The sequence below is a fragment of the Protomyctophum parallelum genome (genome assembly GCF_964188405.1).
Source record: "Protomyctophum parallelum genome assembly, chromosome: 9".
Taxonomy (NCBI): Eukaryota; Metazoa; Chordata; class Actinopteri; order Myctophiformes; family Myctophidae; genus Protomyctophum; species Protomyctophum parallelum.
In genome coordinates, this window is record NC_139706.1 from 16,776,814 (window position 1) to 16,848,902 (window position 72,089).

At 43.5% G+C, this 72,089-nt stretch overlaps 3 protein-coding genes and 1 long non-coding RNA gene across 5 annotated transcripts in view; 1 reads left to right on the forward strand and 3 right to left on the reverse strand.

The window, feature by feature from the left end:
* The window catches only part of zbtb44 (zinc finger and BTB domain containing 44), a 16,181-nt gene extending 4,127 nt beyond the window's left edge, over positions 1-12,054 (reverse strand). For both annotated transcript variants that reach the window (XM_083773683.1, XM_083773682.1), the window contains exons 1-6: positions 11,956-12,054; positions 7,187-8,284; positions 6,986-7,070; positions 3,878-4,029; positions 2,603-2,903; positions 1-311 (exon numbers count right to left, since the gene is read on the reverse strand). The exon at positions 1-311 is cut by the window's left edge. In XM_083773683.1, the coding sequence (XP_083629809.1) occupies positions 1-311; positions 2,603-2,903; positions 3,878-4,029; positions 6,986-7,070; positions 7,187-8,240 (1,903 nt within the window). In that variant the 5' untranslated portion in view covers positions 8,241-8,284; positions 11,956-12,054. The remainder of the gene's footprint in view (positions 312-2,602; positions 2,904-3,877; positions 4,030-6,985; positions 7,071-7,186; positions 8,285-11,955) is intronic.
* Positions 12,055-13,659: 1,605 nt separating this feature from the next.
* LOC310864964 (A disintegrin and metalloproteinase with thrombospondin motifs 8-like) lies at positions 13,660-35,147 on the reverse strand. The gene is made up of 9 exons (XM_083773853.1): positions 34,030-35,147; positions 32,720-32,959; positions 27,714-27,846; positions 26,616-26,783; positions 24,137-24,429; positions 19,096-19,282; positions 18,608-18,780; positions 17,583-17,758; positions 13,660-15,813 (listed from the first exon to the last, which is right to left on the reverse strand). The coding sequence occupies exons 1-9, from the start codon at positions 34,792-34,794 to the stop codon at positions 15,069-15,071; spliced, it is 2,880 nt and encodes a 959-aa protein (XP_083629979.1). The 5' UTR covers positions 34,795-35,147; the 3' UTR covers positions 13,660-15,068.
* A 1,188-nt stretch (positions 35,148-36,335) lies between these two features.
* On the forward strand, positions 36,336-52,976 carry LOC310864926 (A disintegrin and metalloproteinase with thrombospondin motifs 15-like). The gene is made up of 8 exons (XM_083773776.1): positions 36,336-37,634; positions 41,404-41,536; positions 43,246-43,413; positions 44,185-44,468; positions 44,856-45,033; positions 46,006-46,181; positions 49,619-49,794; positions 50,238-52,976. The coding sequence occupies exons 1-8, from the start codon at positions 36,564-36,566 to the stop codon at positions 51,016-51,018; spliced, it is 2,967 nt and encodes a 988-aa protein (XP_083629902.1). The 5' UTR covers positions 36,336-36,563; the 3' UTR covers positions 51,019-52,976.
* A 140-nt stretch (positions 52,977-53,116) lies between these two features.
* LOC310864927 lies at positions 53,117-54,790 on the reverse strand. The gene is made up of 2 exons (XR_014569773.1): positions 54,373-54,790; positions 53,117-54,330 (listed from the first exon to the last, which is right to left on the reverse strand). It is a non-coding gene; the product is annotated as an uncharacterized lncRNA (long non-coding RNA).
* Between the last annotated feature and the right edge of the window lie 17,299 nt (positions 54,791-72,089).

Below are 72,089 nucleotides of genomic sequence, written 5' to 3' on the forward strand. Positions count from 1 at the left end.
CCTCCGTTAGCACGGCGGTGACCTCCGCCTCCAGCTTGAGGCAGGTCTGGGCCTCCAGAGGGTCCAGGGGGTCCGGAGACAGGAAGCCGGGGGAGCTCTCGCAGTTCTGTGTGGAGGAGGAGACGACCTGGGAAATGACGGGCAACTGGACCGAGGAAGAGGACGCAGCGTTGTTGGCGATGGACGTGGAGGCGGCGCCGCCGCCGGGGAAGGCCGGGTGGTGGTGGGGAGGCTCCTCCAAGTCGTACTGGACTCCCAGAGCCTCCTCTTCCTCCTGCACCTGGCTCAGGTAGTCGGGCACGAGGAAATCACTGCAGGGTGCGAAGAGAGTGGACATAAGATAGGCGGGAACCCAGAGGACGTTTTAAAAACATGAAGGCTTCGGTTATTACTTAAAACACATTGTCCCTTGCGTCTCTGTTTTGGGAATTCTTTTGTATTAATGTAAAAAAAAAACATTTGCAGGTAAAATGCCTATTTTCTCTATCCGTTGTGCATGCAAATATACAGGGCTTAAGTGGCTAACGTTTGTTCTCAAATAGTGAGAACATTTTGTTTTCAACCGATTGCAGCCGGGTCTTCGGGTATTTATCAAAAATAATTTTGAAAAGTAATGCCTCATTTAAATTTCGTTAAGCGTCATGCCATGCACAGAACATAGGCTGATCTATAATATAAATATTGTGAGCTTGTACGTGGATTTTCATATTTTCAGTGCACGACACTGGTGTGCAACCAAGACAACCAACCAAGACATAAGAGGTTGTCAACTACTGCAAACATACCTAATGGAGGATTAAAGTGATTCTTAAGTGCCAATCAAAAACATTGTTTATGAGGCATTAAATTGGAGAACCACCATGAGACTGGACATTTTTCCAAAACAAAAACAAAACCATTTTGAACAAATTCCGACCACATCTTCATTATGCGGTCAACCATTATGTACGTCGTTATGTGACCCATCCCTGTAGCTTTAGAATCCTTGTTACTGTGACTGACTATGCTCACGGCTCGAGACCTCAGTATCCAGGACAAAATGTTAAGGTTAAAGCCTATGTGTTATTGTGTGTGGCAAAGACTAACGCTTAATGGCATATGGTAATCTATCTGCAATATGACAAGCTGGTCTGGAAATAAGCACTTTAAAAAATACAATGCAGTTAACATATCTTTTTACAAGAAGCGTGTGGACGGGAGTTAAGAGTCTTAACTCATTTTGGGCGGGAACCCCTTTTGGTGTTTTAAACATTATGTTATAATTTAGCTATTGAAAAATAGCAGATCTACATAGCGTGGCGCGCTACGAGCTTGTAGGTCTGCTATTTTTGAAAAATCGTGAATATATACATATTTGAATATATATTCTTTCAGAGTTTCAGTTTTAAACTCAAATCTTGAAACAACATATTTTCAGATGGGGGTCGGTGGCATATTACATATCATTTTTGGGGTCCTTGACATGAAATATTGAGAACCACTGATATAGAAACATGAGGTTTTTCAGGAAAGAAAGGACATTTAAAAAAATACTTTTTTTAAATTTCGACGCCAGGCCTAAATGGGTTAACCGGCTTGCCAGAGAATTTTCCACAGAGTTATGATGTCAGGCGTAGACATTCTACTATAAAACTCTTGAGGAGTCGATGGCCCGTTTGAGCCCAAGCCGACCTGTGAGGGCTTGAGTTGATTAAGAAGTGGAAAAGTCTGGGATATAAAAGCACACAGCCACTTTATAAAAGACTTAAGACTGGGCTGTGTCCTCCTACTATGGCTTCTGTGGACTGGCTTGTTCATACAAAAACAACCCCGTTCGGCAGCAGCGAATGAAACTGCATTAGGAGTTCGATATCAATACGGAAGCCAATATGAGGATGACTCAATCGTGTCACTCTTGGTTTCAAGTTGCAAGTTAATTCACGTGTGGTTGATAAACCATTTTCTAGACACACCCACAGAGTAATATTAACCCATTTAGGCCTGACCTCAAAATTAAAAAAGATTAGTCTAAAAAATTCTCCAGTTCTGAAATATATTTTCACGATTTTTCAAAAATAGCAGACCTACAAGCTCATATTTTTCAATAGCTAAAGCATCCACCCAAAATGGGTTAAGATTACAGTTGTTTGTGCTGCAGAACAATAACAAAGCTTTATTGGACTACAGACTTGGAAGATATTAATTGTACTGAAAAGTACAAATGTCTGCCGTCTCATCAAATCAACTAATTTAGGATAATTAACTTAATTTCTTTGGGATACACATCACTTCCAGTATATAATACAAATTATACTTTTAATCTTATGGAATTGAGTCCTTGACAGTGGGCGAAGCCATCAGCTTTGACGATGGACCTTAAACCTGTAGTTACACCTGGATTGAAACACCTCTACACATACCCCCAAAACACTTCAAGGGCACTTGATATAGTGATTAAAAGAAACAAACAAACAAACAATCATCAGTGACAAACAAATCAATCAAATGCACCCTCAGGGGATTGGATTTTAGAAATTAAGCTGATAAGAGATATCTTCAGATCCAGGCATGACTTGTCTGTAGTAAATGATGTTGGGGGTACTGTGCCACCCGGACTCCTCACCTGCTCTGGAAGTAGTTTGCTAGCTCGGATGCTTCATGGTTCAGACTCCTCAGGTGAACAATTAAATTGCCAGAGTTGGTGAACATGGCGCCACACGTTTTGCACTCGTAAATCCGCGGCTTGCGGATTATATGTCGGGAGACCCTCATGTGGTGCTTATATTCACCGAAGGACGTGAACGTGGCACTACAAATCTGGCACCGGAAACAGCGTTTACCTTCGTGCTTTAGCCGGTGCATCTTTAGCGAGTAGGCCCGCGTGAACTTTTTCCCACAGCGGTCACACTGGAAGGGCTTAATACCTAAGGGGGGAAAAGAGGGGAGTCAGTCACACCTCTTTTATCATATATAAATACGTTGTTGAAATTGTTTCAGTGATTATAATCATCACATACACAAATTATAAATTTAACATACTCAAATTGACGTGTAATGAAGGATTTCCAGCACTTGTACAACCCCTATTAACCCATTTTAGGCGGGAACCCCTTTTGGTGTTAGCATTACGTTATGCTTTAGCTATTTAAAAATAGCAGATCTACAAGCTCATAGCGTGCGCTACGAGCTTGTAGGTGTGCTATTTTTGAAAAATCGAAGAACGACTGACATAGAAACATAGCGTTTTCAGAAAATTGTCATTTTCAAACAGACATTTTTAGAATCTGATCTCAGGTCAGAATGGGTTAAATAAAGACAAACTACTGCAACAGCCGTTGTTTGTGACTCGGTGACCAGTCTTTGTGAAGAATTCACCGTCCTTTACCATCACACACAGCTCAGTTCTAGCGTGTGTATGTGTGTGTGTGTGTATGTGCGTGCGTCTATTGGCACGATGAGTGTGTATTTTCCCAGAGACAGAGCATTGTGTGTTTTCCAAATTAGTGTTCTGTGGAATGCCCGACTCTGGATATTAAAGCCTCATCTATTCCACTCATCACAACGTCAAGCAGAGCAGAGTTCATGTAAATACCACACAGTGTTAAACTATTCTCCAGGTAGATACAGGCACGGCTAGTCGGCTACTATTGTAAACCACCGGTGTGTTGATACAGATATAATAAATGTCAACGGCATTTACTAAACCTCTGCACTTTTAAAATAAACACTTCACGAGTGCACAGTTTAAGGCCAACTATATTGTAACACAATATAGCCACTGGAGCCATTTAAACATAAGCGGAGAATAAATGTCCTAAAACCTCACAAAGCGGCATGTTTTCAGAAGCTGGCCTTGGAGACTTAAACAAATTTTAATGCAAAGTGTTTCTTTTCTTACCAGAGTGTATGAGCATGTGCTGCTTCAGGTTCTGAATGCGTGTGAATCGCACTCCACAGGTGGGACACTGAAAGGGCCTGTCAGGACCGTTAGTACCTGGGCGGGCCGAGGGGCTGATGTACAGATGGTAGGGGTATTGGATCCCTTCCAGCCTGAAATAAGCAAAACACATTACATGATAATGTGAGGAGGAGGTTTCTGGGTGAAACATGTACAGCCACAGGGGCTTCAGTCCAGTGTTGTATTTGGCGGCACATTTTGATTTCAGTTTTAGTCATAGACTTTTGAATAGTTTTCATTTAGTTTTAGTCACATAGTCACCTGGAATGTCTTAGTGTTTAGTCTAGTTTTAGTCAACTAAATTTCATAGGATTTTAGTCGACTAAATCTACAGTTGATTTAGTCGACTAAAATGTATTTTGGCGGGCCATGATGCCGTCGTAATCGCTGATTTTACACTTGCTGAAAATAGCTGATCTACAAGCTCACAACTGCGACGCGTTTTGAGCTTAGTTTCTTCTTAGGTGCTATTTACATGAGGATGGTGTTCATAAAAAACGGCAAAATAAAGTATCGTTTGCTGCTGTCATTTAGACGAGAACCGTGTTCACAGGAGGTGAAAACGCAACGAAGTGAAACCACCTCCCAGAGTGGAAATCTTTTAGAACGCCGTTTCCTATGGTCTCCATATAAACAGGCAAAACGGTGGATCCGCAAAACTTGTGACATCATGGCTTACGTCAGCTCTGGTCGGCTCGCCCCGTGGCATACGTTTTTACATGGTGTCATAGGCATGCGTCAGTTGCTAGGGGAAACGAACAACAACAACCATGTCGGATAGTCCGGTTTGCTGGAGGTGTGATCATGTGATGAGGACGCGACGTTTGTTTACTTTCTGTGTAGAAGAAGAACGGAAGTAGTTCTACGCATGCGTGACTTATGTCTATGGTTTATATAAGCGCTTCGTCTTAGTTTTAGTCGACGAAAACAACACTGCTTCAGTCTAACCTTTTACATTGATTCACACTGGTGCGCCCAACTGTTTTATTGAGGTGCACCAGCACATCATTTGGGTGCCCAACATTTTGTGCCTTTGGTTTATTATGTAAATGATATAGTCAACAGGAATAATGAATAAAGGACGCTTGCAGAGTTCTTTTTTTTCTCTCATCTTTTGTTTGTAAGTTTGTAACTCATTTTTCACCTGGTGCCAATTGCCTAAACTGTAGTAATCCTGGGCACTACTCTCCCTCTGCCAACCTGGGGAGAGCCCCGAACTGAGCTTATGCTTCCTTCAACGCATGAGGAGTGAGCAGGCCGCTTCTTATCACCTGATTAGGTTAGGGACGTAGCGCGTGGAAGGAACACGTTATTCCAACCAGTTCCTTACTTCCTTTCCCCTCCATCAGGCACCCCGGCTGACCAGGGGGAGGCAGTATAGAGACCAGGATTACTGCATGTGTTTGTGAGGGTACCTACCCTAGGGGTCACGGGGAGAACATGCAAGCTCCACACAGAACGCTTGCAGAGTTTAAACCTTTACTTATTTCTATGACATTTACCAGTAGATGGCTATATTATAATCAGTTTTGACTGTGAAATGGCTGTATGGTGTTATTCCATTAGCGTGGAGGTTCAAGAGATGGTGATTCCCGTAAGCCACTACAATAGTTTGAATTTAAATAGGAAAACATTGCGCGCGCACACACACACACACACACACACACACACACACACACACACACACACACACACACACACACACACACACACACACACACACACACACACACACACACACACACACACACACACACACACACACACACACTTCCGTATCCTCTGTCTAGACTAGATGTGCAAAGTAGCACAATAGGAAATTAATGGCTACAAATGGCTGACAACAACATATTCTAATTCCATTCTATTTCATATTAAGCAATGCCCATAGTGTTGCTTGCATTGTGGGGTTACTTGTTTATTTGACTCAAATTTTCTAATAGCACTTATGTGCATATCGTTGTGAAGCAGAGGCACTTGTCCTCATCAATACACCATCAATTGGAGTAAATGGAATGACAAGCCACCATGAGAACACTGAACTCTTGAGTGACAGAGAGTGAGACTTTATCTGTCCTGAGTAGACACTCAGACAGACAGTGGCAGTGGCAGTAATTACCAATTAATTAAATGGTCACACTAGTGCGACCATTTACTGCTGGACCAGTGTAGCAGAGTGGCTCACAGTCTCAGCCTGATGGCCTCAAAAGTCCAATATCTCCCCCGAGCCATAGGCAATTGCATGTGGCTTAATGGTTAAGATGTTGGTTTTCCACGCGGGAGACCCGGGTTCGATTCCACCTGCAAGTGTTCTGGAAAATTCTTGCCTTGATTTTACCCAATCAGCCAACACAACAGGCTGTGTACCTCCACCACCAAATTGCAAGGTTATGTTTAGGTTTATATTAGAGATGATTAAGGTTATTGGCACACTTGGGGCAAGGGTCTGCCAATCCTAACAAGAGAAAGGATTTGTACCAGCCTTTGAAACAGTGCTGTCTGAGTTGACTCAGTGCATTTCTCTTTCGCTAGTTCAATGTCAGCACACTAACGCTTGAAAGTTTCGCTGTTGCTCTCCCGGTGGATCTGTGTTAAGAACTTAAGACACAGAGGAGAGAGGTTCCTCTGTGAAAGCACAGAGGAAGTGCTGCTTGCCACCAACAAGGGTCGCTAGACTCGCTATTGTGCCAAACATGTATAGTATGATACTATAATGATAGTAGCACTTTCAATATGATGTCATTAGGAGAAAGGTCTGGCTAGATGTTAGATTTTGATAGTCTACTGACGCATTCACTTCCAGTTAAGTGCATATTTAGCGTCCATATCAAGTTCATTGTGTATTCATCGATCTCATGACCTGAGGCCTTTGTGCCGTTTCCCGGCAACGTACTATCGTTTGTCATGCTTTTGCTATTGAAACATAACATCATGTCATGATGACCTAAGCAGGTGTGGTACAGACGCCGTACTGCCTGGTGAAGTAAAGGATGAGCTATACATTTCCCATTTAATTGTTCAACTGCGAGTTTCAACAAATCATGTTACCTTTCATCGTCTTCTGCGTGTCCTCCGGCATTAGACGTGCTTTGCATGGATGGCAATCCCTCAGATACTCCCTCATCCATCGACCCTGTGGAGAGAACAGACGGAGACACTTGTTCACAGCTGTTTCACAGCCATTCTGTGATGAGTAATTCACTCCTGGTAAGCACTGTGTAATATGTTAGCGTCATTTAGAAAGCTCACCTATAGAGGAGGACTGCGGGCTGATGAGGAGCTCTTCCTGCACCTGTTCACTCCCTGGTACCGTCTGCTGGTCGCTCAAAGAGCTCTGGGAGGCGCTCACCGGCTGGGAGGAGTTCTCCTGCGCCTCCTCGTCACTGAGTCGCTCCACCTTCACCCTCACGTCCTCTTCCTCTGCCGGCACGGGTGACGAGACGGCCTTCGAGCTCTCGCATGTCAGGAAGTCACTGAGCCGCCGGGCCACTGCCACCTCCGACGTCCCCGCCGCGGCCTGCTCCAGGCAGCGGGGGCTCTCCGGGAGTTTGGGTTTGTCCGAGTGGAACCTCCGGTCGATACCAAAGGGGAAAGTCCACGGAAAGGCCAGGGATGAGTCCATGGGCTGGGCTGCGCCGTCCGAGAAAGAAGGCGAGGGGTTTGCTATCTGAGGGGAGGTGGTCACCATCTGTGTGGGACATTTAAGCGGGCTCTCGGGCGACGCCATGATGGCGAAGGTCTTGCGTTTCCGCCGCGACTCGCGGCTCACCGGGATGTTCCTCTCCATCACGCTGCAGTCGGACGACACAGGCGACAAGCTGCCATCCAGGGGAGTCAGAGTACAGTTCGATGAAACACCTTCAGGCACCAAGTCGTGCGGGTTGGCTACAGCCATGCTGTTGTTACTTGAACTCCACAGGATACTGGACTTCATAAATTCTGAACACGTACTAGCCACGGCAAACATCTGCATGTAACTGGCGGCGGCCAGGACGTCGATAATGTTCTCTGTGCTGATGGAGAGGGTCGAGGTGTAGGCGTATTCCAGGAGAGGGGTGAAACCGCTTACTGTCACATGGTGCAGGTCCAAGACAAACTTGTCCTCTTCTTCAGGCCGGCCAACCAGCTTAGAGCGGAAGAAGTCGCTGGAGCAAGCTAGCACCACCTTGTGGGCCAAGAAGAGCTTGTCCTGTACCCGGATAGTGATGTCACACAGGTGGCCCTCGTTACGCAGTGCGTTGAGCTTTTCCAGCATCTCCTGGCTGTGAGACGCTGAGCTGTGGGTGAACGTTTTGACCCCCATGTTGGAGTCAGCTATCCCTCCAGACAGTTGTGGATGGTGTCCTCCTGTAGGGACGGACAGGGACAATGAAGACACTTTACTTTCTGTGTTCTATTTACTACTTTACTACTTTCTTAGTTTTTAGGTACGCCTAACGCCTATACATATTTTTCCTTTTTATTTCATTTTATTGACAATGACTACACGAAGGCAGGACAAATCCACGTTTGTTTTTTAAATGTTAAAGTGGCAGTGAAAGACCCTGGTATGGAAAGTATGAGTACCGATATTCAGTCTGCTCTGCTGCAGTGTAACTTAACAAGGATATTACTCCATATACTACTTAGGAAATCACTTTTAGTACCATGCAAAAAAAAGTTAACTGTCTCACACACACACACACACACAAACTCAATTCCTAAATAACGCCATGGTTTCTTTCTCTGAATTCTCTAAAAGTGCAACTCTCATACAACAACTCTTACTGCTGCTTAATCATCAAATTAGTCTTTAACCAATTTGCAGTGCTCATGTTGCGGCATTAGTAATGCACTCCTTTTGTGGCTTCTTGCTTACGTGGTCTCATTACTAATACTTCCTCAAACAGAATAAAATAATCTATCATAAAAAAAAACACAAAGTACAGCACAACAGGAGCTTTTCTTTGAAGCAACTTCTGTACAATAACCTAGAATAGGTTCCACAGAAAAGGTACGTGGTCAAGCAGAGATTGGAAGACAAGCATACGACAATTCAAGTAAAGTTGTTATCTACTGGGAATTACAGGAGGTCATATAATATAAATATTATATGGGGAGGGTGGTTTGAATAAAATAAAAATATGTTGGTAGGTTATATGCTGAGTTTTAAGCTTTCAACATTTAAAATACTAGACTGGTGCCCGGCTGTAGTGCACCGAGTCAGTAACAATGGAAGTTGCAATGGGGTGCATACTTAGTTTAGACTAGTCATTGGTTAGACATGGGTTAAGGTTAGGTTTGCTGCCCCGTGGGAGGTTAGGTTTAGGGTGAGGGTTTGTGATAGGTTGTAGTTGTAGGACTAATGACTGGTCTAACCAATGACTAGTCTAAACCAAAAACTGTACTGTACTGTACCGCACCCGTTGCAATACCCGTTGTACCCGTTCCACCCATCTCCCTTTTATACCCATATATGGACATTTCTGTACATACGTACAGAAATACGTACGTACGTACGTACAGACAGACACAGACGTGGTGCAGTTATAGATAGATACATATTGTGAAACGCTGAGGCTCTACCAGTAGTCACAGCACAGCCAATAATAAGAGATTCATTTTTCATAATAACGCCACCCACCCCTAGCTATTTAAATACACATTGCGTGATCAACATGTTGTGAGCTTGTAGATCTGCTATCTTCACTATCTGTCAACTAATAGTGCTAATGCCTTGCCTATTATGACATCATAGGGAGGCCAGGTTGAAAAGTGGTTAAATGTTGGATGATGACACAAGAGAAAACTGGGTTATATGGACAAAGTGAGAGGCGCAGGGAGCTTTCAATGGGGAAGTGGTGGTGAGAGGGGTGAGAGCAGGGTAGACAGCACCGGGGATGAAATGCCAAGTTACGTAACAACAATCAAAGCAGATGCGCAGCGGCACAGGCCAGACCCATGTGGAGGCCAGCGCACTACAGGATGCTGCACAGCTGTCTGAGAGACATGTGGGTTCTCTGAGGCATGAGATTTTCCATCAAACAAACGCTCAAGTCGAGGGGCTCTCGCAGGGAGCTTGCTGCTACCCTGCACACAGACAGAGACCAAGGGAAAATACTCTGGGGCCATGTTGGCCCAGTACAGCCAATGTAAATTACAGGGCCTAGGCGGAGGCTTGCTAACCTGCCATACACAAACGGGGTTCACATTATTCACCAGTGTTATACCTTAATGCCTTGCAGAATTTGCCACGTTTATATAAGTAGACCTACCGGCGTGGGTTCTGCACTTCCACTGACAGATGATAACAAAGCACAACCAATTTCACACACAAAATAGACCCCCCCCCCCCCCCCCCAGGTAAAAATATTAAATGATACGGTATATAATATTTGAAGGAGTTTAAGTATCTTGTTCACGAGTGAGGGGAGGACGGAGAAGGAGATCAGCCGGCGAATGGGAGCGGCAGGGGCGGTAATGCAGTCGCTGTACCGCACTGTTGTGACGAAAAGAGAGTTGAGCCAGAAGGCAAAGCTCTCCGTCTACCGAGCAATCTTCGTTCCTACTCTCACCTATGGTCATGATATTGAAAGAATAAGGTCACAAATAAAATACCGAGTGTGGCCGAAATGAGTTTTCTCCGACGGGTGGCTGGCATCTCCCTTAGAGATAGGGTGAGAAGTTCAGTTACGCGAGGGAGACTCGGAGTAGAGCCGCTGCTTTTTCGCCTGGAAAGGAGCAAGCTTAGGTGGTTCGGGCATCTGGTTAAGATGCCTGTCGAGCGTCTCCCTAGGGAGGTCCTCGACGCACGTCCCACTGGGAGGAGACCTCGGGGCAGACCAAGGCGCAGATGGAGGGATTACAGAAACTCACTGGCCTTGGAACGCCTCGGGATCCCCCAGGAGGAAGTTACTAACGTTGCTCTGGAGAGGAATGTCTGGAGCTCTCTGGTGGAGCTGTTGCCCCCGCGACCTGACTACGGATAAGCAGTTGAAGATGGTTGGATGGATGGATAATATTAATCGTATGCGGCTATTCAGTATTCAGCCAACTGTTTTCTATATTCGGTAAACGGTTTCGGGTTTCGGCCAATAATTTCCCATTCTGTGCATCCCTAATGAAAATAAAAACATACAAAATCTGTGAGCCATCCATAGCTAAAACCAAACTAACGCATAATAATGACATTTAACAATTTGATTTGTGTATGTCGAAAGCACAAGTCAATACAAAAACTGCTACAAGGATGAAACCAGAAAAGTACTAAGATTTGTTTACATCAGGGTCCTCCATTTTCAATTAATCAGAACATGTAAAGACGTACAAATATATTGCTTATGTAGATGTAAGTACAACAACAGAGAGTCAGCAATGCTCCATTCATGATGTTTGTTTGGATGGACCCGAGGGGGCGTGGCTCAGGATCTGGTACTTTCACTGTGTTTACATCCACGCATCAGCAAGCGACAACACAACACGTCCTAAAGTCAGTGTCACTGGCGTGAACACGGGAACAAAGTGCTGTCTTGCCAGTCGAATCGCTCCCACAAAAAGCTCACGGTTACGTTTCAGATCACAGGCAAACAAAAAAACAACGTAGTGCAGTTTCTTCTACCAAAATGTTTAACAAAAGAAATGTCTGCGCAACAACATGAACACAAAAAAGTCGTTTAGCGAGCCAGCATTAGCTGTAGTAGCTGTGCTAGCTGGCTAACGTTAGCAAAGTTGGCATAAATAGCTATTAGCTGCGTAGGTAGCGAGGCTGACAGGACACAACCGAAAACAAAGACAAGCTAATGTACATATTGTGTCCAGACATGTCCCAGACAGCCAGGGAAGAGAACCACAACGGCAAACACGGCACCTGGAGTCTCGGAGATGCCCCTGAAATAAGAGGGAAGGGGACAAAAATGTCCCTTACACATTCAACAGAGTGGCAAGAATGCGTCCTTTTCCTGCACGGCAGACAGCCACGTAGCCTCTGTAACCACAACGATGTTGTTACTGGTGTTATTCTACAGATGGAATGTATTTACCTTCTGTATCCAGGCCTTTAATAGTTGAGGTGGAGTCCAAAATCGGTTAAAAATGCAAAGCCTCAGCTGGCTGGGGAAAGCCAACGGTACATGGTGAAATCTCGCGATGCCATTGGAAGCGGACACGAGATTACTCCAAGTATCGCGCGATTGCTAACCACAACAACAACAACAAAGGATACATTATTTATATATATATATATATATATATATATATATATATATATATATATAATTTATCAAATTATATAATATTTATAATAGTAATAATAATCACACCCGTGTGAAGTGAGGGGTGCTCTAGTTACGTCACGAATAATAGTGGTCCCTTATTGGCCAAGGGTTTGCACCGCCATACCAACAGCCGATTTGCTCAGGCACATAGGCCTATGACGTAAATTATCCATTCATTGTCAATGGCATTTAATATTTTTGTTCAGATAGAGGGATCCATTTTTGTCCTTGCTAAACCCCTTATCCCTAAACTTCTTTGCCTTTTTTTGTATTTTGAAAAACATTTTTGAATAGTTCAACTAGCCAATCTACATTGACAGGCTGTGAGCTTGTAGCCTGGCCATTTTTTTTTTTTTGCAAAATAGGAAATTGTTTTAAAGTAACTTGCTTTTCATTACCTTAATTGTTTGTAGGATATAGACCCTTCTCAACCTTTTTTGGGTCAGTGGCCCTATATCAATATGGCCCTATCAATATCCAGGTCCCAATACCACCCGCATATTTTTTTATTGTGTATTGTGTTTATTACATAATTTAGAAAACATCTCATTGATTTCCAGATTTTACAGTAAACTGGACTGTATGAGATGAAAAAAGCTATTCTAAATAGAATTGTAAATAGATGCCAGGCCCTGTCACATCAGGCCTCTCTCACTGAATGGTAGGGGTGCCATGTCATGTTACCATGGTACCACATGGTAACATGTTACCAGTGAATTGAATTGTGAGCTTGTTGATCTGCTATTTTCAAAAGAGTATGCATGTTATACATTTGAAAACGTGTGAAATGAGTACTTTTGGTACTTTAAGTACATTATAGACTAATACTTTTGTACTTTTACTCAAGTACATTTTGAAATACTTTTAAATGTGAGTACTTTTTCCACCACTGTCATTATCATGCCAGGATCATGGTCAGTATATCAGTATCATGCAGGTCAGTGTTGAAAAGGATGTGGCTGCACAGTTCCACAATGCAAACGTTTACTTAAAGGAAACCAATGGGGGTTGAGGGTTCATCCTTTTGAACAATATTACCTCCCTTGGTCAACACCTTTTTAATGCAGGTGTGCGCTCCTTTCTTTGTGTTTGCCTGACAGTATCATAGTCAGTATCATGCCAGGATCATGATCAATATCATGTCACTATAATGGTTAGGGTTAGTGTTAGAGCTAGACAAGACTGCTTATTCACTTGCCAGCTGCCTGAAATTCTGATGTTTTTAATCAATTATCCTAGTGGCACTACCTCGTTTTGACAGAGATGGAAGATTCATAATTTACGTACATCTGACCATGAGCTGAATTCAGCCCATGTTTTCCGGAAATGAGGATGGTCATCTAATAAGACTACATTTAGTTTGCAGCAAAAAAGCGCTAAAGTAGATGTTTACAAGACATGGTGCTGGATCACAAGGGGCAACGTTGCTTTAACTGCAAACGTAAATCGACTGCACTGACAAGATTAAAATGTGCTCATATTGATCACTTTATTACATACATAAAAATCTCAAAGACAGCAGCATCTGAAATGTTAATTACATGTCCAAGGTAAAAACTTTACAAAAATAAATAGCATAAAAAGGAAGCTGTAATAATAAAATAGTATGGTCCTTCACTGAAGGGATATAGGACTAATGCTTTGTCTCTTTTGTCTTTTAACGTAACAACTGGAATGAAAATTCAAATATACATACAAGTATCAGAAAACCATAGGTGATCATTTGCATATAACACATTAACACAAAATGACTTTAAAATGAATAAAATTAATTACATTTCATACACACGGATAGATATTATACAGTTTATTACTTAACTTAATATTAACACCTCCAAGGGAACACTGGTTGTATTGCTATTGCTACATGTCTGTATGACTGTTGCTGTCAGTTGCATCAACGCAGCTAGCACCTAGTTACGCTAAACCTACTGTACAGAGCAAAGCAAAGTTCTGTCTCACTGGTTTGTCTTGGTTCAGATTCTGACCAATAATTTTCTATAAACTATTTTTTACACAGGGTGTATAATCTAAAAAAAAAAAATCAGTTCCTTTAAAAGACATCCTGATCAACAGTGATCATTGCAAGAAACCTTTCAGATTTAAAGTACAGGAGACACATCCTCCTCACATATTTTCAGACTCATGATACATTATGCTTAACATAGTTAAGAAACTCAATATTTTAGGGAAAGAGCATAAACGTTACAATCTTTCAACACACATCACATTTATGCAATTGATCCATTTAGCAAAAAAAAAAGATCCCCCAAGGAAATATTTCCCAGAGACTAGATTCCCAAAATGTGTCCACGTTTATGTACCTGGCTTTAGACAACTGGCTCGATTAAAGCTTAATAGGGGTTTGAGCTGTGGAGGTGAACTGGAGGTATACTGTATTTGCACTGTGCTGGTGTCTGACAGCAGTACTAGCCCCATTTAGAATGTAAGCTAATATAGAAAAACAACCAAACTGCAAACTGTCATTTAGACCAGTAGCTGAAATTCCCAATCAAACACTCAATCAAACACAAAAAAGTCCTTCTTCATTTAGAGTGGGACTAAGAAGTTTCCCTTTCTGGAGAACATACACACGGTACCTTCATATAGTATCTACAAATGTCACATGTACATCCTGAGGTAGATTTACATTAGTTTTAAATTTCAATAGTGGTTGTCGAATGACAAAACAACTTTCAGAAGAATGCCCCTTGATGTAACTCAATGTTACTGCTGGTTGGTAAAAGCACTCTCTTCATTTATCCAAAAATTATGCCATCCCTGCCTATAGTGCCTATAGATGAGGCACAGAAGGGATTTGTTAAATGTTCACTATGCCCCAGCCTTTCAAAGCATCCCCTGCCTAACCTCAATATCTCTCATAAGCACTCTAGGTTGAGGCATTCCCCGGAGACTGGCTCGGGCATCTTCTGGGGGTCACACCTGTCCGACTCGACAGTCTTCCCCGTGTAGTCGATGCAGACCACACTGCGGCGGCGATCCCCCTTGCCACAAGTTCGTGAGCAAGAGGACCATGGCCCCATCTGCCACATGGGGCAGGGCAGGTCACCGCAGGGCTTGATGTCACTTGGCTTCAGGCCTTTGTCGCACTGCCCTGAGAGGAAGCCGCCATTGTCCCTGCATTCCACGTTCCTCCTGGACCAGCCAGAACCGCAGCTCTTGGAGCATTCGGACCACTCCCCCAGCACCCACTCTGGCACGCCAAAGGGATGGATTACATGGGGCGACAACGAAGAGCCCTTCCCGTCCTTGGATTTGTTGAAAGTGACATCTCTGGGAATGAAGAAGGTGTATTTGACTTTGGGAGGGTTGGCGTCACCGGCCGTGGCCAGGAGCTGGACAGTGACTGCTTCCTTCAGCTGCCTGAAGCTCTGGATCCTCTCCAGCGTGGTAGAGGAGCCGCTGTACTTGAGCACGGCGCCCAAGACAGGGATGTCCTGCTCAACCGTGGACACAGAGAAGTTTCCATTGAGGATGTAGCCACCAGTCTCTCTCTTTATGGCCAGGTAGTTCCCATCGTGTTTGATTCCCCGGTGGCTCCGCTGTTTGATGTCGATGTTGGTCGCACCGACAGGAATAGTGACGATGTCACTGTAACCATAACTGGGTTGGACAAGAAACAACTTGTTTAGATATTATTGCTTCATTCTAATAATAATAATAAACAACACATCGGAAACAAACGCCGTTCCGGACAGGCTTTCCGATCTAGTTTGGAAAAAAGGTTCGGACGTCGGAAGGAGCATGTATTGCACTTAAAGGCCTTTTCAGACAGGGAGAGCCTAGTAATTCATTTTCAACGAGAGGCTTGCGTTTATTTTGAACGCACAGAGAAGTTATGGGGCAATTACGCAAGGGTATTTTCAGGGGAAATCGTCACGCGCGCACTTGTTTCGTGCACACGCCCGCGGGCGACTAGACCTAGGTTGTGGGCTTGTGGCAAGCTTTTTATTTCACGCTACGTGTCCCGCGCCCCTCATGAGCAGACCTAGAGCAGACCTGTCGCTGATCCAGGCGACAATACCTGCATCACTCACTCCCCATCTGAAAGGACCTTATGACTAGGGGTGGGTCCCGAAACTCGGGACCAAGTATGTACCGAACCGAACGTGCCTGGGTACCGGGTACCCATTACAATAATTAAATTTCGGTTCTCTCTATCGGTTCTCACAGACACGCGGTCACACGCTATTTATTTATTTTCTACCCTTTTAATAGAAGCGCAGGGAACAGAGCTGATCTACAAGCCTACACCGCGTTGCATCAGCGACGCGTTGTGGGCTTGTGGCTTGCAGAGGCGGGGCTATTTCTCTGCATGGAGTTGTCGAGGAGTGTAGAGACAGAGAGACGCGCGGTGCAGAGAAGCATTGAAGCAACATCATTATTAAAGTTTCTTAAACGTAATTTTCAAGTGAAGTTTATGGGAGGCAACTTTTAAGAGAGGGGACAGGAGTCTTGTGCTCTGCTGCCTGAGTTGCCTCACTGCATGATCATGCATGTGCGCTGCACAGCATTGAATCAACATCAACCCACCTCGGATGCGTGTGTGTGTGTGTGTGTGTGTGTGTCTGTGTGTGTGATCACGGCGTAGGGTCCAGACTCCAGAGGCTCAATTAGTTTAGACTCTAAATTAATTAAACTAAACTCTAATTAACTTTAGAGCTTGCAGTCGAACTGTCGAAGAGAGGTGGCGAAAAAACAAGAAAAAAAAACAAATGATAGCCTACTCTGGCAGCATGCACATTTCTGCAAGCCGCGATTGTTTTCAATGATCCCACCATTCGCACGTCGGCAAAGCCGTTCTCACCTATCGGCTGGAGATGCCCCCCCCCATTAGCGATGCTAATTTGTGTGTGTGTGTGTGTGTGTGTGTGTGTGTGTGTGTGTGTGTGTGTGTGTGTGTGTGTGTGTGTGTGTGTTGCTCTCAGATCTCAGACATGCTTTTATTTGTCATTGTCAGTAGTTAGTAGTAAGAGAAGTAGCCTACAACACTATTGCCCTGGGTAAATACAGAATAGATATATTATATTTAAAATAATCACTATATTATCCACAAATGGCTCAATAAAGGAGAGGATGTTACACTATTCATTGTACATTATATATATACTCAAATTGACATTGAGCTTTTTTGTTAAATAAACATTTGACCTCTTATTTAAGTTATTTTATACCATTTTGGAACCGAAATAGGGAACCGTTAAGAACCGGAATCGATAAGCAGAACCGGAATCGGTACCGGTCTCGAAAAAATCCTAACGATACCCATCCCTACTTATGACGGCATTTTAAAGCCAAAATCAGCACAATAAAGTGCTGTGGTGTCCAGTGTCCCACGTTCAGATTGGCAGTATTATTTTAAAAACACTTACGTGGCTTTGTTGTAGGAGCCTGTGATCTTCCTACAGGTGAGCCCATTGCTTCCGCAAACTCCACACTTGTCCACTCTTTTGTTGGAACCGATGACCTGGTCACAACCGGCCTTCACGCACTGACCTTGGACACACACAGAGGTTGTGTCTGGGCCGCAGCTGGTCCCATCTGTTACCTTCAGTGACAGAAGAAAACAAATATTGTATTTTCTTCCCCCTGAAACTTTACTTGAAATGTATTGTGTTGCTGTTTTTTCATGAAACAATAGCAACACAATACATTTCAAGTAAAGTTTCAGCTCAAATTTTCTGAATTTAATTGAATAGCATAGACTGGGATGTTTTTCTCAGTGTACAAGTGAAATTTGTCCTTTTTTTTCATTTATCCATCCTAACTATTAGGGACACTATGGGAGCAGTTAGGGCATAGGGCTGTCTTGTTCAGGGCGAACCGAGGAACTTTTGATTTCCAGACAGACTCTCTAGTCTCTACCCACTCAGCTATGGCCGGTGTAGCTGCCCCTATATGGCCACATCTCTGCACAGTGGTTGCCTTCTTAACTTAAGAAGGTCAGTATCATGGTCAGTATGTCAGTATCATGGTCAGTGTTGAAAACGATGTGGCCGCACAGCTCCGCAATGCAAACACTTATTAAAACGAAACCAATGGAGGGTTGAGGAACCCTGAGGAAGACTTTATTGCTGAAACATTGGTTTCCTTTTATTAAACTTTTGCATCATGGCTAAGAACTGTGCAGCCTCATCCTTTTCAACAATATTACGTCCCTTAGTCAGCACCTCAAGCAAGTTTGCTCAATAAAACTCTGGGTTAGTTTATAACCAATATTTCAGGTCATAAATATTTTGACCACTTGAAATATTTGGGGGGGGGGGGGTTTAAGGCATTTGTTGTATATTTTGAAACATAAAAAATATATATTCATGCTGTGTATGATTTTGCTCTTAAACTATGGACTTGTTGTGTTTACACAAAGAGCTGTTGTGAATCTGTTGAGGTGCCATACCTTTGCCTCAAATACTTTGAACTCGCTGCTGCCCCTGGCTCTACAGAACAGCTTACATCTGTCCCTGGGAGACACGCCAGCATACTTAGGGATCCACTGTTTGATGTTTCCGCTGAAGTCCAGGTAGCTTGGACTGTTGTACTTTTCACACTGCTCCTCTCGAAAACTCTTGCCTGAAAAGATAAAGGCACTATAAAAAAAACATTGTGTACAAATTCTAGAGAACCACAGATGTCCACTCATAAAAATAGTATCGCTGTAATAAAATATTTTCCATGGATTAAGAAAAATAAAACATTATGAAACTACCAGGCAAAAACATTTAATAAATAAATTCAAAAGTCCAAGAGGAATACATCACAGCCACTGGAGCGATGCCACAACAACAAACAACAAAACAAAACAAAAACAGCCTCTGTATATCAATGAGGATTATGAAAACTGACTGAAAATGTTTCTCCAAAAAAGACAAAAGGCGGCTGGCTCACCGCTGTTGTTGTCACAGGGCTGGGTGTTGCAGGACTGGTATTGAACACGCTGTCCCTCGCAGTACTTCCCTCCATTCTGAGGCACGGGGTTTGTGCATTCCCTGTAGGAGAACTCCACTCCTCCGCTACACGACCTGGAGCAGTGCTGCCACAGCCCCCACGAGCCCCAGCCGCCATCCACAACCACCTGTGATAAATAAACACACAGAGAGGAAAAGAAAAGAAGAAATCTATACAGATTCCTGAATAGTTGGTTTGTAGGTCAGTGCCAAAGGCAATTTGAGCCGCGCTGTCTATGACCACAGTCTGGGTTTTCTGGGTTTGAGGCCACACAGTCTCCTGGCGTGCCACTATTCAAACGGCTAAATCTGTGTTGAAGTTCGGCACGCGCCCGCCGTCTGCCTGCTGTCGCAGCGCCGCCACATGTGTCACTCAACACTAGAGAAGCATGCCCAAGAAGCCAAGTTAAAAGTGTTTGGTATGTTTGTGTGTCTATATAGGTATACATGCATACGTACAGAACCGTGTGTGTGTGCGCCTGCATGTGTGTGTGTGTGTGTGTGTGTGTGTGTGTGTGTGTGTGTGTGTGTGTGTCTGCCTGCGCACGGGTGTCCTTTCCAGAGATTTTTTATTAGTTTGCAACCGCCAGTAGTCTTAACTGCCAGCATGTCTGGCTTCATAACCAGATGTGATCACAACATCAGGAGAAGATATCAAGGCAACCAAAGAAGGACGGAAATGACCCGGACCTCTATGTTAGATTGATTGATTGATTGATTGATTTTATGCACCAGACGCAGAAAGAAAAACAAATCCAAATTTTAACATGTTTAAGTGAAAACACTTATTTCATTATAAATCAATAAAAAAGGCCTAACTTGACTTCTATTAGCCCTTCTCATATTTAACGGAACTGGCCCCCGTAAAAACAGACCCTAACCCAGAGGATCCCCCCCCTCCCCCTTTTCCCACACACACACACACACACACACACACACACACACACACACACACACACACACACACACACACACACACACACACACACACACACCCTTTTTGAGTGGTGAAACCACTCCTACATCCAGCAATATCCACCTGTATCATGTACCGTATCATGTATCATGTATCAGTCATCATGAGCACAAGTGGTGTGCGCATGCGTGAAACCAGCAATGGCCAGCAATGTCCGTGTACCTGTATCATGTAGAGTGGTGTGCGCATGCGTGAAATTTGCGCGTGTGTGTACAATGCGCGTGCCTGCACAATGAGTGCCTAGCACGTACCAACACAATGCTGCGTCGTAGCAACACACGTCAATGCTGCCGTTAAACTCTCAGTAAACATTTCTCTCTCCCTCAGTGCTCGGATGACACTAAAATCAGGAATAATATGCGCTCTCGCTCTCTCTCTCTCTCTCTCTCTCTCTCTCTCCCCCCCTCTTTCCTTTTGAAGGCATTGAAAAATCTTTAAATTGTTGAATAAAGATTTTTGAGTGGTGCAACCACTCCAAGGAACAGCAATGTCCGTGTTAACCCACCTATGTGACTATGAGGGGATTTGCACCACTCAGTTCACACAGGTGTGATTTTTTACTTTCTTCCTAGTTTTTACATAGAAGTGTATCTGTACATCTTAGATGTTCTGATTAATTGAAAATGGAGCGCCCTGATGTAAACAAGTATTTTCATGGGTTTGTCCCTTAAGTAGCAGTTTGTGTATTGACCTGCGCTTTTGTTTTGAAATGCACCCATTCTACATACTGTGAAATTCAATCAATCAATCAATCAATCAAATGTGCAGCAGCATAAGAAAAACGACAGTCGTTACTGTGTTATTCACTTTATGTACTATACATAAATGCACAATGGCCCTGGTATTACAGTTATGCTGAGTATTGACCATTGGTATCTGAGAACAACATAGGAACATACCTATTTATAATAGTGCACGTGTGGTGCAGCTTCTGTTGCTCTGAGCTGTACTGGCAGAAGTTCTACTCTTCTGAATGAATCACTACAAACATAAGTTTGAGGGGGTCTATTTAATTAATAACAAATAATATTATTTTTGCCTTTACAGAAAATGCATAATAAAAATGACGCAGATGATATGAGAAGTTTCTTAACCCAAAGTTTGAAAAGCATTCTGCGATATACTGTAGGACAGGGGTCCTCAACTAGAAATGATGAAGGTCCACAATTTTTTTTTGAATAAGACCGAGGTCCGGTCCCATGCGCGGCGTCCTTCGGAGAGCGGGGCTCTATGCCCGTTTAGTATGGTCAAGCCAAGCTTATACAAATCAGATCCCCTTCCACCCAACCAATAATGGGGTGCAGAGTGCAGGCCCGGAGTGGAACTCCAAATCAGGCCGGGAGTTATACGCCCTGGCAGGCCACACTGCGCGCGCGCATAGCGCGCTCCAGAATTTTGGAGGCCCTTGGGGGACATTGTGGGGGCCTTTGCAGCAATTTCACATGAGAAATGTACCATCTGATGTTATTTATATTATTAACTTAACTTTTTTGGGTGGTCCGCAAAGAGGTGGTCCGCGGTCCGGTCGCGGACCGCGGTCCGCCAGTTGAGTACCCCTGCTGTAGGAACTCGAGTTTGCTGGCAAATTTAGATATTTTAGCAGCCATAGTTTCATGGGAGAGTGGGTGTTTCATTATTATTCCTAAATATGAGACACTATGGTCAGATTCTCACCTAATACTTCGGTAGACTCAGATCCGTATGGGCGGGGAAATTGGGATTCTTGCATATTTAATTGGCTGCGGTTTGCCTTTACACTGTCATTCGCAAGAAATTGGAAACGCAGCAGGGGGACCTTTATCAATGTGTTCCATTCATAAACTATAGCCTACACAGTGAAATCTATGGTGATAAAATTACACTCATAACGTGCATGTGTCGTGCCGTCTGGGACCCCCCCCCCTCTCTCTCTCTCTCTATGCACGCAGCCGCCACACACTGTTCTTTTGGGCATGCAGCACAGCGCTGCATGAGCGCACTGATATAACTCCCCAGTCCCACACAGTGACAGCACTCCATGTTTACGGCACGCACAGACAGACAGACAGACAGACAGAATGTTATGTAGGCTATAATACACTGCAGTGTTTTTATGTGTTTTCTTAAGCAATTGATTAATGTACACGTCCTCATTTCGATCAGGGCTTCAGTCTCCTTATTCGACCACGTCTATCCACAGTAACGGGACATCTTTGCGCTGCGTAAAATATGCCTTCTCCGTCTCCAACTGTGTTCAGCTCCTCACCCGCCACATTATGTTTGCTTCATTTCCTTTATTTACTGCGGATTGCATTCACACCTGCACCGAATCGTAGTCAAGTGCGATTCGAAGCGAAGCGAAACCCACGTTTTTGGGCGGAGTAAAATGCGGTTATTTGCTGCGCATTAGGATTCGAATGAGCCTTCACACCTGCCAAACGAAGCGCACTTTCTGACAATGCGCAGCAGGATTCGTTTTAATCGCAGCAAAGCTCTCTGGTATGAATGTGACCTATGTATGAGATACAATTTAAACTCAATTACAAGAGACTTCAATGTATTTGTTGACAGGGTTGTCTTAGTCCTAAACATTGTTATTATCCAAATATATTGAAAGCTTGTTGTCTTTGAGCCACTCCTTTACACTTTTAAATTCATTGCTACGACTCTACGAGTGTTTCCTTCTCGATCTAATTAATCAAATTCCCATGTGCATTAGCAGTAACACCAGTAACAGAAGATTGAGAAGAATCAGCATATAACGATCTGATCTGATATAGCCCCTTCAACATCGCAGACTTGAGTTCTTCCTATAAGGTATTGGTAAGAAGTGAACCATTTACAGGAGAATTCCATGCTAGAATGCTTTCTTATCTTTCTTACCTTTCTTTGTAGTTGTTACGTCCCCACCAAAGAGGTCCAGGTGTTTTTTTGTGCAAAAAACCCTTTTTGGCTATTTTCCCTACCATAAGCCCTCAATGAATTGCATTGCATTGAATGGGAATTGAATGGGGTTATGGGGTGTTATGCTAGTTTGCTTATTTCCATCGAAAGAAGTAGTAAAGTGTGCCGCTTGGGATATTATTTACATTATGAAGAGAGGATATATACAAAGAAATTATAATTTTGAGCAATGGAAATAAGCGAATTAGCACAACACCCCATAGCCCCATTCAATTCCCATTCAATTCAATGCAATTCATTCAGGGCTTATGGTAGGGGAAATAGCCAATAAGGAGCTTTTGCACAAAATAACACCTGGACCTCTTTGGTGGGGACGTAACAACTACAAAGAAAGGTAGGAAAGCCTTTTAGTATGGAATTCTCCTTTAAGCAATATAACACAAGAGGGGTGGTTTAACGTCATTAATGCACGTCAGCGATGCTGCAGGAACTCCCCCACAGATAATCGCTAAAAAGAAATCATAATTTTTAATGATGGATGTAGCCACTACGACCACAAATGTCCCAAGAAACTAGCTCGCCTAGCCACCGAGTCTACTGCGCTCTGGGAGAACAGAGCGGCTGAATTATTTGTTTTGATTAGGTGTTCCGGAACTTCCGTCATGCTGGTTTGAAGCACGGCTAGAAGGCTGTTTAACTTTCAACCAATCAGATTGCTTCCTCGAAACGACCTGTTGTATGATTTAAGGCAACATCTCTAGTAAAAACCCATGCTCTGTAGCTTTGACAACAGTATATAGTGATTCACTGTGCCATAGAATCAAGCAGTGGTACATGGCAATGTCCTCAGTATCCATTTAACGTTTTATTTTCTTTCTTTTTTTCCCACTATTTTGAAAAACATTTTAAAATGCTTCAAATAGCCCATCTACATCGACACGTTGTGAGCTTGTAGATCGACTATTTGAACTATTTAAAATATGTTCAAAATATAAAAGAAAAGAAAAGGGAAACAAAATATAAGTCAAAGAAGTTTAGGGATAAGGGGGGTGGGGGGGGGGGTTAGGGGGAAATTGGGCCCATATTATAGTATACAAATCAAGGTAGAGAAACAGTTCCTTACCAGCGGCTGCATGGCCTTCTGGTTGTCTGTGCACGTCCCATGGAGGCAGGTCCCGTTGGGCCTGCAGGGTGTGCCGTCTGCCCAGGGCAAACTGCCATTCTTGGTGGTGCAATGCGGCTTGCCCTCCTCGTGACACCACAGCTGGCTGCACACATCGCTGTCTGAGGTGTTGGGACAGTGGACAAATTCCTCTCCAAATATCTGCTGGCACTGCCTGTCCAGGCCGTACACATAGCCTGGCAAGTCGCTGGGTAAGGGCATGCGGCTCTCCGGGGGGTCCAGCAGACAGTCTCCTGTGGTGTGAGAATGACGGTCGAGGCAATAAAGCAGTTAACAAATTATTGTTAAACATCTGCATTACTTAATTTACAAGTCTACGCAATTAGAGAATATAGAATAATTGTTATTTTGATCAAAGTTTGCCTGTTATCTCTCGGCATGGAGTTGTGAACAAAATCATATCGAACGAAAACAAAACATTCAAAGTTTTGGGCCTGAGAGAGAGGCTAAATCTCATCAAATGGTGGTCCGTGGCTCAAATGCCCAATAAATAATGGGCTGTGATAGAAAAAGGGTTGAAAACCACTGCAATAAAGGATACCAATGTCCATGCATATACCGGTAGAAATGTGAAATGAATACCCTGCAGTAAAACGCCACTAGACAAGGCACCACTGTTAACAGACTGGTTAGTACATCATATCTCATTATCATCCATTTAATTCCAACTATAGCCTATCTTATTGGAGCTCCTGACATTCTTCACTGTCACTGTCAGAATCTTCTGACCTGTGTATATATTTTGCAGGTCATTATTCGTCTCGACAAGACAAATGCATTGTACTGTACAGTATGTGCAAACATACCTGGCAAATAAATAATTCTTATTCTGAAATGCTAGCTCAGGGTGGGACGTTGGGTCTCTGCCCTATAGGTAAAATGGCGGACTCCTGAAAGGACAGAGCTTAGTTTAAGTGAATCAATAGTTATATATTGTGTATTGTATTGCAGTGTTCTTCAAACAAAAGTGAATAATTTGGATTTAATGAAAGTGATAATGCTTCTTGGGCAAATTGTCTTTGCCTGGCTATGTGACAATATTACTAAAAACTGCATTTAGTCATTGTTTCTCCTCATCGTCTTTTACTACACTGAATTAGCTGTTGTCAGGGGCTGTCACTGACGTTCATGGTGCAGAATGAACATTCTCAGCCACATGAGTTTTCTTTGGATACATTTTCCAACTGATAAAGAACATATTTTGCTGACGGCAGCTGTTGGTCTTGGCGCGAGCGGCGGAGAACAGGAAGCAGTCCATAGTATGAGTCAGTGGAAAAGAAGGTTCACTGATAGGTCCACCAAGCATACAAACAATACAAGATGCAATGCACAAGACACAGAGAGAGAGAGAGAGAGAGACAGAGAGAGAGAGAGAGAGTGTGTGTGTGTGTGTGTGTGTGTGTGTGTGTGTGTGTGTGTGTGTGTGTGTGTGTGTGTGTGTGTGTGTGTGTGTGTGTGTGTGTGTGTGTGTGTGTGTGTGTGTGTGTGTGTGTGTGTGTGTGTGTGTGTGCGCGCGTGCGTGTGTGTGCGTGCGTAATTAGAGAGACCGGTGATAAATAAATGCAAGTGCAAAAGATTGGGAGAGTTTAAACAAGTTAATGGGAGGGAGAGAACGGTTTGAGTTAAAGACAGAATGAGAGACAGAGTGAGATGCAGCATAAGAGAGAGACAAATACAGACAGACAGACAGACAGACAGACAGACAGACAGACAGACAGACAGACAGACAGACAGACAGACAGACAGACAGACAGACAGACAGACAGACAGACAGACAGACAGACAGACAGACAGACAGACAGACAGACAGACAGACAGACAGACAGACAGACAGACAGACAGACAGACAGACAGACAGACAGACAGACAGACAGACAGACAGACCGTTGGAGACATGTGGATATGTAGGTGAAGGTAAGCTTTGTTTGACAACACTGTGGTTTATACAACCTATAATTTGTGGTGAGCAACATGTTGAAACAGGAAAGCTATAGTACACGAGAGAGAGAGAGAGCGTAAGTGAGAAATAACAGTATGTTATTTCACCCCTGGACTGGCCCGTTTAACAGAGCAGACCACAGTGTGATGGCACATTTCCATTTTGGCAAAGTGTCCAGCAAGCAGAAAGTAATCATATAAACCAGCATTTGCTGAGGTTTGAATTGCTTAAGGTGCAGTAGTTTTACTGTTCTTGAAGACAGAAGAGGTCTCCTTTTTAATGTACGCTAATGTGTGCGTGTGTGTGTGTGTGTGTGTGTGTGTGCGCACGTAATTACGTTCATGATGAAGTATAGAAGTTCATAGCTGTTTACTATGTCCATGTACCCATGGTCGTGCACTTTGATCAAAAAACACTTTATTGTGAGTCGAAACACACTTTGTTAGTTTGTTTCCTCTCACTAACCTTGGGTTGACTTACCGTATCCATTATCGAAGAACTCTGTGACGTAGCGTGCACTGCACGGTGACCACGGGGACGTCTTGTTGAGGTTGACAAACAGCGGGGCCATCAGATGATGTCCCCCCAGGTCTCCAAACAGCCTCTCACAGGTCTTGGAGTCATCGTGAGGCATGCTCAATACGTGGCCTATAGAGTGTGTGAAGATGAGTGGTAATGTATCAGTTCCACACAGCACACTAATGCCTCTGTGAGAGATCGTTAGATTACACTCATAGGTAATGGGGACAGCTGGGAGGAGGGCTGGCACTGTCAGTGGGGTACAGGTCTGGCCTGGGGCGGGGGCCATTTAAGGTAGGAAAGGGTCTAAACACCCAAAGGGCACTTCTCCTAAAGCTGTACATATGCTTAGTTGCGTGTCGGTGTCACATATTGACAATTCCCGATCTACAAGCTCACTATGAATCGCAGGGCAACGCATTGTGAGCTTGTAGAGCTGCTATTTTTGGTGTGCGACCTTGCACCATGTGCAACAAAGTATATGAAGCCCTTAACGGTCCTGCTGCTCCTCATTGCAATCTAAACTTAATGTGAATAATCTCCAGCTAGTGAATACGTCACTGGGAATGGAAACAGAAGCCAGTGGACCTCTGGAAAAACACCATAGCTATGAATCACGAATACAAATTATTTCTCTGTCTTTTCCTCCATTTGGAATCATGGGAGGAAGGAGTGGAATGGTAGAGAAAGATGTACTCTTGTGCTATTATTAATTAAATTAAATTAAAACATATTAAATATCAAAATAGTTATACGCAGATGTGAATGCTGATCTAAATTCAACATGTTTTTGTCCACAAGGGGAACAAAACAATCTGTAAAATCGGAACGCCGAAAAGAGCTGAAAAGAGTTCGCCCGAAAGAGAGCTAGGATTCAGACCCCAAGGTACTGCTCAACACCAGGGTCCAGACCCCCTGCAACCACTACAGACGTGCTAGTTATTATTATATTGACATAACTCTACCACCATACAGATTGGTTAAAATATTGTTTATTTCATTAAGATAAGACCCGGATTGCATCAGTTGAGCCATTAGCACACAGAGCAGCCATCTTACCCAACTCGTGCGCAGCAGTGAAAGCGGCTTGTAGGCCATTGTCCTCAATCACAGAGCAGCTTCTTTTGGGATCACACATTGTTCCCACGTCAGCCACCCCTAAAGTGTCACAACTCTGGTGTCCACAGATGTCCTGGAAGGTTAGAGAAGATCATTTGTGACAGCAGCTGGTAATTTCATTTTATTATTATTATTATTATTATTATTATTATTATTATTATTATCATCACACTTATTATTTACAGTTGATGAAAGTGCAGACTGTAAGCATTCAAATAATAGTGTCATGCATTGAAATCTGAAATTTGTTTTAAGAAGATATGCTTATGTGGTACATAGAATCCAATCTCCAGCCTTGAATCCCAGGCTGCAGTGGACTTCACGTACCGTCAAACACAAATGTTAACACGTGTTTCAGTATAGCATGGGTTTTCAACAGGTGGTGAAGGTATTGCATGTGGTCCCTGACCATGGATTTAGTAATGTAGGATTTGTTGATTTGTTTTAAATGTTCTTTCCACTAGTTGAGAAACCGTGAACTGAATGACCTGGTGACCTGTGATGAGTGTATTCATGTAGTCATTTACTGACAAGTTGGAGTTTCCCCAGAAATTCAACAGAAAAAGGGAGTTAGAATCTCAAGAAGGGGGAAGTGCACCGGATTGTCTGGTTGAGTCATTAGGACATTTTACCAGTAGTAGTCGGTTGAGAAACAGTGGGATGTATACACATGGGATGCATAGCAAGTGTTAACTTACAAAAGCACTAATCTTAGCCCATATCCCCACCCAACACAATAGTGGTCCCCAGGTTGATTCTAAGTCAGGGTGGTGGTCCCTGGTTCACAATCAGTTGAAAACCCCTGCAGTATAGGGAGACATTCATCATTCTGAAATTATTATACACTGATTGCATTCTTCTAATGTAGGCCTATATCCCAGAACAGCAGATTATTAGTGTAAAACCAGGAACATAACAACATCTGTCCCAATGACTTTAACAACTTTAACAAAGGATAAGACGAGGGGTTTGAATCCTCCACGATGCCATGCATTCCAACACACACACAATTGGAATTTGAAGCTAGACAGGAGGGCGTTCTTTGTTGTGACTCTTGGGGGGTGGTCAAGGGCGCCTGTCAACAGGGGTGTCGAACTGTGAGGAATAAAGTGTTCCTCTGCATGCGTTACATCCTCCCCAAAATGAGAAGGAGCACAATGAAATCCCATGTGTATTGTGTATTAGAGAAGGCAGGTGGTTTCAGTACCATCCCTAGGACCAGCCTGGCCGAAGACCAACCAAGGGTCAGCCGCAGTAAGATTACACACAAGTATGTGAAGCAATCTGGGAATTGGCATAACGACTACATTATAGGGGGAAAGGGGGAAATATTGGCAAAATAAATAAAAGCTAAACAAATATAATATAATATAATATAATATAATATAGTATAGTATAGTATAGTATAGTATAGTATAGTATAGTATAGTATAGTATAGTATAGTATAGTATAGTATAGTATAGTATAGTATAGTATAATATAATATAATATAATATAATGGAATGACAAATAAAGTGAACCTTGATATTAGATGAGATAAACGCCTGGTTATTATCGTAGATCACATGAACATTATCTGGGGCCTGTTTCACGAAAACCTAGATTAAGCCGGGATTTAGCAGCTATCCTGGTTTAATTCACACAGAATCTGAGATTAATCAGTCAGTTTCATCATGAAAGCCGAGTTATCTCGCAGGATAAATTTAGCCAGTTAACCTGGATATGTTTAGGCTTGACTCGGTTTAGTTTACCATGGAAATTTAGCTGTGAAGTTAGCCTGCTCCGGTCCAGGCTATAACAGCCAAGCTTTACTAATCCAGTGCCTTGATGTTTTCATCTTTTGTGACATAGCTGAGCACTGTGGCTCTGGAATTTGTACTACTGGTTGTTATAAATGATGGCGTGTGACAAGTTAAAGGCCTTTCCACAGTTCTATTCGTCCACATCTGGCCATGGTCGTCAGCCAAAAACAGGTAAATGTAAACTGTATGAAGAGCAGCTGCTGCAAGTGGATTTAAAAAAGATAAACTGATGTGAATTTATGGAGTAGTCTTTGGCATACTGCAATCTGTGGTGGCACATTGAATTGCACTCTCTAATATCCTGCCAATCCCACTCCAAATATTAACCATATCAATTCTAACATGCCTATTCTGTGGTGAAGAGTTTTGGTGTTGAGGGGGGGAAGAGGAGTAAGCTTGTAGATTGGCTTGGCAAAGAGATTTGGTGTTGAGGAAATCTATTTTTTTTTAATCAAGCAATTGTGAGATCTGAGTGGAGAAGTGCGTGTGTTCTTTTCAGAAACATAAAATGACAAATCTTCATGTTTGTGTTGGGTTTTTGTTTTTTACATGCTTCCATCGTAAAGAAATTTGCAAGCGGAAGAATAAATCTAGGCGTGCTGGCGGGCAGATGAAAAACACTCGTGACATGGGAGGAAATAACTGCATAGTGGATCAGAAAATGTATTTCAAACAAGGGTGACCTCTGAATCTTTCCCCTCCTGATGGCTGCCTTTGCAAAGACAGAGATGAATGTGTCCTGTCCTGGGCCCTCAGCCCCAAAACCACAAGACAACCCAAACCCTCCATGATTCAAAACACATCTGGGCCCTGAGCAGCAGAGTTCTGCACAGCTTGTACACCTTGTTCTCCAGTGGTGTCAGTGGTGTACAAAGACATACATACTTTACGTGCATCAATCTGTGTACTGCAATGGTTCTCAAACGCACACACACACACACACACACACACACACACACACACACACACACACACACACACACACACACACACACACACACACACACACACACACACACACACACACACACACACACACCTCGGTTGTAAATCATATGACCACAAACATTCACGTGCAAAATGTTTCCACTAAGTGCAGATACTGTAGATACTAGATAGCATGGAGTTTAGTTTCACAACAACAGTGGCCGTGTGGTCTGTCTCCTCTGAGGATTGAGGAAGAGGAACATGGCACACATTTCTGGACAGTCAAACTGGGCTCAGGCTGGTATTCGAGCCCAGTGATGTCATTACAGTGCCGCTAAAGTTAGCTCTTACGGCAGGAGCCTTATAGTTTCTCACTGGAAAAACAACCAAAAACAACTTGAATGATGACTCCTTGATAGCTCTGATAGGAGCCCATTATGTTCTATGCATTTTATTGTCTCCACCAGGCCGAAGGCATGGGGAGAGAGTATGTTTTGCACTCCGTCCGTCCGTGTGTGTGTGTGTGTGTGTGTGTGTGTGTGTGTGTGTGTGTGTGTGTGTGTGTGTGTGTGTGTGTGTGTGTGTGTGTGTGTGTGTGTGAGTGAGTCCGTGTGTGATTGTGTGTGTGTCTGTCTGTCCGTCCGTCTGTTACCAGCTAATCGCCGGCACCTTTAACCCGGTCAATGCCAACTTTTGCACACACACTCCCTGGATGCCGATGAACCTCTGCCCCAAATTTGACTGAACGGCCTGTTATAGCGCCACCAGGAGGCTGACTTTTGATGTCGAAATTTTTATGTCCTCCAGATTCTGTCCACAAACCCCGCAAATCGTTACACACTATTGTGTTCAAGACGGATCTGTCCGATATTTCATATTCCATCCTAATTGGCTTTCAAAGTTTGCAGGATTGGCCCGTTTTGAACAAAAAGCCTCAAATCATGAACGCAGCGTGCAATTTACGTGAAATCTTTCACAGACTTTCCTATCCTACCCTTTTCACATTGGCCTGTTATAGCGCCACCAACAGGTGGATTTTTGCAAAACACATTTTTGGAACAAAATGCCTCAAATCATCCAATTGCCATCCAAGGTGTAAGAAGAAATGGCACCCTTTTCACATTGGCCTATTATAGTGCCACCAGGAGGCCACAACCCGACCTGCCCTGGTGGAGACCTGTGCCCAGAGGGGCACTTTATCTAGTTTACATCTAAGATCAGATTGCACTTGACAGCAAATAACAGCCTCATTCACTAAACACTTGACTTCTGCCACTGTCAAAATGGTCAAACACAAAATCAAGAGCTATGAAGACAGTTTGAATCTGGTCTGTCCTCTCTGTTCTGTCTGACTGTACTGTCCAACAATGAAGCATAAAGTACATGAAGAATCATTCATCTTATAACAAAAATAATACAAAGCTACTGGCTTTCTCCATGACAGTTACACTAACTGCTGCTGACACTAACTCAATGGCTTCATTTATCTCAATAATGCAGCATTGAATGGTTTGTGTTCAAGGGTAGACACACAGTCCAAACACATCTAACTTAAAAAAAGACATGAACTTGCACACATTGATGATGCTTAAGCTGAACACAACAGTGAGCATAATATTTACGTTAAATGTGCATCATGGCAATAAGCCAAAAAAATGACTTTAGACACAAACTGCATTCGACTTTAGACACAACTGAATTGAGTATTATTATTACTATGTGACGTTAATGAGCACCAGTATAATGAGTACCAGGGGCGCTGTTGTGCTGTTGTGTCAGAGAGAGAGAGAGAGAGAGAGAGAGAGAGAGAGAGAGAGAGGTGGGGGGGAGTTGCACCACTCAGTTCACACAGGTGTGATTTTTGAGTAGTGCAACCACTCCAAAGAACAGCAATGTCTGTGTCCGCCTATGTGTTCACCTATGTATGTGTTAATGAGCACCATGAGTACCAGTAGGGGCGCTGTTTGCCAGAAACAGAGAGAGAGAGACAGTGCTGCACTGTTGCCTGCTAATGAGAGAGAGAGAGAGAGAGAGAGAGAGAGAGAGGAGGGGGGAGAGAGAGGGGGGAGTTGCACCACTCGGTTCACACGGGTGTGATTTTTTATTAAGCTGTGGTATTTATTAGACACTTTGGGTAAAAAACGCTTCACAACATGACTCACGGTCATGACATAATGTCATGAGACATATGTCATGAGAATGAAGGAGAGCCTGACCTCTCTGGTGAACAGCAGGGCTGTGTCATAGTGCTCAGGATGCCTCTGGCTCGGCGGATTGAACAGCTGTTGCCAGGAGCAGAAGTTCCTGAGTGCCACGCCCCCGTTGCTGGAGACAGCTGGACCCACTTCCGGATCCTCCACCACCAACATCTTCACCACGACCACCTGAACCGAGTTCTTTATGCTGGGGTGCTTGTAGAGCTGAGCAGCCATGGACACCAGCGTCAGAACATAGTGCTGCGGAGAGGAGACAGGACACAATGACAAAATGCAAAACCTTTCCTCTAACCTCTTACTGTATAGTAGGTCTGCACACTGTGACTGGTACCCGATTGCTCATTGCAGGAGCTTTTCAAGTATAGAGGCTTAGTATAATGTGGCTTCAGTATGATGATTATGGCACGATGTAATGAAGGATATTTAATATGTGCAGTTTGTCACTCAACTCTCAAGCCTCTAATATTCAACCAGTAATTATTTTGTAACAGATAGTCAAATTAATTAAGGCAGCAATCATGAATTATTAAAAAGGACTTATTTTAGAGTGCATATCGTTTTTAAGGTTGGGGTCCTTTACTCAGGCTCTAAATTAGGCTACTTGATTATTAACATTTGAGGACATTTAAATGGTGTAATCCAATTAGGGAAAATAGCAAGGCAGATGCTCCAGATCTTTGTTGGATGATGCTTAGAGGCTGCTGCCAAGCAGTGACCACGCCTGGAGGAATGTGGAATAGCACATTGCTGACATTTCTGTGCCCTGACCTCTTTTTCAGCATTTGGAAAACAGTGAACCCACTCGTTTCCTAGTATCAGGTCATCTCTGACGCCACCTGAACGAGAGGAATACTATTACTTTGCATTTGATTTCATTCTGGACCAGAATCTCACTCTCACGGGAAACAAAAGAAACAAACAAAAAAGGTTACCCCCCCCCCCCCCCCCCCCCCCCAAGGGTAACATTTCATTTAGTAGCCAGCCCCATCATTTTGGAGATATAAAATCGCATTTCTTAATGACATAGTAGCCTACACTGTGTACGCTTTGTGTATAGGCGTACACTGTACGGTACATAATTTCCATTCTCCTGGAGACGCGTGGGATTGACTTTGACACCACACGACCCACTGGAAAGGTCAATAACAGAATAGCTCAAAATAATATGGGAAATTGTTTTGTTTATGGTATAGGTGATCTATTGCTTAAATATTATTATTAATAATAATAATAATAATAATAATAATAATAATAAATACTTCCTGTCCAGCTGGCCTATAGCCTATACTATAGGCCTATATTATTCTCACCTTTATTTCGTCTCCATAGAAATGGGTCATGGATGCGTCCGCAACCACCAGGCTCTCGATAAACCGTGGCGCAGACACGAAGCGTCTTCGGCGAGGTTCTCCATGCGCGTCACCACCGCCCTGGCCGTGCGTAAAACTTTCCCCGTCGGATATTTCGGGACTCTCCTCCTCGTGAGCGACATGGCCCGGAGCTCCGCTGCCCGTTGCCGCCTCAGCCAGTGTCCTCCTTTTGATGACATGTAACTGCTGCTCTGCGGACCCTGCTGTCCCCGAGCCGAGCCTGCGCTTCGGCTCTATGAAATACTCTTTCCCCTCGGACACGAAGGTCCCGAAGACGCCGTGACATAAGCTGACGGCGACGACGGAATTGTGATTGTGATCCACGTTTCCCGAGTAAAAACAACCCCTCAGATTGCCTTCGGTCTCCTCCGTCTTGTGAAGCATCTTTTGGGAGTCTGATTGTAATACAGCGGTGCCCAATGGGACACCTGGGCTTCTGCGTAAAATGTCCAGATGTTTGGCTTTGATGCGCTGTATGGTGAAGGACGGTGCGATGAAGCTAGTATCCGGCATGAGATTTAGAGTAAAGTCTTTGCCAAACGCACGAAGCATTAAACTCGGCTGCTCCTCGCTCCGTTTCCAGAAACGACCGCTGCTTCTCCCATTTATCCGAACAGGTACAATATCCTCTGATTCAAAAGGACTGGAAAGTGATTTGTGAATTACGCAAATGGCCACGAAAACAAAACACACCGTGGAACACATCTTGCAACTGAGATTGCACTTAGGAACAACCAATTACACAAACGTGTAATTGTTTACTCAATTATCTCGGGGAAGTGCACACCCGTGGTGGAATCCTCTAAAATATAATTTTGAATAAAATATTTCCCAGTGCTGTAAAGTCAGTCTTGGTCAAAAAGTGTTGTGATATTCTTTCAGCCCGTTTGCGTCTTCCTTTCAGGTTTCTTTCTCTAGCCAAACTACTAACTTGTTCTACCTCTCACGAGCACCGCAGACGTGTGCGGATGGCGGTGGTATTTATACGTCTCTCTCCTCTGGAGGACATGAGCGGGTTTATTTTTGATATCCCTTCGATGCGGCACAATCTCCTCCCACTCGCCTGCTCGCCACTTCATGAGAAACTCGGATAAAACGGATCCAATGAGAATGGGCCCGACACTCCCCCCCCTCCCCTTCCGAAATAGCTTGACAGCCCGATCCTATTATTAACCCAGCAGCAACAACTCAACAGCAGCGGCAGGACGTCTATAGGCCTGTGCTGCATAGCTGGAGGTCCCCATGTCAACTATTTTGGAGCCGTTTTGATTGACAGGTCCCATCAGAGAAGGTATAGCCCCCCCCCCCCCCCCCCTGCGTTATCCCGTTACAAAAGAGACCCGTAACAATCCAGATCAGACAATTCACTAGTCAATTCACTAGTGATTCTATATTATTGTTAGACTGTTTACTCTTATAAACTATAAACAGAACACGTCACATAGGATAACATTTCACACAATAAAATAGAGTAAAATACAGACTAGGTAGGTCTTGTCTATTCGCTATAGCCTAGTTTGCAGTAAAAAAAACTGTTGGGTAGTTACCTTTATTGGCATGTATTTATAATGCATTAACGTGTATTCAAATGCGCGCATTGATGCCAGATGGACACGCTTCCTAAAAAGAATATTCTATGATTCCCCACCAGGTGGCAGCGTTGTATAACAATGCACCCTACAGTATTACATGGTCCATGTTCACCGACTCACTGATGATGCTCGAGGAGTCTTTGCAGCTTGCAACAGACGCAAAAAGAGGGCACCCTTGTCTGCATCTCAGATCGTGCCGTAAGTCCGTAACAGTTCCACTTAGGCTAATTGTTTCCTAATTTTCCAGACTACAAACACTTTATCAGTTCATAGTTCATTGTCACGACTCTCACGAGGCTGCAGTCAGTGCATGCAGTGAGTGTCGTGCACTGTGCACACTGCAGGAGTTAAGACAGGCCCACATGCAGGAGTTTTCATTCATTGCTCGTCTGATAGAAGTGCAATTAACGCAAGCTATTTGCAATACATATAACCTCGTAACTTTATATATATAGTCGGCGTGAAGTTTTGTCTTTTTCTCTGCTGGGGAGGGATAGATAGAGGGTAGAGGCATATCAGTCTATCAGCCTCCCGGTGAGTGAGAGATGGGAGGGGACGCGCGTTCCAGCTCGTGCCACACATGCTGTGCAGCAACAATAATATTTGGAGAGCTACAAGTGGTTGTGGTTTGCAGCACGAACCGGGAGGCATGACCAATGGGCTCTCTCTATAGCACCTCCTCCGATGTCTAATGACAATGTTCATCGATGTTTATACTTGACTTTAAAGCTCAAGCCTTGAATAGAAGTTGTGTGTCAGAGTGGAGGCTGTGGAGCAACATGATGGGTAACGACAACGAACCAGGAACGCAATAATTCCCCCAGTCCTTTGAGGGGCTCACGATCGGTCCGCACCAGTGCGCACAGCTGTCCAGTGCAGTGCATGTGGCGTGGACGCACGGCAGATGACATATTGAATGGGACTTTTCGTTTAACTCGGAGAGCAAAGATGGCTGTATTTATTAGAGCTTTGGTTATTGTTGTGGACGTGCTTATTATGTGCGTGAATCTGAACTATTGCATGGAGGTAGATTTCTGTACACCTGTTCGATTGGATCGCCAACAGTTAGAAAACCACCACTCTTCTTGGCCAGCGGAGAGGATAAACGAAAAACGGATTGTTTTCAGAGTCAATGCTTTCAGACAGGAATTCTACCTCAACCTCAATCCGGATTCTAATTTCCTTGGTGCAAGTGTTGTGCCTCCCGAGAGCGACTCGTCAGCAGCAGCAGCATCAAATAGTTCTGCAGCCACAGAGCTGAGGCGCTGCTTCTACTCCGGTGATGTGAACGCGGACCCGGATTCCTTCGCCGCGCTCAGCATCTGCAAGGGTCTCCACGGGGCGTTCTCCTACAATGGCATGGAATATTTCATCAACGGGGTCAGGAAGAAAGGGGACACGTCGACGTCGTCGGCCGATGCCGGTTTCGGGTCAACTTTTGACCGACATGTCATTCGTCGCCGTGGTGGACGCGCGCACTCCAGTGGGAATAACACCAGCAGGTGTGGAGTCGCGGCGCACAGTCTCGACCTCAACAGCACGTCCCTGGAGAAATACAAATACATGCGAGAATACATGGAGAGGGACGGCCTCGCGGAAACAATCCTAAACACGCTGGGGAGGTCAAAAAGGTTCGCCTCTATCCCCAGGTTCGTGGAGGTGCTTGTGGTGGCGGACGAATCGATGGTGAAATTCCACGGAGATGACTTAAAGCATTACCTTCTAACCCTTATGTCCGTAGCCGCGAGGCTTTACAAGCACCCCAGCATCCTCAACTCAATAAACATAGTGGTGGTGGGCTTTATGGTGATAAATGATGCCGACAAGGGTCCCAAGGTATCCAGTAACGCAGCCCTGTCTCTGCGCAATTTCTGCTCATGGCAGAAGAAGTTGAATAAATACAATGACAAGCACCCCGAGTACTGGGACACGGCCATACTGTTCACTAAGCAGGTAAGATCAGGAGAAGCGGAGGCAATAATGAACCAATATAGGGTACAACTGAACCAGGCACATGTCTCACCTCTGAGGAAAAGCACAGGCTGCAGCATGTTTACCTCATGTGCTTGCAACAGTGCAAATAACTAACATCTGCAGAATAACATCTGCACACTGTCAGACTCCTCTATTTGGTGGGTGGGTTGGCGCTGTTGGGACTGTGTCAGTGAGTCACTGGAAAAGCCATGCTATTTCCATTAAAGACATCACCACCACTGACTAATGACAAGGGAATACATTAGGGCACTATAAACAAAGTATAGAGTAGGGACATTAGCCTATAATGTACGTCTAAAATATAACTTGGCTGGCTGACAGTGATGGAAAGGAAGCATCCATTTCTGTGTGAAGTGATGTGGTCATTTGTGCTACAATACAAGACTTTTCGGCCTTTGTCTTCGATCAGTCTGGCCTCACATAATGTATGAGCAAGTCCTACAGGCCTATAACCACTTGTTCAGCCTGTTACCCCAGCAGTCTCAGCGGCAACACCTACTTCAATAGATTAATCACAAATAGACCCAGTTAGTGAGGCTACATAGCAAAACAAATCCTCTGTGGTAGATTTACTCTGAGGTTGTAAAAATGGACCCTGTAATTGTGGTTGTGGCACAGAGTTTTGACTAGTTATGGAACTGTGTGTCAAACCACTAGCCCACCCTTCTGTAACTTGCCAAGCCGTGTCAGTTTAGCATCAGTAGTAGTTAAGCCACCAAGTAGATCAGTGGTTTTCAACCAATGGTCCGGGGACCACCAGTGGTCCTTGAGGGGGTTCCAGGTGGTCCCCAGTAAAATGATGGAGAGTTGGTAAATTATTTTAACCCTTATTAGATCTTTAACTCTTGAGAGCGTAAATTTAAACCAAACTAGAAAAAGTGCCCTTCCGGGCACAGGTCTCCACCAGGTTATCCACAGATCCGTGCAGTTAGAGGTAAAAACACTTTTCGGCCAGTTATAGCGCCACCTTGAGGCTGAGTTGAAATTGTTCATGTGGCATTTCGTCCTCGGCCTAGTGGGAATGTGGGTGCACAATTTCACGGAAATCACGCGATGTGTTCATGATTTGCAGCATTTTGTTTGAAACTGAGCACTCCTGTGAACTTTGGAAGCCAATCTTAACCGATCAGGATGGAGTGTGATAAATCTGAAAGACCCGTTTCGTTGAATGGCTCTAGAGAGACTGTGTACCAATTTGCGTGATGTTTGGACAAAATCTGTAGGTGTACTGTGCAAAAACTTGTTTTGCACAAAGCGGCCTCTTGGTGGCGCTATAACAGGCCGTTCTGGAAAGTTTGGGGCAGAGGTTCATCGTTGGCATCCAGGGAGTGTGTGTGCAAAATTTGGCATCGACCGGGTTAACGGTGAAGTTTTTGCACAAAGCGGCCTCTTGGTGGCGCTATAACAGGCCGTTCTGGAAAGTTTGGGGCAGAGGTTCATCGTTGGCATCCAGGGAGTGTGTGTGCAAAATTTGGCATCGACCGGGTTAACGGTGGCCGAGATTAGCCTGTCACGGACACACGGACACACAAACGGACGGACGGAGTGCAAAACATACTCTCCCCACATGCCTTCGGCCTGGTGGAGACAACTAGGGAGTGTGCATTCAATGTTTCACACAGATCGGTGCAGTTATAGGTATGTGAAAATCTGCCTCATGGTGGCGCTATAACAGGCCGTTCTGGAAAATGTGGGGCAGAGGTTCATCAGGTTCGTCTTGGCATCCAGGGAGTGTGATGCAAAGTTTGGCATCGACCAGGTAAACAGTGCCGGAAATTAGCTGGTAACGGACACACACACACACACACACACACACACACACACACACACACACACACGGACGGAGACATCAATCTATCATCAACAGCATACATGATGGAATTGTGGACAAAGTCTTATCCAACGATGACAAAATTCTTTAGTTTTGGGTCTGAGAGGCTAAATGTCATCAAATGGTGGCTCAAATACCGAAAAAATAATGGGCCTCGATATGAAAAGGGTTGAAAACCACAGAAGTAGATGAATTCTGCCTCCGTGCTGCTAGACTCTCCAGGCTGCCTCTGCCTCGAAACTTACAGAGACTACTCAATATAGTGTCTACCAAGCAGCTTGTACAGGCTGCCCTAATCTATATCTCTACAGTATATCTATCCACAGTAGTTTTAGACACAAACTGTCTCAGACCTTTTCCACCTGATTCCTAGGCTGTTATTGTAGGTCCAATTTGGCTTAGACAAAGCATTTAACGCACAGTGCCCTCTTCCCGTACATAGTACAGCAACATGCAAATACTGTACTTACTTCAAGGTCAAGCAAGGTAGGTTTCATTCAATTCCCTGGACAGGCGTTCTCATTTATTTATAGCAAGGATGAGGATCTGTTGGAAAATACAAGGCATGGGATGTTGTCCTCGTAGGGTGCAACACATGCTGTTCCACTGGAAAATCTCTTGTAATAGGTTATAAAGAGTCTGTTTCGTGGAACACATCGCTGTCAGGGCTTTATTTCTGCCTTACTAGAGGCTCTTTGTGAATTAAGGTCAACAGGTTTGCTGTCAGTTCTCTGCTCACATTTCCTTGGTTAGTCACCACCACACAGAGCAAGTGAGCAAGCGAGCAGTGAGCACTTCTCACCATTACAACATAGAAATGTGAAAATCAGAAAAAGGTGTTAGAATCAGTGTTATAATGCACCGTATCTTAAATTCCCAGTTTGTATTGTAGCAAGAGGATGACATATTCAGCTAGTTTATCCTGCCAGGCAGCAATTCTTGTAAATATTAATTTGTTCCCGAGGGAAACCACAAGTAAGAACTTAATCTGCAGATTTGAATAAGCAGACAATGTGCTGTGATATAATAACTGGCAAGGACATTTATTAGGGGAAAACATTGGTCCAGACAGCAGGTTAAACAGCAGCCAACTCTGCTGGTCAATTAAATGAGGAGGAAGATATGAGTTTGTGGAGGAGAGCCGACAGAGATATGGAGGCAGTGTTTCTTGAGAACTCATCAAGTCCGTCAACTTGAAGAAGAGATATTGTATTGGAGCACCACAGATCACTTGGACTGTACTTGACCATCCACCCTGGGATTTGGGTCTCGCAGGTGCTGGGTGTTTCTAGTCAGAGTTTACACACACATACCAACATTCCAAGTGCTGAATCAAAAGGATTTAGTCCATGTATAGTCCAAAACATACAGTACATACAGTAGGTATGGCCTACTTGATAAAGTATTGTCTCTGTAATTATATTGTATTTAAAATTGAAGTCTGTGAATTTACCTTTCTAGTCTTTTGAACTATACGTGCCGTGTGTTAACAATATAAAAATCAAAATGCCATCATCTAGTCATCTTTGTATGTGTGGAGGGCACACAGTTGTAAAAATATACTGACAGAAAATATTTGAATCTATTTAAAGTATTTTCTATCGGCAGTTTCTTCAGTGCATTTTGAACGAAGGCAAGGAGAGAACATAAGTCAGCCAAGAGTCTAGTGGGGCTTTGTTAGAGCAGTTTATGGATTATGTTATGGTCCATTCATTCTGCAGCCATTAGCTAGGTCTCTCAGGCACACATTTGGCTAAGCATAGGCTACAACTTGGCAAGAAAAGGGCATCATGAGTGATTTTCTTCCCCTGTTAATCAGCCAATGGATTTTCCCCATTAGCCTTGTTTTTCATTCAAGGCTTTCCGCAATCATCACTGTTGTGTGTTTGTCACCAGGATCTCTGTGGCGCTACCACTTGCGACACCTTGGGAATGGCAGACGTAGGAACCATGTGTGACCCTAAGAGAAGCTGCTCCGTCATCGAGGACGATGGCTTGCCCTCGGCTTTCACCACCGCACATGAACTAGGTGAGGCAGGGCTCGTGCCACTGGTCACATTTTAAGAAAGTGTATGTTTGAGTGACCAATATTGGTTTAGCACGGGATCGCCACACAGGTGGACGGTATACGCGTTCATGCTAATGCATTATTTGTACTGATCTGGAGCCCGCAGCTGTGTCAGTGTGCCTGGCACCATTCGAGTACTGTACCTAATCTCAGACTGAAATGCCAAGAATGCTGTGACTGCGTGTACGTGACAAAAGGACGCACACATAAACTGTGTCGAGCCCCCGTGGCTCTGTGACACTCATGCATGTGATTAGGTTACATTGATTAGATTACCTACTTTCGAGCCCGAGTTATACTTGGTTGTGCATTGTCCGCGCATAGAAGATCTACAAGTGTATCACAGTGCAAGCTTGTAGATCTGCTATTTTCGGGCGAAACACCAGCACACAACTAAGTATAAATTAGGCGTCAGCTATCAGATGTGCCTGGAGGTGGGAGGGAGTTTTCAGTCGAGCGCTGCATGCTAAATCCCCCTTATCTCCTGTTTCTTAGAAAGTAAATGTTTTCAATTAAACTGCATTTCTGTTCAGCATATAGGCTGAGGCATCTTTGGTTAAGAGAGTTATTAATGACTCAACAAGTGACAGTTGCTATCAAATCATTTCAGTCATCGGTGGTTGGACAGACTGAGGAGAGAGAAGGGAGGGGGGTGTAATGCCTGGCTGAGAACAGATGTAGGAGTGTTACCAGATGTGTTCAGGCCCTATGAGAGGCATCGGTTTACAGTGCCCACTTACATGAAGTAATTATACAATTTCCCTTCGAAAATGATCCTGTCTTTGAGTGTCTAACCACTCAAAATTATTTGTATAGTCATCCTTTATGTTTTTTCCCCCTTTGTTACTTTTGTGTGGTACGCCAAATACATAATATACTATACATGTAAGGAATGGAATGGCTTCCTTGGGAACACAATTCCCCTGGTAGACATGTTTTTAGTACATGGAAGTATGCCATGTTTTATATTCCCATGCATAACCACATTCTTCCCCACCCTGACGTCAGCCTCAAATCACTAGGAGGAAGCTTAGTTGACGGCATGTTGTACTTTTGTATTGAGAAGGTAATGATGTGCAGTCAGAGGTTTCACTCTGCATTAACTTTCTCATAAATCTGGTCTCGTTACCTTGGTGATTGTGTTGTGATTGCCACTCAACTGAGTAATTGCTTTGTAGTTGAAATGCAGACAGACCGTTCATGCTTTAAACTAAAGTAACCAATACGTCTCTGGCTTGAATGATCCACGAATTTAGTGCAAGCGTCTGATGAGATTCTCTGTCTTTGCCCCATCTCCTTAAAGGACAATCAGCAGAATCCACTTACCATCAGGACAAATAGAGACTATCAAATGAGAGGCTTATGATGAGAAAGAAAACAATTAATCCGACAACTGAATCTATTTCTAATTTAAATCCACCTGAACAATGAATTCACCTGAGAACTGATTCATATGCAATGATGAGGAAAAAAAAGTACAACAAAACAACAAAACATATTTTCCCGTTATACCTGATTGTGTCTGGATTCTGTGAGATGTTTTCCTGTTAGCTTTTCCATGACATATTTTATTTAGGGCAGTGAAGGGCACCTATCATACCGAACCATTAATCAGAAAGTGTACAGTAGGCTGTAGCACATGACTAAATAAATCTCTCTTCATCCTTCAGGTCACGTCTTCAACATGCCCCATGACAATGTGAAGGCGTGCGAGGAGGTGTTTGGAAAGCTACGGGACAACCACATGATGTCTCCTACCCTCATTCAAATCGACAGGAACAGACCGTGGTCTGTGTGCAGTGCAGCCATTATCACAGAGTTCCTGGACAGAGGTCATGGTTAGTAAGATGGGTGGAACATGGGTGGGATGAGGTGGGATCAGATGATGAGATGAGATGAGACGGGGTGGGAGGAAATGGGACGGGATCAATGGAGACGGATATATCTTTTTGATATACCTTTTTAAGTGGTACAACCACTTCCTTAAGTGAGTATGTGTGTGGGTGGGTGCCTGCCTGCCTGGGTGGCTGGCTGGCTGGGTGCGTCTGAGGACGAAAACAGCACGGTTGTTTTTCACCACCTGTGCGCAACCTAACACACACACAAACACATATTAACTGTATATGGTGAATTTGGGTGTGCCAGTATAGTATAGTACAGTGACAGTACAGTACAGTATAGTAGGGGAGGGACCCCCACACGGTAACTCTGTCATTTCTCAACTGTTTCGGACGTGGGTCGGCTCACCGGAATCGGGCCGGCACCCTGGGTGTGTTCCTGGGACCCCCCCCCCCCCCCCCCCCCCCCGGGGACCCCCACACAGAGTTGCACCACTTACTTCACACGGGTGTGATTTTTTTAAACATGTCTCAAGACATTAGCATGGTCCCTTTTCAGCTCAAGTGTCCTATAAAGTAACGTTGAGACTTGAGACTTGAGATTCAGATTGTCACGAATGTAAAGTGCATTATAAATAAAAATCCATTATTATTTATTAAAGCATTTCTAACATTTTTATGCTCAAGTAATAAACCAGGCCTTAAAAGTACATTTTAGCATTATGTTCGTCCAAGTGTGTTATATCAGTGTTGTTGGCTTTCTCCCTATAGGGGATTGTCTGTTGGACCAGCCTCAGAATCAGCTGTCCCTCCCAGACACCTTGCCCGGCTCCAGCTACAGCCTGCACCGCCAGTGTGAGCTGGCCTTCGGCACAGGCTCCAAGCCCTGCCCTTACATGCACCCCTGCTCCAAGCTGTGGTGCACAGGGAAGAACCGCGGGCAGCTGGTGTGCCAGACCCGGCACTTTCCTTGGGCGGATGGCACCAGTTGTGGCAACGGCAAGCTCTGTTACCGAGGGGACTGCACTGACAAGAACACCACCACGCAAATGAAGGTATGTTTGCTATGCATTAGGGCAACAGGGTTGCATGCAGTGCTGTTTAGATTAATCTGAATTAACAGAGCAATGGACCCATGAACGACTCATCAACGGCAATGGACTCATGTAGTCTGAGTTCTGAGTTGTCAGCCTTGGTCAGACCATATTGTCATGGTTACTGATACCAGCACACATACTATGATGATAACTTGATAAATACTAGAGTGAAGCAAAGGTGAAAAGAGAAGGTTGAAATGTTACAAAAGGAGACACGACTTTGAAATTAGACTTTTTAATCATAATAGAGTCTGGACAAACTAAAAAACAAAAACTGATCTGTAAGCCATTATTGTGAAAGTACTACTACTAACAGCTACGTTTCTCTTTCTTGTTTTTCTCCAGGTCGATGGCCGATGGGGGAAGTGGGGTGCGTTTGGTGACTGTTCCAGGACATGTGATGGAGGTGTTCAGTTGGCCAAGAGGCAGTGTGACAACCCCGTCCCTGAACATGGTGGGAAGTACTGTTACGGACTGCGCATCAAGTATCGTTCCTGCAATCTCAACCCATGTCCTGAAACAGGTCAGCTCACTTTTGCTTTAAGGTTTTAAACCTTGCTGTCCACTAAATAATGGGGTGGGGGTGGGGGGGGGGGTGGCAGCTGCACTTAAAATAATAACCTTTTAGTCTGAAGTTCACAAAAACGTTACTTCAAAGCTGCACTTAAAATAATAACCTTTTAGTCTGAAGTTCACAAAAACGTGACTTCAAACCACAACTGTTTTTGAGGACTTTTGTCTACAAGCAAAAGTGTCGGATTGGTCATTTGACCCGCTAGTCTGTGTGCACTGTATGTTGTTCATTTTTACATCAAGAGATTCCTGTCCAGGACAGGCTTCATAGCCAAATTGGCTCTGTTCTGAACCCATTTGATTTGGCATTAGGAACCCGTTGCGACCGCATGCCCTTGCTGCCCCAGGCAAGGTTCGAATATGCAACCATACGCATTAAAGGCATATATGCTCGAAGAACCACTGCAGTAGGGCGGCCTTCTGTGTGTACTGTACACAGGTACAGTAGATATATATATGGATATAGATAGAACTGAAAGCATCCATTAAAAGTTTGAGTAACTGAAAGCATCCATTAAAAGTTTGAGTGTGATATTGTGTGATTTATAAGTACAATCTTACGCTTAAATGAGTGTTGCTCTGGAGGTTACATGCAAACTTAGCCTCACTAGCAGCAAAACAGATGCTGTGACAGAACTACAGGTAGATATCGTAAAACATGCAGCGCGTCACTTTGCAGTTTCCGCCATGCTGCAACTGCTATTTTCTTACATTAATTTTTGAAAAATATGCTGAATCATTTAGAATGTTTTTTAGGCATTTGTAGAATCAGCCCGAGTTCTAACAGTGCAAATTAACACTGAAACCATGGAAATGAAATGTCATGCTCTTAGTGTTACACTCTGGAGTTTTCAGTGTAAACGTTCTGTGACAGTGTGTGTGAGTGGTAAAGCTGCTGACCTAGCTTGCTTATCGTTCTCAGGTAAGAGTTTCCGCGAGGAGCAGTGTGAGGCGTTCAATGGATTCAACCTCAACACCAACAGACTCAGCTCAACCGTGGCCTGGGTACCAAAGTACTCCGGAATCTCGCCTAAGGACAAATGCAAGCTCATCTGCCGTGCCAACGGGACGGGATACTTCTACGTCCTGTCTCCGAAGGTCTGTCATGTTCATAATGTATGCGTTACTGTCGGGTCCATGATGCATAGGGCATTATAAAATAAATATCACTGAATTATATTGTTGTTGATCAAATATAAGAGATTATTATATAAAGTATATAATGAATTCAGGAATTAGCCATCACAAAGTTTAAAGGCGTAGTGAAATGAAAAATATGTTTTTCACACTTTTAGACCACATCCGTCTAAAAGCTCATATGGTCATCATATGAGCATACCTAACAATGGATGCCCAAAAAATTGGTAATTTTCATTTTTGTTTATTTTTATATCAAAATTCCATAAAAATCGAATTTTAATTACTTCCTGAAAACGAAAACGTACTGCGTGATGACGTGTCGAGGCCCACATCGATAAAAGCCAATAAAAATGAACCTCACCCGTTTGATTCCCCATATCTGTGCGTCCGTCCATCCATTAAAAAAAGTCTGTTCTGCTGGATGCAGATGGCAAGCTGACTTTTCAATTATTTTCTATTTCCTGTTTACTCGATCGCCTAGCAACCAAGGATCATTCAGACGGTAGCGACGAGTATGATGAAACTTAATCAATAGAAATATTTTGCACAATGCATTTGCACAATTTGTAAATTTGGCAATCACGTAAATCAGACAATAATTATTCGCATAATCCCTGAAGAGATGGCAGAGCTGTCTAAGTTTGATGGATAAGGTTTAAAGTGGCTTGTGGTTAAAGGGTGAATAAATTACAAAACCAAAACAAACCATGACATGTTTAACTCCCCACGAACAACATGTTTAACAGTGTTTCTCCTCAAAACAAAACACTGTATTTGGCCTGTATCCATGCAAAGTGGAGAGAGACAGAGCTGAGCTGCTCCACCGACAGGGAGAGGCGCCATAAGAGTGATCAGTGTTTCCACAGTTTGCAACTAGGTCTATGAAAACAAGCCCAAAAGAAGCAACTACAGGCCACATGTGTCAGGGTGCGTTCAGAGGACCCAAAAGCTGTACGACCAAAAGGCAGGATTCACATTTCAGGATGTTTAATAAACTATAACTTAAACTTCCCATAAAATGGGGCAGGCGAAATAAGGACACAGTATACACGCTGACATGAAATGACGATCTGACAAGGAACTGAACAAACTGGGGTATATAAATAGACAAAGACTAACTAGACACAGGTGAACTCAAAATACAATCAAACACAGGATAGGCTAACAGGACTAAGAGGGCACAGGTGAAAACACTGACACATCACTAGGTAGGTGAGACAAGGTAGGGAACAGTAACTAGGCAGACAGGAAACACTATAGGGACCATACTACAAAATAAGATACACAACCCAAACAGAACAAGGCAAAATACTGAACATAGAGAATAACAGAATAAGTCAGAAGGACTGCAGCATTAGTAAACAAGTACAAAGGCAAGAATAGTAACAACATCTTCTTTTCTTGACTTAAGAAAATACAGAACATATAACAACCACATAATCATTAAGGTCAAGCCAAATATTAGTCCAGTGGTTTGGACCTAAGTCAATGCTCAAATTGAAAGGCAGAGGAGCGGGGCGTGACAGCATGAGCATCGGATATTTGAACATAGCCGTGCGGCGTGCTATAGTGATGAGACGCGTTGTGAGCTTGTAGATCTGCTATTTAAAAAAAGAAAATCTTGGAAAACAAAGAAACATTTTTCTATATTCTTTTACATAACTATAATCACTAGTAATCTGGTACAGGGGTCACAAAATACTTTTAGATCGGGTGGTACAAATACATATCAATTTGTGGGTCCAAATAAGCAACTACACTTGAAACAAGCCCCCAAAAAACCTGCAACCAGCAATGACGAATATTTACAGGCAACTTTACAGACAAATAAGCCCCAAAGTCACTTCTAATCAGCAGACATGGCAAGTTAACACTGGCTGTATGAGTGGTGTGAAGACAAAAGGGAACATGCAGGACAGTGTCACCTCACAGCTGTGGATTGTCAGCGAGTATTTATGCAACCGCCAATGAAACAAGCTTGTTACCTCAGTATTAGCCAGACCCTCCACCTAGAATAGATACAGTAGTGTACACTCTGGTAGCGCTAGCTCTACTCTCAAGCAAAATGCATGCACCACACACGCACGCACACAATGAGGCTTTGAATGTAGCACATGCTATGCTGCCTATATACAATTTACAATTTACAATTTAGGCATTTAGCAGACGCTCTTAATCCAGAGCGACTTACATTAAGCAAGAACAAAAAGCATGGGAATACATCACAAAAAAGCATTTATCATGAAACATGCGTAAGCAGTGGAATATCTATATTATGAGACTATACATATAAACTATATATATATACTACTATGTTATACATATGTGCTATGGCGTGCTATGACTATATACAATGCAATTATAGTGCTATCTACATAACATGCTATAAGTCTGTATCAAATGCTATCTAAGTCTACAGAAATGCTATCTAAGGGGGTAGGGTAAGTGCTATGGGCCATGATGGAGTCTGAAAAGGTGGGTTTTCAGACTACGGCGGAAGATTGGGAGTGATGCTGCAGTTCTGACTGCAATGGGAAGTGCATTCCACAGTTTTGGAGCCAGAAGGGATAAGAGTTTGGGACGCGTGGAGCGTTGTCCCGGCGTTTTTAGTGAGGGTACTTCCAGTTCCAGCTTCCCTGCGTTGGCTGATCTGAGTGCGCGGGAGGGTTTGTAGGGTTCAATCATACTTGCAAGATATGGGGGAGCCATACCTTTGGTTGCTTTGAATGCCAGCATCAGAGTTTTGTATTCTGTGCGGGCAGCGACCGGGAGCCAGTGGAGGGAGCGGAGCAGGGGGGAGACATGTGAGAATTTTGGCTGGTTGAAGACCAAGCGAGCTGCGGCATTTTGGATCAGCTGGAGAGGCTTAATTGCACATGCTGGTAGGCCAGTAAGGAGGGAGTTACAATAGTCGAGTTTTGACAAGACTGTTGTCTGGATTAGGAGCTGGGCTGATTCCTGGGTGAGGAACGGTCTAATTCGTTGTATGTTATAGAGTGTGAACCTACAGGATCGAGTGACAGCTGTGATGTGAGCTTTGAACGAGAGCTGACTGTCCAGGACAACACCGAGGTTCCTGGCTGTTGGGACAGACGTTACCAGGGCGTTGTCTACGGAGATAGTTAGCTCCCGCATATACACACTAGGGCTTTCACTTTTAGTGATTTTTACTAGTTGACTAGTTGCCTAGTTTACTAGTCGACCTACCTATTATGCAAAATCATTTTTGTTGTACATTTAAAACTGTGTACAACTTTACATTGGTGACTAACTATAATCTAGCTGATCTTGAGGCCTACAAAAACGGGGGGAAACCCCCCCCCCCCCCCTTTTTTTCTTATCAATTAGACAACTAGTTCAATTAATCAATCAATAAATCAATCAATTGTCTCCAGGTGGTGGATGGAACACCCTGCTCTCCAGACACTTCGGCTGTGTGCGTTCAGGGGCGCTGCATCAAGGCCGGCTGTGACGCCAAGCTCAACTCAAACAAGAAGTTTGACAAGTGTGGTGTGTGTGGAGGGGACAACCAGGGCTGCAAGAAAGTCTCAGGAATGTTCACCAAACCCATGTAAGTTAAAGAAATAAGGTCGCACTTTACAGAGTATTTTATAATGGCTGACAGCCGATGCGTAGGTAGGCACGAGGCGCTAGCCAATTAAGTGTCTCGGACCCTCGTTGTTTGTTGTGACAAGTGCAAGTGGACAGAAATGTCAGCTTCATTAGTAGGTTCCTTTAACAACAAATAAATAACTAAAAACAGTGGTAAATATTAATTAGTTGTATTTAGTATATTAGTTCACCTCCTTCCTGGTGCATTTATGAATCTTGTGATTGGCCATTTTTATCTGCAAGGTTTAAAACATTTTATCGTTTTATCTACTCACCCCTCAAAGCACAAAATCAAAGTGTCTCATCCCCTGCTTAAGCTCTGGCATTAAAAACCCTAAAATTAAAAACAGCTAATAGCACAGCATGTACGTACATTTACATTTCATCTCCGCCCGTCTCTAGACACGGCTACAACTTTGTGGTGATGCTGCCCATGGGAGCCTCCAACGTCGACGTGCGACAGCGCGGCTACCGGGGGTTGGTGAGCGACGAGAACTACCTGGCCGTGAAGAACCGCCACGGCAAGTACCTTCTGAACGGCAACTACGTGGTGTCGGCGGTGGAGAGGGACCTGCTGGTGAAGGGCAGCCTGCTGCGCTACAGCGGCACCACCACGGCCACAGAGACGCTGCAGGCCACCCGGCCTCTCCAGGAGACCATCACCGTGGAGGTGCTGTCCGTGGGGAAGATGACGCCGCCCCGGGTGCGCTACTCCTTCTACATCTCCAAGGAGAGCAAGGAGGAGAAGATGCAGCGGAAGGAGGAGAGGAGCCACGTGGCTCAGAACAGCGTCCTCCTGGCGGACGGCGGGAAGGCGTTGCTGAAGGACCGGCCGGTGGACAAGAGGGCCTCCAGCCAGTGGGTGAGTGGGGGCTGGGACAGGTGCACGGTGACGTGCGGCAACGGACTGCAGAAGAGGCTGGTGCAGTGCCAGAGCGCGGAAGGCCGCCCGGCGGCGGACTGCGAAAGCACCTCCAGACCCGCGGCCATAAGGGTGTGTGGGGACCCCTGTCCGATGTGGGACATAGGACCATGGTCTCAGTGCTCAAAGACCTGTGGTAGGGGGTTCAAACGACGACCTGTGCGATGCGTTACGCAGAACAGCCTCAGTCTGCCCAGAGAGCACTGCTCTGGACAGAGGAAACCTCAGGAACTGGACCTCTGCAGCCTGAGGCCGTGTTAGAGACGGTGCTGACTGGACAACTTCAGTAAAAGTGATTTGGCAAAAAGGAAAAGAACAGACATTGTCCAAATCATCACGTTAATGGTGTCGTCGTGGTTGTGTTCTGTGACAATGCTGAGAACTGAATGCTCAACAGTCCAACTTGTCTCTGCAGAACTCTCAATGGCCTGTGGAGACAAACTAATGGAGATGGACCTCAGCAAGTGCCCGGCACTGGTTTGAAGAGGCAGAACTTTATGTTTACATAAGACAAAGGAAGGGAAAGGGTTTTCTTGTACAGTAAAATTGTCAGGTTTGACTCATGATTAGTCTACCTCCAGTGGGATACATGACGTGATGCCTATACACAATCACAGCAGCAGCCTTTCTACCTTGGTGTTAACGCACATCTTATTTCTAGATTGTGTTGAGATTGAGTTCAGCTGGATTACATTTACAGTGGGCATTGAAACACATTCCTTGCAGTACACACATTGGTGTCTAAGGGAATATAGGCAAGAGAGAGAAGAAATTGTGTGAACATTTTAGACAGTCACACTCAGACACATGCGAATGCACACGTACACGCACATCTGCGCGCGCACACACACACACACACACACGCACACACGCACACACACACACACACACACACACACACACACACACACACACACACACACACACACAGTAATTTAAACTAATTCAAATAATTTGATATGTAACTAGATAAGGTAGTGAACATCAAGGCATTCAGTCATATCAAACATTACTCTGCTTTGAACTCAATCACAGATATTATATTATATTGTGCATTGACAGTCTGTAATTTCAGCCAGGAACAACTCAAAATGTGAAGCACGGTACTGTAGCTGCAAAATGCACTAGTTTTATTTAATTCCATCTTCTTTTTTCAGTGATACTGGCTGTTGTCACACTACCTTGCAATTCATTTGCAGTGGTGGAACAAGTATTGAATTTCTTTTACTTAAGTAAAAGTATCAATATTGCAATATAGAAATACTACAAGTAAAAGTTCTGAATTCAACATTGGTATCAAAATCTACTTAAAGTACCAAAAGTAAAAGTACTTATTATGCATAATGTCCCATATTTCAAGTTTTCAATTGTGTAAAAGTCTTTTGAATATAGCAAGATCACAATGTGTCGAATTGTGAGCTTGTAGATCGTCTATTTTCAAATGGCCGAAATGTATGTATGAAGTCCAAATCTACAAAGTAACTAGTACCTAAAGTTGTCAAATAAATGTAGTGGAGTAAAAGTACAATATTTGAATCTGAGGGTGAGATGTAGGGGAGTAGATGTAAAAGTATTGGAAATACCACTGTTCATTTGAATACCAAATCAAATTCATGATTATTCAATAATCACTTGTGTCTTTAAAAACATTAAAATACGCTCTTTAGTCTTTCACAGTGAATAGTAGTACCGTGAGTTTTTAGTTCCACATAAAAAACTGTCATATAAACATATCCTACACACTTGAAAGCATCTGCCCTCATTGTCAAACCAATGATCAATTGTATCAAAGAATCTCTGTGTGCTTGCTTTTGACCAAAACAATATGCATTTAAATGACCACTAGAGCCATATTGTATGTAGTTGCAGCAAATGCTGCATATGATGTAAAGTAAACTGTAAAGTTATCCGTCACTTTGTAACTCTCTATGTACACTTGTGTCAAAGCTCAGCTGTTTTCTCCTATTTTGCCAAAGAGAAAGCCTTTGTGTTGTAAGAGATACTGTAAAGTCACTAGTTAACCTGACAGACGCATGGCTGTAGTTCATATCCTTACAGGCATTCACATTTTGAAATATTAAAAACATATTCTGGACACTCCTGCAAATGGGAGAAATGGATGTTCATTGGCCAAAATATATCTGTAAAAGGGTATTTCGAATATATTTGCAAATACATTATTTGGGCCTTTTCCTTTTTAAATATATGAAACGTGAAATAAATATTTTTTGGTGTACGTTAACTAACCCGGTGGACAGTTATGCCTGTAACTGCCTTAAAAACACCTGTATCCTAGTGTCCCTATTCTGGGGCAAATAATAAATAATATAGCAGATTGACAATATATTTTGATTTGGTGTTGAGGGAAAAAAGGAGAAGACCTTGTATAGAGCCTTGGGGGACCTCAGTCAACTAAGTATGGTATAAGTGTTTATGTTGGTTATGTTCCACATGCAGTATACTGCATTGTGCTGTACTGTGTGTTCCGCAATAAGTCGCTGTTAAAGGGACTACCTTCCTGGACTACAATTCCCATAATTCTTTGGTGCACTGCTCCTCCTTGTGGATAGGGGGAGAGCTGTCTTACTGAGACATGTAATCCAGGAAGTGAGCCCAGTGTCCATGACATCAGAGACACCGGGCTCACTGCTACAATCTAAAATATCTAAAACCACATATTACATACAAAAGACCCCCAGGAAAGGGTTCTAAAGCTTCTAAACCTTCTGATCCTTGCCTGGATCAACGACAGGTCTGCTACAGGTCTGCTCAAGAGGGGCGCGACAACGCAAGCGTAAAAAAAAAAGCTAAACCGAATCCAGGTCTGGTGAGTCGCGGGCGTGTGCACGAAACGAGCACGCTCACAGAAATACGCTTGCGTTGTCGCACCGCGACTTCTCAGAAAATTAAATATAGGCACGTTTTATCGCCCCCTCGTTTGCAAGGCCCTTTAGTTGGAGTCCAGTGGCTGCTGCTTGTGGGCCATACACAGCACAGTACAGTACAGTACAGTACAGTACAGTACAGTACAGTACAGTACAGTACAGTACAGTACAGTACAGTACAGTACAGTACAGTACAGTACAGTACATCATCTACAGCACTGATTCCCAAACACTGGGTCGGGACCCACTTGTGGGTCGTGGACACCTTTTGTATGGGTCCCTATATTTTTTGGTTTCCTACATTTTGTTGTTAATTATTATTATTTCAAAACATTTAAAAAAAACATTCCCTAAAAGGCGAAAGTTTTAATGAATTAAAATCTAAATTCAATGATTTCATTTAGTAATTTCAAGAAGAAATCAACAAAAAAATCTAAGAAATCCCATGAATTAGAAAGCAAATGTTTAAGAAGTAGTGAAAATAGCTTGTAGATCGGCTATTTTGACAAGTCTGGGTCCCGGTCTGGGTTTTGAGCTAAAAAGTTGGGGAACCACTGATCTACAGGGTTCTGCGCTGCCTCTGCATGCTTGCTTACATGATAAAAAAGACTATTTCCCAGTGATGATACTTAATTCATTTTGGTCCCAATTGTTTCATTGTCAATTAATGCCAAACCCATAACTCACACTTGGACCGCTATCATGATCCCCGCTCACAAAGATTTGCAACTTTTAACTTTCTGTTGTGATTTTTCACACCATCACCTCTCTTAGAGGGAAGTGTGGTGAAAGGCCTACATTATTTAGAAAAATCCCCTGGGTTAAATAGATGGATAGATTCATATAAAACACAGTCAAAAGGCTTATTTTCTAGACAGATAACTCCATTGCGAACTGTAAATAAAGATAATGTTTGATGGTACATGACAGTACACTATATGTTCTGCAACTTGGTTTCACTTACTTGATTTCTGGTCCATCGTGGCTCAGAGAGTGTCATTATACCGTCTAAAAGATGGACATGTACAGTTGTTACCCTTTACTTTGTTTTTACACCATGTACAGATTTATTTTTTATGAACTGTGTTTTGTATTGTATACTATGTATACATTCATCTAACTGTGTATGAAATAAAGAAAAAAGTATGTATGAACGCAACTTGCATTTGTATGGAACTTCTGATCTCTATGGTTTCTTAAGGATTATTTATTTTTTTGAAGCATAATCACTTGCATAAAGCATAAAACGTGCGGTTTAAAGGATGTTAAAAGTACATAATGAGACATTATATTAACAGTGATGTAAATAGCCTGAATCCTGCATTCTTAGTCTCACTAAATTTAAAAAGGACACAATCATGTCACCCTCTGGGGGCCCTGGGATGTAATACTGTACTCTACTCTAACGTCGTTGAAGTAGGACCCATAAAATGTCCCTGGCTAAAGACCCGGGACCCATTGATTACATTGAAAACCTATTTACATCCCTGTTATATATAGACATTGCTTGAGCTATACCGTCCGGCAATTATCCTTTAAGGGGCCTCCATTAGTATCAGCAAAGCCGTATCTGTTACAGCGGAAGTTTGTGCTGTGCCAAGCAGTCTTCCATCACAGGCAATGAGACGAGCCTTGTTACCTCAGCTCTTCTCCAGACAAGCATGGCCGCCGATGAAAACATTCATTCATCCTCTTTGGAATTCTGCTGATTCAAGCTCCGTTGTGGCAGCCACGCTGTAACAACACACCCAGCTCAGCTTGCCGCATGCGCCCAGTAAGCCTCATTCATTGTTGGGGGTGAGCTGGTCAGGGCGTATCTATCTCACTCAGACAGTCTGCAACCTTACACTGCTGGTTGTCAGGAACAGACTGGCGGCCACACCTCGTGTTCTATATATCAATTATTAAAAGAAAAGAGAGAGACAAACTATAGACAAACTAATAAAATCCTCCGACACCATATATTTAAAGATGTTTCGGCCCATAAGTGACTTCTTAAGGACAGTAATACAAATAATATAAACTTGAAAGGGGCGCTCCATGAATGCATATCTTCTCCACCAGGCCGGGTGGACCACCCAGGGCTGTGCAATTCGTGGGCTGCAGTCGTTAAGACTAGACGAATCCAGGTCACCTTATTTTGTGATTTTACCTTCTGCGGGTTGTTCCTTTTTTTCCTTAACTCAAGGTTTTTCCAATCCTTGCCCGATTGAGAGTCTAGGGTCAGTGTATGTGGTTGCTTTCATTTGTAGAATGTGGATCTGTAATGACTAATTCCCCTTTGAGGCTGTACAAATCAATTTGAGTCGAGTTGACATTCTTGTCTCTCTACACTGTCCAATCAAAGTCGATATATCTTCTAAACACATTTTGTTCTGTGTAACTTGGACGCCATTTATTTGCATCCCAGTGGTGGACTATTTGGATTATGATTATTGGCTTGCCTGGGGCTGTTAATCTTTCCTGTTCACACCCCTCTAACTCACCCTTCTCTCTAAATATTTATCACGTTAACAACATGGTTTTGTAGAACCATACAGCAACGACACAGAGGGGAAAAGTTCCATTTATACATTTCTGGAATTGGCAAAAGCATCCCTGCTTGACCTTGATCAAAATGTTAAACTGTCCAAGCTGAAACAGGTGGCCATGCAGGACCACACTATAAATGTGAGGGTAACAAAAACCTCCCCTGCTTGGAATTCCACAGAACATCGCCTGACTTGCTTGTTTAACCCTGATTACTGAGCTAATAAACCAAAATGTGCATTTTTGTATCAATGGTTTTCTAGATTAAACAGGCTTTAAGTTGCTTTATACATACTGCCTGGACAGTCTGTGGAATTCACACTCGACAAACATTACCACAAAGAACACTGAATCCTTACTTAGAGGTTAGTCGGTCAGTCGGTTCGTCCGTCCGTCTGTCCGTACCACAGTGTGCCATGTTCAACATGTCACCGAGTCCATAGACAGAGTGCCTGCTGTTTCATCCTTCTTTAAGTGTTTAGCTTCCCCTATGGCCCTGGTACTCAACACTGCCCTCCTATAGCATCCTGAAGGGGAGTTCTATTCAATGTAAGATTCAAGGTCCAGAATCTTGTCTTTATGTAAATCCAGCTAGGAAATCACCCGCTTGGAGTTCATCTTAAAACGTTTCTCACCCTGCAAAGACCTGTTCAAAGCAGAGAGGTGTGAAAAGAGCAGAATTCCTGTCGGGAAATCACATTATCTGCTTGAACGCAACAACACAGCGGCTGACAAGGGCCTCAGCCAAAGAAGAGAATAGACTTCACATCACTTCGCCCCCCTTGCTCTCCAACTGCATGACTGTCTATCTATTCAGCCTCCTCTCACACGGCCAACTACCACAAAGGGTTAATGTGTTGCTGTCTATGGGACCCATTGTTGCTCTAAGTTGGCCTTTCTCTATAATGGCTGGAAGAGCATAACCTCGGAAATCACCATGACCAGCGTTGCAGAATTAAACGCATATGGAGGGCTGTACACAGTTTCATTACAACCTTTATTTAGTTCTCGGAGAACAGTTGGCTAGGAACATCTTTTGCTGAACCAAGCGTGAAATGCATCAAGATCTGTGCCAGTTTAAAAAGAACAATCTTTACCACGTGGAGACATTGCAATAAATACTGATAATACACTAGTGGTACAGTGAGAAAACTTGGTATATATTCCACGACGCTATAGAAATAATTGTTTTGCTCTAGTATACTTACACAGATCCCATTTTAAAGTGGAAAACAACACCAAAGCCCAAAACATTCCACTTTTGTCTTTTAAGTTAATTGTTCAATGTCACGTCATGGAACATGAAGATTAGTAACATTTGGCATATTAACTCACTTTTCAGTATTTTGTTCTCGATGATGCTGCTCTGAGGTGACGCTGGTTTGCCACAACCACTAAATACACACTGTAGCAGTTTGCTCGCCACCACAGGGCCAGCCACCGGCGTGGTATTGTCGGGAGTTCCTCCAACTCTCGGGGACACAGTCAAGTAGATCTATGGTATATACAACAACACATTTATTGTAGAGAAGGCGACATGGTACAAGCCAGAGCAGATGGAAAGTACTGTCATGCAGGGACGGATTAACCCCCACAAGGGCCCCTGGGCCAGTAATGTCTTTGGGGCCCCCATAGCGCGCGCATGTTTTTTCATGTTTTTATCATCTTTTTGACCTAAATTGAACTAAATCAATGGCCAATGTCAGGGTCTCAATCCCAGTTCTGCACAATCCAGTTTCCTTGAGGGGCCCCTGAGAGCCAAGGGCCCCTGGGCCACGGCCCCACTGGCTAATTTGGCCCTGCTGTCATGACAAAGACACTCTGGCCCGGTTCTTATTAGTCCATGAGCAAGAGCTCCAAAATTGGAGCGTTAATTATGAATTGAGTGGGCAAAACCATACCTATATTAAATTGTTTATAGGGTCAATATAAGTAAATTAATATATGATAGCCCTTCCACAGTAGTAGCTTTTTCATATTTCGTGGATATTTTCCTATAATATAATGCATATTGCATTTAAATGTACAATTTCAGAAAATTTGTAATACAACAAATCATTGTCTTAGTGTAAGTAATCAACTGGGGAAGTTTCATGGTGATAACTACTAATTACATTTTTACCTATTCACCTAACATGTATTTAACCTACTGTAGGTGAAAATAACAAATTGGCATCATTTTAGTGGTCCTGCGGCCACGGTATTGCCATCTAGGGTAAAATTCTCATGGGCTAATTTGTTTCTAAGACATGTTATTACCTTTGACAAATTGAAGTCTCTCACACTTCAACCTGCCTTTCATCTTCAAGCATGTTGTGGGAGATGAAAGGAAGAGATAGGAAGGAATGGAAAGAGACCTGCTGTACTAAAGATAAAGTTCCTCTGGAGACAAGCGTGAGCAAAAACAGAAAAGGAGGGTTACACAGCGAGGGCTCAATTTCACTAACAAATAAGTTAAAAGTCTGCCAGAGGACAAATCCATCTCTTGAGCCTTTTAGTGTTTATCTCTCTGTGGCAGAGAGAAGAGCAGAATTACTCGAAGTTCCTTCATCTCTGTTGACTCATCATGGACCATTCCGTAGCAGTGCTGGTGGCCCAGCCACTTAGTGCTTGTATTGTACCATTAGTGTACACTTTGTAATAATGTGGATTCATTCACCTATAACCTGTGATGTAAGTCCTACTGAACTAGAAACAGCTCTCCCACTACACCCCCATCTCTCTCTCTCTCTCTCTCTCTCTCTCCCCCTCTCCCTCTGTACCGATGACAAATGCCTCAAAATATACGTTGTCACTTTGCAGTGTAGCGGTCAGTTGATGCGAGCACTATATGGAGCTCATTAGGTTCCGCCTGAGATGATGCTCAGAGAATGTGCTGTGATTTATACGTTTTAAAAGAGGCCTGCATGATGCAGAACCCGAGGCTGTATGTTCAAAGTTGAGGCAAGCAGCTTTAGTTCATTTGACTGGCGCCTGTGTCATCAGATGTTAAATCTTGACTCGGGTCAGACAGAGGAGCTGGGGACTTTATGGACGACCACTCTGAAAGAGAGAGAGGGAGCGTCTGTGGTTGTGGATTCATTCGTCAAGGAAACAATAAATCTAAAGTGTGATGCCTGTGTGTTGATTCAGCGCGAGGACTTTATCCATCAGCATTTATCAGCCTTTCCTTCCGTTTATTTTGAAGTGCACAACCAAAGGGTCTTCCTCCCTGCAGTCATGTGAGTGGGAGCTTAAAGCCACATGTACTGTATGCTGTTGGTAAAGGCTGCTTTTAATTACTGCAAATTGGCCACTTGAGACAGTGGCCAAGCCATCAAATTGATTTCTCCCAAGACAATCGAATGAAAACGGTCTGATAACAGAACAGGGGATTCCAAATGTTTTCAAAGAGAAATACTCCCCAGGGACCCAAACTTACAAAATACATGAATACACATTTATATATTTCCATGTCATCTACATTTATAAAATGCTGGCGTGGCCGTTTTCAACCTGGAAATATACAGTATTTCTATGAGGAAAATATGTTGATCTATCATCCCTGGAGGGAGGCTGTTGATCTCCCTCCCGGGGAGCACTGCTTGTTCAGCTGTTGCATAATCCCTACAGATACAGCTTAAGCTTGCATATAGATTGGTCAACTCCACTCATATCAGCCTTAGGGGTTATATGGCAGCTCTAATTATTGACCATAACTGTCCAGATGGCTGCTTCAGTGTTGCAGTGGTTAACACCCGACTGGGCCCGGCCATCCTGTGTGGAATTTCCATATTGTGCTCCATCAGTTTCCTCCCCAAAACAAGCATCAACAAGCATGTTAGGGACATTAAACTCCTGCCAGTGCCCTCAAGCAAGACACTGGTCTTAGCTGGTCCCTACTCACTCAGAGGCTCCTAATGGTAAACCATGGGTTAACCCTTTTAACGCCATTTCTGTGGATCTACGGCAAATGGAATTAATACGACTCCCCGTCATTGCCGTAGATGTAAAGATGGGAAAATCCTGGCGGTATAGGGGTGAATTAATTAATTCAACCCTGCAGCCAGACAAATGCCGAGAACTTATTCTGGATGTGTGTAAATGTTGTATGTGTGTAAACTTGGCAAATAAATGAAAAACATAATAAGCAAATAGGAAGAGAAGAGAGAAGCTCATCAGACAGCAATGGGATTGAGCAACACTATACCACATAATGTGGCAGCATTGTCCAGCGATGGAATGTCGGGAGAAGTCATTCAGTTCAGGCCTGCTTCCTCCACTGCAATAATTTAACACAATCTTGGCGACGTACTGTAGCTGCTAATTTGTAAAGCTACAGCCAGGCGTTTAGGAGAGAGGTCAGAGGGATCTCAGTTTTAACACACAGGTATACTGTAAATAACGTGGTCCAGTCCTGTTTTTTTACAATGTAACCATGGGTGCGATGAAAACGAGAGGTCCCGATCAACGCTATGGAAACGAGAAGAACAAATGGGCTCGTATTGTCGATGCCAGTCATTTCTTTACTGGCAACAACGGCTGCCTTCTTCATCCTAAATGAATTACATTGGCAGCTACGAGTGTGCTCCCAGTCCTGTTTTTAACAGCCAATAAACATCTATCTGAAATCAATTAATGGATTTAAAGTCATCCAAGCTTTTACCTCCTCTCTGAACTCTCTCTGGCCTCACGTCTCCAATTAGTTCAGACTGCAGCCGCCAGGCTGTTAACTAAAACCAGAAGAGCAAAGCACATTACATCCATATTGCATCCCGTGGTTACCTAATCATTTTAGAATCAAATTCAAGATTTCATTTATTATACTTTTAAGGCACGGCTCGGCATCATCTGTGGTCATGCCAAATGTAGCTATAAAGTTATTCTTTTTTGAGGGGCGCTCGCCCCTCCTATATTCAGCTATAGTGTAGATTATTGTCCTAACAAACATAAATGCCATTGACAATTAATGGAGAATTTACGTCATACTGTATAATGAGCAAATCTGCTATTTTGTCCTAACACAAAAATGTAATTCCCATTGACAATATCATCATACATTATGAAGATGTATGATGATAAGAGCGCCCCGCCCTCACTTCACACGGGTATATAATAATGTTTTCTTTATGCGCTTTTACAATGTTTCTTGTAAACCCTTTGTGCTCTGTTAATTTGTTACACCATTTTCCCTTTGGTGCTGTGCGAAGCGCTTTGTAAAGGATTTGCAAATCAAGTTTGTTGTGATTATGATGAATATTATTATTGTTATCACGGTAATAATAATAATAATATGAAACTACGTACATGGGCCACTTCTGAATCTGACCAAATGATCAAATCTCACTTAAGTCGTTGTCATCTGTTGACTCCAGGTTTTCAAAGTGCAGCTGAGGACAGCTCTATAGTCTATAGTGACTATAAGCCCAATTGGCTGATGTGTCAGAAGCTCTGTGACAGCAGCCATAAACAACAAACAGCTGTTGTAGATGTACTGGCTGTCCCACGCACAATAACACTCAGCTCCAGTAGTTCTATGACTGTTTAATTGCACTTCAGAGCAGTTTTATGTATCAGTGTCCCAAATGAGAATTTAGCACACAAACAGGACACGACGATGAGCCGAAGCTTTATAGCCTACACCAGGACTTGGACAGCACACAACATAAATTAGTAAAAAGTAGTCGCGTTTTATAAAATGTATATAGCCTAACCTGGGTTAAACTGGACTTAAGTAAACCCTTGATCATACACACACCACACACACGCACGAGTGAGTGCACGCACGCACGCACGCATAAACACACACACACACACACACACACACACAAACACTGACACACTTATCTAGATAAGGTCTGTGAACATCCATGACCTGTAGGTCATCTTGTCAGACATCTCAGACATGGCTGCAGGCAGCTGTTATCTACAGTATAGAGTATAGGATCTAAATATGAGCCATTTAGCTCATGCTGTAACCAGTTATTGTACAACTTTATAGTACCAGACTGTCCTTAGAAGGAGTGGGCATGCAGGCCAGACATGCTCCCACAAAACCACACAGTTCTGTTACATAATAATGTCTGTATAATAGCTGTATAGACTGGTGGGTAGAGAGAGGCCGGCGTCTGCTAATCAGAAAAGGTCAGCGGTTTGCCTCCCGGCCTGCCCCCGTATAAGCCCTAATACGCGTTGACGTGTTGTTGAGTGGGACACTTAACCCCTAACAGCCCCCCTCCCTCCCTGAGTGCTGACATGACCATCTGAGCAGCCATCGGCTGGGTGAAGCTAAAACTGAATTCCTCGGTGGGATCAATACAAAGAAAAGAAAACACTCTCAGCCTCTTCTTCTGACAACTATAAGGCTATTCATCAGCATACCTCTCTTTCTCACAGCCACGGGCTGTGGACGCACGCACTCGTGAACACACTTATGCTGCATGCACGCATTTGTGCTGTCATCTGTGTCAATCAAGTCGATTGAGTGTGTCGCTTTATGGTTTATAATATAAATATTATACTATACAGACACAGATCGCAACGCAATACCAACATGAAAGACAATGCTCTCCACCATCTTCTCCATGAGACCACATTATATAATACAATCTTTCATCTTCTATAATCTATTTGAAAACTAGAAGAATAAATGGGCTCGTATTGACGATGCCAGTCATTTATTTACTGGCAACAACGGCTGCCTTCTTCATCCTAAATGAATTACAGTCCTGTTTTTAACAGCTAATAAACATCTATCTGAAATTAATTAATGGATAAAGTCATCCAAGCTTTTACCTCCTCTCTGAACTCTCTCTGGCCTCACGTTACCAACATGAAAGACAATGCTCTCCACCATCTTCTCCATGAGACCACATTATATAATACAATCTTTCATCTTCTATAATCTATTTAGTGATATGCACTTTTATGTCTGGCCAGGTTAGATTGTCTGTCTATCTGCTGTGCTCAGGTCCGTCTTGTAGAAGAGATCTTGATCTCAATGAGATTACTTCAAAGGATTAAATAAAGGTAGTACATGAGGGAATATATTGCAGATGAATGGTGCTCAGACTGCTCAGTCCTCCAATAGAGTGCCACAGACTTGGCAATGACCACTGAAGCCGTTATGGAGGCTTGTGGTGGCCTGACTCATACTATGTCACATTGAGTTTTCCATTAGTTTGTCATCATGCTGTGTACATACTATAGATGCTACTAATGATTCATAGAATAATACAGATTTGTCATAGTTCCTAATGCACCTGTAATGCACCTTACTTACAACATACTATTTTGATACTATTTAAAATGTTGATACTTGGCTCTAACTGCTACTGTGTTCTTGAATTATTTTAAAGGATACAGTGTTCAATAACAACAACCTTAGGCTTAGCTCAATGCACAGTAGCCTACAACTATATTATAGGTCGACTCTGACAAAAAAAGTTTAGCTGCTAATTTTGAGAGGCCATATACTTTCACTCACACTTCTCACTCCTCACAAAGAATAAAATAAAAAATAAAAAAACGTAATGAATGTTTTTTTTTCTCCAGGGCCCGACATACTGTAGGTTTAAGTTGCCATGGTGAGTGTGCAAAATAAGGGTAGGGCTCGCTTTTCTGTTCTCCAAAACGTTTCAGCAAACATCAAGGCTGTAATGAAAAGCAGCTCCACAGAAAAAAGGTCTGTGTCACCAGCAGCTTCCTGGCGTCTCAGTGCAGTTAGACTCACTACACTTGCCCAGGCTCATAATATAGCTCAAATACATTACTCAGCATTCTGTTAACAAGTTATTAAAGGCACCACATTTGTAGATTTGACCTCGTGACAACTGTGGTCATCGGCAGAAAAATTCTATTTTTCTGTCGCTTTCCGAACAGGACTGTGATGTGTGATCCTTGAATACAATACCCAGAATTCAGTGCATACTATAGGCTTGGTTTTCAAGCAGTTCACAAGGTCATTGCCCCTATTGTGGTATTTTATTTCCATGCAACTGCGTCTGACTTAGCACGATAGATAGGGGCGGCCGTAGAGGCCACCTGGGAATTGGACAGATTATAGGCCTACATTGATCCCCGTGGGAAAATTCAGGGCTTGTAGCAGCAGCAGGAGGAGAATACTTTTGGGTTATTCTCTTCTCGCTGTTTTTACTGTAGCCTACTGCTGTACTGTTTAAAGCTGCTATTCAATCAGTTCAATCAATCCATTCAGCTAGTCTTTCAATACATTCAAGCCAGATTCCTAAAATCGCCTTCCCCACATGGAATCTATTATATGGCTGGAGGAACAAATACATACAGTAAATGCAGTGGATGGTAGGCTATACTGTATATACAATATGCACACAAATTGACTTCCTTCGCTGTCATCGCTGTCCGGCAGAAACCAGCTCAATGCATTTTACCAGTGAAAAAGTGCCCTTTTATTTGGGCCCCATCCTTGAGTCTTTCAAGTTTTAGAAATGTTCTGCTTTAGACAGACAGGACAGGACAGTCAGTCAAGTGAAGAGAGGCCATGAAGAAACATTAACTAGTTCAGCGGCAGCCACTAGAACACCACTCCCTTCATCCCCATGCGAGCCAGAGATCTGCCGGAGCTCACGACCTCTAAGCCGCGTCCGTCCGGAACCAGATTCATCTGTTTCCTGATAGGACAAAGACCCAGCTCAGAGCTGCCCCACTGGAAGTCACTGGGCTTGCAAAGGTGAAGCTGACTAAACAGCAAGGGCAACCATCTCTGCTTTGGGACCCTGAACACTCACACACAACAGGGGCAATTACTCCCAGTCCCCCCACACATGCAGACTTCCAAACTTTTCAAACGTTTGCTTGCTCTCCCACAACAAAAAGAAGCTTTTGTTACCCGGAGGAGACGCATGCAGACAGTGGATGTCAGGGACCAGTTGACGACGCCAGCAGCAACCTCTGGTCCTCCTTTGGATGACAGCCACAGCATGTCTCCATTTGGACACAACACACATCTACTGCACGCACACACGCACACATGCACACACACACACACACACACACACACACACACACACACACACACACACACACACACACAATGGAAACAAGTCCACGCTTCTTTGTGATGTCCTTTTAGTTTAAATGTCGGTCTGTACCTCGTGCTGTTTACATTTTTGTCTAATAAAGTATTCAATCAATCAAACACACAGACGCGCTCGCAAACACACACACACACACACACACACACACACACGCACACGTGCAAGACAAGTGATTATGCTCAAATTGTACATGCGTGTGTGTACGTGTACATATCCACATCCCATGTATCTGTCAAGCATGCCACTATAAACACCGCTATTCAAAGGTTTGAACTTGAAGGAGTCATGATAGAAGGAGTTAAAAGAAGGGAAAGAGAGGAAGAAGACAAAAACAAAGAAGAGGAAATGGAAGGAACGAGACAGAGAGAACAAATAGGAGAGAGAGAGAGAGAGAGAGAGAGAGAGAGAGAGAGAGAGGGAGGGAGAGAGGTAGAGAGAGAGATGGGGGTGTAGTGGGAGAGCTGTTTCTAGTTCAGTAAGAACGCTGACTTGGCCTGATGCTCTGAGGCAGCATGGCTTTAATCACAACACACTGTGTTTGTTTAACACGTTTACACTAAAGCACTGATCACACACACACACACACACACACACACACACATGCACGTGCCTCTCTCACGCACGCACGCACACACAGGGCATCTCATTGTATAGTGCGTGCATGCCCTCACACAGACACACACGCTCACACAGTTACGTTGGCAGGATAAAAGTAATGAAATCTCTCTATACCCTCCTGTAGAGACTTCAGTAATGTCTGGCAACTTAATTAACCACAATGCAGTCAGCCGTCTCCATGTCAAGTCTACCAGTGCACCCACCCACCCACGCACACACACACACGCACACACACACAGTGAAAAATCACGCTTTGTCTCAATTAAAATATTGTATATTAAAGCTCTGCTGGACTGGCATCATGTAACATAGGACACGCTCCAGTCACTGGCTCACACTAAAGGTCCCCAATATAAACAGGGAGTTGGGGAAAACAGCCTTTTGTTTTAGTGCCCCGACCACGTGGAATGACCTACAGCTTAAATTAAAGATCACGTTCTCCCATTACATACGGTCAATTTAAATCTTTGATTACCCACTTAGCCCCAAGTGTCTGCAACTGTTTTTAAACATTGCTACATCACGCGATGAGGAAATGTTGCTGTTCTGTTGTTTGTGTTTATTGCTCTGAAAATGTTGTATTTTGTTGTATCTCGACGACACTGCAAATGAGGGAGACCCCATGTCTTTCGGGAATCAATAAAGGTTCAATTGAATGAATGAAATCCAGGAATATGAATGAAACATACTGTACAGTAAAAAAAATTCTTGTCACTGGATTGAAACATTCTGCTCTTCTGTATTTGTAACTCCAGGAAATGTTCGAAATGTTCAGTTAGACTTACGTAATATTACCTCCATATTAATATCCCATTCTATTCTTTCCTACCTTTCTTTTCTCTCCGTTTCTCTCCCCTATGTGCGTGTGTGCGTCTGTGTCATACTGTATTTCTTCAACATTTTGGGTTGAGAACATAATAATACAGTCACGGCTAAGCACACGCGAGCCGCATAACGGGCTATATAATATGCTTGTTCTCATGCTAGGGGCCTGTCTGTTTTCAATGTGACAACATTGGATCAAAGACCACGATCCTATAAAATTATGAAACATTATGAAACACTCTCATGTTCGGGCAAAACCAAACCAACCTCCTTGGTTCAATCGAGGCATCAGGTGTCTGGCTGAAGACGGACAGGGTGATGTCATCAAACAACAGCAGACCATCGATCATCGACATTCTTCAAAGCAATCTCATGCCATGCGTTAGAACTCTGCAGAGTTCAGCTGGGATGTGAGCTGACGGGGTTCCAAAGCAAAACCATACTGTACACACCACCAGGCCCGAGCACTCTTTACACATGGTACATCATGTACATAGCCGTTTAACCCATTTGAGATCAGATTAAAAAAATGTCTTCTACATGCTGACAGTTTTCTGAAAAAGCTATGTTTCTATGTCAGTCGTTTATTTTTCAAAAATAGCAGACCTATACAAGCTCGTAGCTCGCCACTCGTGGCGCGCTATGAGGTTGTAGATCTGCTATTTTTCAATAGCTAATAAAGCATAGCATAATGCTACAGTAACACCAAAAGGGGTTAATTCTGCCATTGCAGACACTGTAGTCTGTATACACACATTTGGCTAATAAAGGTTGTGTGCACTGTATACATTATATTAACTAATCCTCATTTGTTAATTGTTTCTCACAAGATCCCAATGGACATTTAGACTCAAACGCATGTACTGTTCCGTGCCTGTGCCAGTATTACTCGTATCATAATGACCATGTTGAAAAGTAACTGTATACTTCTCACAGGTTCACTGTTGTTTTACACGAGGTCTGCTGTCCGTCACTACAACATTTTGTCAAAAAACCTGCAAGCTCTTTACGAACATCAAGACCTTGTAAAATCCAAACACTGAATGATCCCAGGGCAGGCACTGGAAACAATAAAGAGTGTTCCTTTCATAGACAGAGTTCCTTCTTTCATATTCCTCGAGGGTCTGGGATCTACACAAGACTGACTTCAATAACAACACACATGTGGACACTATGGCAAACTTCACTCCAACAATCTGTGTGTGTGTGTGTGTGTGTGTGTGTGTGTGTGTGTGTGTGTGTGTGTGAGTGTGTGTATATATGTGTGTGTGTGTGTGTGTGTGTGTGTGTGTGTGTGTGTGTGTGTGTGTATATGTATGTGTGTGTGTGTGTGTGTGTGTGTGTGTGTGTGTGTGTGTGTGTGTGTGTGTGTGTGTGTGTGTGTGTGTGTGTGCGCGTGCGTGCGTGCGTGCGTGTAAAGAGAGAGAGCCGGAAAGATATTGAGTGAGTGCGTGCGTGCGGGAGGGAGGGAGGGAGGGAGAGACGATATCAAAGACAGAGAGATATTAGAGAGAGAGAGATCAAACCCTTGGTCTCACACCAAAAGTGATGACTAATTGTTGATCAAACCAAATCAATCAGTTTGTCACTGTCATTTCTTCCTATAATAATCAGCTCATCAAAACAAAACCACCCAGATGACATGTCAGTCTGGGTGGTTGTCAGTCAGTCCAGTCAGTCAGTCAGTCAGTCAGTCCATCAGTCAGTCAGCCATCGAGTCAATCAGTCAATCAGTCAGTCAGTCAGTCAGTCAGTCAGTCAGTCAGTCAGTCAGTCAGCCATCCAGTCAATCAGTCAGTCAGTCAGTCAGTCAGTCAGTCAGTCAGTCCCACCATGCTGAGTGGCTCCTATATCCTTTTTGCAGAAAGACTATGACGCAATAATTGTGTCCCATCTGGTACATATGAGAGATCCGATTTCTGAAAAAGACCATTGCACCATCTCTTCCCCATCCTGTCTTGGTGCTGAGGTTTGTAATAACTAGCAGGTAAGAGCCAAGATTCACAATGAAGGGGAAATAAAAATTCGGCCTCGTGTCACTGTATCACATCTTCTCCGCTCCTTTTACTAACAGTAGATGAGCTCATGTCCTCTGCATTCAGTTCCATTTGACTTGATTTGGTTTGGTTCAGTTCAATTCGGTTGAATACGGTACAATTCGACACAGTAAAACCCAGAGCATTAAAGCAGCACTTCACTTCACTAATGCAGCGCTCATATTAAGATTGCACAATTTCCGTCTATACTCACAGCTGCATCTCATTGGTGGGCTGTGGACAGTTCAGATACCCGGCTACCAGTGACATCATCATGGGGAATCCAAGCTAATAGAAACTAGAAAAAAGTTCAACATATTGAAATGACCAAACTTGTCTATTCCGATGATGTCACTGTTAGGCAGCTTTCCTGAACTGTCCACAGAACTTCTCTGAGACATATAGACTGAATAGACAGAAATGGTGCCATCTTATAATGAGCATTAGTGTGGAACAATTATATAAAGATATATATAATTAGTATTCCCGTTTTAAAATATAAACATATACATGCACAAAATTGTGATAAAAATGCTAAATATCATGTGTCGTGTCAAAAATGATAAAACAGTATGTTCCTTAACCACTTAAGCACTATACCTTTTTGTAAAGCAAATAAGAGCAATAGCCCATCATTAAGGTGCACAATACATTGCGTTGCGATGTGTTGTGAGCTGTAACAACTGGAGGGGCAATACTTAATTAAATCAAACTTGCTCACCCAGAAGGGTTTGCTGCGCAATAGGGTTTGAGGCCATAGAGCATGCACATTAGTCTTTAATGTGTGCGTCATACGTCTCGTACACGTTCCAAGCGTAAAGCTGTAGCAGAGTTGGTGACTTGTCAACTTTTGCCTCAAATAGTCCTTCCTGCAGTGGAATCGTCTTGGTATAGTGAGCTTGTAGATCAGAATTCATTTAAAAATTCTGATCTGATCCAAAGTTTCACCCATAATGACCTGCCTGAATATAGTTTTAAAATGGTTAAAAAGGGGCAATGTTCTGCTCTTTGTTCCAGATGGATTTAGGGAGAAGGAATAATGCACCCTCCTCCACCTCGTGTCTTTACATCATCCTGGCATTTCATTTTACCGAGTTAGTCAGGTTGTCAATAAGGCCTTTTACTATAAACGCCAAGTCAAAACCTCAATAGTTCCACTGCGGCTGTGAGAGAGAATTACTCAACCCCTGAGGTATTAACAGTTTGACTGTTTTTTACGATTAACCCGCATTTTAATCAACCCCCCTTCACTGCCGAGATTGTTGTATTACCTTTAGAGCATACGCTGAATTATTTGGGCTTTTAATCCGCGAAAATCCATCAAAAAAAGCTCCCGTGGTTTGTTATGATCTGTGTGTAGCATCCACCATCTTGGTGCACGCGGAAGACGCACACAAGATTGGTTTCAATGAGGCGTTGCACCCAATGCATTTCCATTGGCCTCAATTTCCCAGAAGCCCTAGCAGCCCACAGCATGTGACGATTTCCGGTTTCGTCATCACAGCGAAGCCATCCAGTCTCATACTCTGCGACGAAGACGGATTTTCTTTTGATTCATTACATTACGGCGGATTAAACACATAAAACAAAAGGCGGGTATGTCCGATACGGCAGCGACATTAACCTGGAGTAATCCATTCAAGGCACGGAAACTGTTATTAAAGAGAGAGGTGGGTTTACATAAGTCAATATTTAAGTAGAGACGGTTTTCCCCCCTCGCTCTCTCTTTTTTTTACTGTTCATGTGTGACTGCATGTCTGTCCACACGCACAATACGTAGTACGTGTAATTTTGTGTGTTACACGCGTGTTCGTGTGCATGTGTGCATGTGCGTGTGTGTGTGTGTGTGTGTGTGTGTGCGCGCGCAAGAGAGATGTCTCAGGTTACCCCCCTCATCATTCCAATGCACTCTGCAATACATCACTGTCAATCTGAATTTCTCCTCATTTCAAGTGTTTTGCTCTCTGACGTAAACCACTTGAACACGATAGCATGGATTCTCATGAGAATTCCATTACGGATATGTATAACATGTCAACCCCCTCCGCCCCCCCGCCCCAAACTGTGATGGTGAATCACTGACTGGAATCATGTTATCTAGGTTTTTGAGTTTTACATTTTATGAATCCCCAGAGAAACTGTAATTATCTCTCTCGTCCCCGCAACGCTATGTAGCCCGTGTGTCCTCTGTGCGGTGACTCACTCACAGTTTAATAACAATAATAGTTTATAAAGAAAATAAGAGACGGTGTCGGGGGGGTTGGAGCAGAGCTTGACCTTTCAACTTCCTCTTAATAAATCCTGTGTGTGAGTACTCATTACTCAATGAGTCATGTAGCTCTAACCTGCAAAAATAACAATGCCGAGGGTGAGACGCACACTTGTTGCATCACATGTATGATGGAGTCAAATGGTATTCACCCCTGCTGGTCTGCTGGTGAATACCAGAAGCTGCACACAGCACTTTTATAGGCTAGCACTGGAGATGGCTATAGCATTACTCTCTTGGTGCCCTCCTGAGTTGAACAAGCCCACTTTGCAACATGACTTCTGTAGTCACATCATATACGTATATAGCGCTGACAGATACCAGTGATACTGTGATTCCATTGTGTTGACCTGGAGGCCTTTTTCTGGCCATGCACAGTCCTGGAAACAAGACAACCTGATCTCACGCTCACGCTCACACTCACGCTCACGCTCGCACTCGCACTCGCACTCGCACTCGCACACACACACACACACACACACACACACACACACACACACACACACACTCGCACACACGCACACACACACACACACACACACACACACACACACACACACACACACACACACACACACACACACACACACACACACACACACACACACACACACACACACACACACACACACACACACACACACACACACACACACACACAGCCTGCTAGGGTCATTACAAAGCATGTGTGCTGTTCTCCTGACTGCAGCGATGCGTGGCAGTGTGTTGTAATCGCTCCTGTTTGTCTGTCTGTCTGTCTGTCTGTCTGTCTGTCTGTTAGCATAACAACTTGAGAACAGATGGGTGCATTTCCATGACACTTGATGAGAATAATAAAGTAGGCTAACCCAAAGGCAAACTTTTAGGCTGGAAAGGTCAAGAAAACAGAGAAGGTTCAAGGTCGAATTTTTTAATCTCTGACGGTCAACTGTCAAGGTCAAAATGACATAGCTAAGTGCGTTTCAGGGAGACATAGAACAAGACATGCTGGTGCAGGGTTGGCACTTCAAGGTGTGTATATGTGTGCGTGCGTGTTTGGACATGTGCGTGAACGCGTGCGTGTGCGTGTGCGTGCATGTTTAATCTGATGTTTATTTGCAGCCTTCAGTCTGTTAGC

Excerpts from the sequence above, each read along its gene's own strand:
- LOC310864964 (XM_083773853.1), bottom strand. The coding sequence starts at position 34,794 with ATGTGTTCCACGGTGTGTTTTGTTTTCGTGGCCATTTGCGTAATTCAC. Across the intron at positions 32,960-34,029 it reads TCTATGGAGACGAAATAAAG|CACTATGTTCTGACGCTGGT; the intron begins GTGAGAATAATA and ends TCCTCTCCGCAG. Across the intron at positions 26,784-27,713 it reads CACTGCTGCGCACGAGTTGG|GCCACGTATTGAGCATGCCT; the intron begins GTAAGATGGCTG and ends CACACTCTATAG.
- LOC310864926 (XM_083773776.1), top strand. The coding sequence starts at position 36,564 with ATGTGGCGTGGACGCACGGCAGATGACATATTGAATGGGACTTTTCGT. Across the intron at positions 37,635-41,403 it reads CCATACTGTTCACTAAGCAG|GATCTCTGTGGCGCTACCAC; the intron begins GTAAGATCAGGA and ends GTTTGTCACCAG. Across the intron at positions 43,414-44,184 it reads GTTCCTGGACAGAGGTCATG|GGGATTGTCTGTTGGACCAG; the intron begins GTTAGTAAGATG and ends TTCTCCCTATAG.